The sequence below is a fragment of the Balaenoptera physalus genome (genome assembly GCF_965194825.1).
Source record: "Balaenoptera physalus genome assembly, chromosome: 4".
NCBI classification, from domain to species: domain Eukaryota; kingdom Metazoa; phylum Chordata; class Mammalia; order Artiodactyla; family Balaenopteridae; genus Balaenoptera; species Balaenoptera physalus.
This window is the reverse complement of record NC_138891.1, coordinates 30,664,678-30,736,766: the sequence shown is the minus strand read 5'-3', so window position 1 is coordinate 30,736,766 and position 72,089 is coordinate 30,664,678. Positions and strand designations below refer to the sequence as shown.

The following is a 72,089-nucleotide window of genomic DNA, read 5'->3' as shown; positions in this document are numbered from 1 at the left end:
CATGTATCTTTTTGAATTACAGTTTTCATTTTTTCCAGATATATACCCAAGAGTGGAATTGCTGAGTCATATGGTAGTTCTATTTTCAGTTTTTTGAGGATCCTGCATAATGTTTTCCATAGTGGCTGCACCAATTTACATTCCCACCAACAGTGTACAAGGGTTTCCTTTTCTCCACATCCTTGCCAACATTTGTTATTTAAAGATTTTTTGATGATAGTCATTCTGACAAATGTGAGGTGATATCTCATTGTGGTTCTTTTTTTTTTTTAAATTTATTTTATTTATTTTTATTTTTGTCTGTGTTGGGTCTTCGTTGCTGTGTGCGGGCTTTCTCTAGTTGTGGCGAGCGGGGACTACTCATCGTTGTGGTGCGCGGGCTTCTCACTGCAGTGGCTTCTCTTGTTGCGGAGCACAGGCTCTAGGCGCACGGGCTTCCGTAGTTGTGGCACGTGGGCTCAGTAGTTGTGGCTCGTGGGTTCTAGAGCGCAGGCTCAGTAGCTGTGGCACATGGTCTTAGTTTCTCCGTGGCATGTGGGATCTTCCCGGATCAGGGCTCGAACCCGTGTCCCCTGCACTGGCAGGCGGATTCTTAACCACTGCGCCACCAGGGAAGTCCTCATTGTGGTTTTGATTTGCATTTCTCTAATAATTAGTGATGTTGAGCATCCTTTCATGTGTTTGTTAGCCATCTGTATGTCTTCTTTGGAAAAATGTCTATTTAGGTCTTCTGTCCATTTTTGGATTGGGTTGTTTGTTTTTGTGATATTGAGCTCCCATTTATTTATTTATTCAATCATTCATTTATATCAGCACAGACTCTTGAATATTTATTTTATATTTTGAGCTATAACCCAATACCATATTATTTATTTTATTGCTTGAATTATTTCAGCTTTGGCCATTGGAAGCTCTTCAGATTGGCTCCTGTGTCCCTCTGACATGACAACATCGTTTATTTTTCAGCGTTTCCTTACTTTCTGGCTCTACAAAACACTCCAGGTTCATCTAGTATATTCCCTGCCCCAGCCCTAGAATCAGCCATTTCTCCAAATAGCACTGGTTCTTTAATTGGAGAATGGTACAGAAAGCAACATGTGGGCCCTTGCTGTGCCTGTTGCTACAGAAGTGTCATTGCTCCTAAGCCTTTTCAGTGCACAGAGACAGGAAATATATGTATGTGTATTAACATACATGTACACATATGTATACACACATATCTATAGTTATTCATGTATCTATCAGTCTGTATCTATATTAATCTAAACATGAGTTCATGCTGATGCCACGAAATTTAATCCAAGCCCACACGGTTCATTCTAGCCTGCCCCTCTTGTTAGCCTGTAGCCTCCTTCTCCAACAGGGAGAAACCTGGCTCCCACCACCTGTCCTGCCTTTACTTATTTGCTCAATCTCAGTATATATGTAGAGTACTTTCAGAATTGTTAACCTCCACAGGAAACAACTTTATCAATCTAAGTACAGTATTTATGCACCTTTCCTTTTGTCTTTAGTCTTAACAGTTTCCAGTTGTTTCTTTTTGTGATACTAAGCTGCATAAGCTGCTTCTGTATTTTGGAGATTAATCCTTTGCCAGTTGCTTCATTTGCAAATATTTTGTCCCATTCTGAGGGTTATCTTTTCGTCTTGTTTATGTTCTCCTTTGACCTACAATAACAAACCCAGAACAATTAAGAAAGTGGTAATAGGAACATACATATTGATAATTACCTTAAATGTAAATGGATTAAATGCTCCCACCAAAAGACATAGACTGGCTGAATGGATACAAAAACAAGACCCATATATATGCTGTCTACAAGAGAACCACTTCAGACCTAGGAACTCATACAGACTGAAAGTGAGGGGATGGAAAAAGGTATTCCATGCAAATGGAAATCAAAAGAAAGCTGGAGTAGCAATTCTCGTATCAGACAAAATAGACTTTAAAATAAAGACTATTAACAAGAGACAAAGAAGGACACTACATAATAATCAAGGGATCAATCCAAGAAGAAGATATAACAATTGTAAATATTTATGCCCCCAACATAGGAGCACCTCAATACATAAGGCAAGTGCTAACAGCCATAAAAGGGGAAATCGACAGTAACGCAATCATAGTAGGGGACTTTAACACCCCACTTTCACCAATGGACAGATCATCCAAAATGAAAATAAATAAGGAAACACAAGCTTTAAATGATACATTAAACAGGATGGACTTAATTGATATTTATAGGACATTCCATCCAAAAACAACAGAATACACTTTCTTCTCAACTGCTCATGGAATATTCTCCAGGACAGATATATCTTGGGTCATAAATCAAGACTTGGTAAATTTAAGAAAATTGAAATCATATCAGGTATCTTTTCTGATCACAATGCTATGAGACTAGATATCAATTACAGGAAATAATCTGTAAAAAATACAAACACATGGAGGCTAAACAATACACTACTTAATAACCAAGCGATCAGTGAAGAAATCAAAGAAGAAATCAAAAAATACCTAGAAACAAATGACAATGAAAACACGATGACCCAAAACGTATGGGATGCAGCAAAAGCAGTTCTAAGAGAGAACTTCATAGCAATAAAATCCTACCTCAAGAAACAAGAAACATCTCAAAGAAACAACCTAAACTTACACCTAAAGCAATTAGAGAAAGAAGAACAGAAAACCCCAAAATTAGCAGAAGGAAAGAAATCATAAAGATCAGGTCAGAAATAAATGAAAAAGAAAGGAAACAATAGCAAAGATCAATAAAACTAAAAGCTGGTTCTTTGAGAAAATAAACAAAATTGATAGACCATTAGCCAGACTCATCAAGAAAAAAAGGGAGACGACTCAAATCAACAAAATTAGAAATGAAAAAGGAGAAGTAACAACTGACACGGCAGAAATACAAAGGATCATGAGAGATTACTACAAGCAACTATATGCCAATAAAATGGATGACCTGGAAGAAATGGACAAATTCTTAGAAAAGCACAACCTTCCAAGACTGAACCAGGAAGAAATAGAAAATATAAACAGACCAATCACAAGCACTGAAATTGAGACTGTGATTAAAAATCTTCCAACAAACAAAAGCCCAGGACAAGATGTCTTCACAGGTGAATTCCAACAAACATTTAGAGAAGAGCTAACACTTATCCTTCTCGAACCCTTCCAAAATATAGCACAGGGAGGAACACTCCCAAGCTCATTCTACAAGGCCACCATCACCCTGATACCAAAACCAGACGAATAGGTAACAAAAAAAGAAAACTACAGGCCAATATCACTGATGAACATAGATGCAAAAATCCTCAACAAAATACTAGCAAACAGAATCCAACAGCACATTAAAAGGATCATACACCATGATCAAGTGGGATTTATCCCAGGGATGCAAGGATTCTTCAATATACACAAATCGATCAGTGTGATACACCATATTAATCAATTGAAGGAGAAAAACCATATGATCATCTCAATAGATGCAGAAAAAGCTTTTGACAAAATTCAGCACCCATTTATGATAAAAACCCTCCTGAAAGTAGGCATAGAGCAAACTTACCTCAACACAGTAAAGGCCATATACGACAAACCCACAGCAAACATCATCCTCAGTGGTGAAAAACTGAAAGCATTTCCTCTAAGATCTGGAACAAGACAAGGTTGCCCACTCTCACCACTATTATTCAACATAGCTTTGGATGTTTTAGCCACAGCAATCAGAGAAGAAAAAGAAAAGGAATCCAAGTCGGAAAAGAAGAAGTAAAGCTGTCACTGTTTGCAGGTAACATCATACTATACATAGAGAATCCTAAAGATGCTACCAGAAAACTACTAGAGCTAATCAATGAATTTGGTAAAGTAGCAGGATGCAACATTAATGCACAGAAATCTCTTGCATTTCTATAAACTAATGATGAAATATCTGAAAGAGAAAAGAAAGAAACACACCCATTTACCATTGCAACAAAAAGAATAAAATACCTAGGAATAAACCTACCTAAGGAGACAAAAGACCTGTATGCTGAAAACTATAAGACACTGATGAAAGAAATTAAAGATGATACAAACAGATGGAGAGATACACCATGTTCTTGGATTGGAAGAATCAACATTGTGAAAATGACTATAGTACCCCAAATCAATCTACAGATTCAGTGCAATCCCTATCAAGCTACCAATGGCATTTTTCACAGAACTAGAACAAAAAATCTTAAAATTTGCATGGAGACTTAAAAGACCCCGAATAACTAAAGCAATCTTGAGAAAGGAAAATGGAGCTGGAGGAATCAGGCTCCCTGACTTCAGTCTATACTACAAAACTACAGTAATCAAGACAGTATGGTACGGACACAAAAACAGAAATATAGATCAATGGAACAGGATAGAAAGCCCAGAGATAAACCCATGCACATATGGTCACCTTATTTTTGATAAAGGAGGCAAGAATATACAGTGGAGGAAAGACAGCCTCTTCAATAAGTGGTGCTGGGAAAACTGAACAGCTACATGGAAAAGAATGAAATTAGAACCCTCACTAACACCATACACAAAAATAAACTCAGAATGGATTAAAGACCTAAATATAAGGCCAGATACTATAAAACTCTTAGAGGAAACATAGGCAGAACACTCTATGACATAAATCACAGCAAAGTCCTTTTTGACCCACCTCCTAGAGAAATGGAAAGATAAACATAAAGAAACAAATGGGACCTAATGAAACTTAAAGGCTTTTGCACAGCAAAGGAAACCATAAATAAGACGAAAAGACAACCCTCAGAATGGGAGAAAATATTTGCAAATGAAGCAACTGACAAAGGATTAATCTCCAAAATTTACAAGCAGCTCATGCAGCTCAATATCAACAAAACAAACAACCCAATCCAAAAATGGGCAGAAGACCTAAACAGACATTTCTCCAAAGAAGATATACAGATTGCCAACAAACACATGAAAGGATGCTCGACATCACTAATCATTAGAGAAATGCAAATCAAAACTACAATGAGGTATCACCTCACAGCAGTTAGAATGGCCATCATCAAAAAATCTACAAACAATAAATGCTGGAGAGGGTGTGGCGAAAAGGGAACCGTCTTGCAGTGTTGATGGGAATGTAAATTGAAACAGCCACTATGGAGAACAGTATGGAGGTTCCTCAAAAAACTAAAAATAGAAGTACCATACGACCCAGCAATCCCACTACTGGGCATATACCCTGAGAATACCATAATTCAAAAAGAGTCATGTACCCCAATGTTCATTGCAGCACTGTTTACAATAGCCAGGTCATGGAAGCAACCTAAGTGTCCATCTACAGATGAATGGATAAAAAAGATGTGGCACATATATACAATGGAACATTACTCAGCCGTTAAAGAAACGAAATTGAGTTATTTGTAGTGAGGTGGATGGACCTAGAGTCTGTCATACAGAGTGAAGTAAGTTAGAGAAAAACAAATACCGTATGCGAACACATAAACACACATATATATGGAATCTAAATAAATAAATAATGGTTCTGAAGAACCTAGGGGCAAGACAGGTATAAAGATGCAGACCTAGAGAATGGACTTGAGGACATGTGGAGGGGAAAGTTTAAGCTGGGACGAAGTGAGAGAGTGGCATGGACATATATACACTACCAAATGTAAAATAGATAGCTAGTGGGAAGCATCCGCATAGCACAGGGAGATCAGCTCAGTGACCACCTAGAGGGGTGGGATGGGAGGGTTGGAGGGAGATGCAAGAGGGAGGAGATATGGGGATATATGTATATGTATAACTGACTCACTTTGTTTTAAAGCAGAAACTAACACACCATCGTAAAGCAATTATACTCCAATAAGTTAAAAAAAAAAAACTAAAATAAAATAAACATAAAAATCAGAAACTGGTAGTCGCATACAGCAAACCCCACTCTACAGTTGCTCCCAAAGTCCAGTGCCTCAATTTTGGGATCATTCGTTGTCTACTTAAGTGTTCCACAGATGCAGGGTATATCAAGTTGATTGTGGGGATCTAATCTGCTGCTCCTGAAGCTGCACGGGGAAATTTCCCTTTCTCTTCATTGTTAGCACAGCTCCTGGGGTTCAGCTTTGGATTTGGACCCGCCTCTGCATGTAGGTCGCCCTCTGGCATCTGTTGTTCGCCCAGACATGACGGGGTTAAAGGAGTGGCTGATAAGGGGGCTCTGGCTCACTCAGGCCGGGGGGAGGGAGGGGTACGGATGCAGGGTGAGCCTGTGGTGGCAGAGGCCGGTGTGACGTTGCACCAGCCTGAGGCGCGACGTGTGTTCTCCTGGGGAAGTTGTCCCTGGATCTTGGGACCCTGGCAGTGGTGGGCTGCACAGGCTCCCAGGAGGGGAGGTGTGGATAGTGACCTGTGCTTGCACACAGGCTTCCTGGTGGCGGCAGCAGCAGCCTTAGAGTCTCGTGCCCGTCTCTGGGGTCCGCACTGATAGCCGTGTCTCACGCCTGTCTGTGGAGCTCGTTTAGGCGGTGCTCTGAATCCCCTCTCCTCGCTCACCCCGAAAGAATGGTCTCTTGCCTCTTAGGCCATTCCAGACATTTTCCTGGACTCCCTCCCGGCTAGCTGTGGCGCACTAGCCCCTTTCAGGCTGTGTTCACGCAGCCAACCCCAGTCCCCTCCCTGGGATCCGACCGAAGCCCGAGCCTCAGCTCCCAGCCCCGCCCGTCCCGGCGGGTGAGCATACAAGCCTCTCTGGCTGGTGAGTGCTGCTCGGCACCGATCCTCTGTGCGGGAACCTCTCCGCTTTGCCCTCCGCACCCCTGTGGCTGCGCTCTCCTCCGCGGCTCCGAAGCTTCCCCCCTCCGCTACCCGCAGTCTCTGCCCGCGAAGGGGCTTCCTAGCGTGCGGAAACCTTTCCTCCTTCACGGCTCCCTCCCACTGGTGCAGGTCCCGTCCCAATTCTTTTGTCTCTGTGTTTTCTTTTCTCTTTTGCCCTACCCAGGTACGTGGGGAGTTTCTTGCCTTTTGGGACGTCTGAGGTCTTTTGCCAGCGTTTAGTAGGTGTTCTGTAGGCATTGCTCCACATGTAGATGTACTTTTGATATATTTGTATTTGTGGTGGAAGGTGATCTCCACGTCTTACTCCTCCGCCGTCTTGAAGGTCCGCCCTGTGTGTGTGTCTTTAGCTCTGAAGTGAGTCTCTTGTAAGCAGCATATAGATGGGTTTTGTTTTTTTATCCGATCAGCCACTCTATGTCTTTTGACTGGCACATTAATGCATTGACGTTTAAAATAATAATTGATAGGTATGACTTATTGCTGTTTTATTACTTGTTTTCCAGTTGTTTTTGTAATTCTTCTCTGTTCATTTCTTCTTGTTTTTGTTTCCTCCCTTGTGATTTCATGTTTTTCTTTAGTAGTATGCTTGTGTTATTTATTTTTTTCTTGTTTTTGTTTATCTGTTGTAGGTTTTTGAATTGTGGTTACCATGGGGTTCATATATGTTGACGTATATCTATTTGTTTTAAACTGGTAATCATTTAAGTTCAAACATATTCTAAAAGGTCTACATTTTAAAACCCCTTTCCCCCACATTTTGCATTTTTGATATCACATTTTATATCTTCATGTTTATCCCTCAACTGTTTATCATAGTTGTAGTTGCCTTTATATAATTTTTTTCTTTTAATCTTTGTATTAGCTTATTTAAATTGTTGATCCTCAGCCCTTACTATATATTTGCCTTTCCTAGTGGGCTTTTCTGTTTCCTATAGACTCTTACTTCTTTTCCACTTAGAGCAGACTCTTTAAAATTTATTTTCGGGTAGGTTTAATATTTATGAACTCTTTTGGTTTTTGCTTGTCTGAGATGTTCTTTATCTCTTCTAAATGATTATCTTGCTAGGTAGAGTATCTTAGGTTGCAGGTTTTCCCTTTCAACACTTTGAATATGTCATGCCACTCCCTTCTGGCCTGCAAAATTTCTGCAGAGAAATAAATTGATAGCCTCATGGGGATTCCCTTGTATATGACTGTTTGCTTTTCTCTTGCTGCCTTTATAATTCTCTCTTTATCTTTTACTTTTGTCATTTTAATTATTATATGTCTTGGTGTGGATCTGTTTCGGTTCATCTTCGGTTTGGGGCCCTCTGTACTTACTGTTCCCAGATACCAGTTTCCTTTCTCAGGTTTGGGAAGTTTTCAGCTCTAATTTCATCAAATACATTTTTGATCCCCTTCTGTCTTTTTTCTCCTGCTGGGATCCATGTAATATCGATGTTGGTATGCTTAATGTTATTCTAGAGATCTCTTAAACACTTTTCATTTTTTACAATTTGTTTTTCTTTTTGTTGTTCTGATTGAGTGATTTTCCATTATTCTATCTTCCAGATCACTTATTCATTCTTTTACGTCAGTTAGTCTGCTATTCACTCCTTCTAGTGTGTTTTTTATTTCAGTTATCGAATTCTTCATTTCTGATTGGGTCTTTTTTATATTTTCTAGTTCCTTGTTAAAATTCTCACTGTGTTCATCTATTGCTATCCCTAATTCAGTGATCATTCTTATTAGTAATGCTTTAAATTATTTATCTGGTAAGTTGTTTATTTCTTTTTCATTATTTATTTTTTCAGGAGTTTTCTTTTGCTGTTTCAATTGAGACCAGTTCTTCTGCCTTTTCATTTTGCTTAACTTTCTCTGCCTCTATGAATTTAGGTGAAACATTTACCTCTTGTGGTCTTGAAGGTGTAACCTTATGTGGGAGTGTCCCTATACGGACTGTGTGAGCTCAGTGCCTTTGGTGGGAGAGACGGATTTGACGTGGACACAAGGCATGTCTTTCCTCAGGGTGTACTGCCAGCTTTCATCTTGGTAGGAGGTGGGACTGGAGATGGAGGGGCTAGAGCTGGAGCCAGGTGCGAGGCGGGGCTTCCCCTCTGCTCAGTGGACATCACTGCCCTATCAGGAGCGGGGTCTGATCCCAAGCTGCTGGAGGAGAAGCCCTGAGGGTCGGGCCCTAGCTGGCTTTGTTCCCTCTGAGTGTGTGCTTTCCCTTCACCAAGCACTGAGACCCTTGCCCCAGAGTGGCGGAGTGCTGAAACAAGGGGAGCCTGTGTGGGCTCTCAGCTCGTGTTGGTTACAGGCAGAGGTCAAAGCTGTCTCCAGTGCGCTGCCTGCGCTGGTGCCAGCAATTGTTTACCTCACTCCGCTGAATTGTAGCCTCGAGTCCAAGCCCCTTTGTCCCTCATAGCCAATCACTCCCCCGGCCTCTGACACCCCTGCCTTGTTGTGGAGCCACACTGCAGGGCAGGGGGGCCTGCATGGAGTCTTGGTGTGTATTGGCGAATGAGCTGTGGTGGGCTGGTAGCTGTCAGAGGCCTGGGCTGCTTCCGATGTGCTGCTTGAGTAAGCACCAGCAGTGGCTAGCACTGCCCTACTCAGACGCTGCCCCAGGACCGAGTCGCCTCTGTGTCCGACGTCTGAGCTTCCTTCCTGGCGGTGGCGGCCATAGATGCATTGCCGTGCTGTGACGTAGAGTAAGCGGGGCTGGAGCGTTCCCTCAGCTCGAGCTGGGTGCTGCCTGAGCTGGTTGTGGGAGAGCCGGCAGCTGCTGGCGCGATCTCCTATCTGCTGTCTCTGCCCTGCCTCGGGGCCACACCAGTGTGTGTGCACTCCGCGTAAGTGGAGTCCAGGATCCTCTTAGCTCTCCTGTTAGTCTCAGCGGTCCTTAAACCAGCCAAGGGGGCTCGTCTCCCTGTGTAGGACCCCAGAACTGGGGCGCCCAGTCTGTGGCTCAAACTGCTGACTCCCCAGGGTGCGTCTTTGCCCGTGTATTGATAATTTCCCTTTTTTCTCTGAGTTGCCTCTCAGGGGCACAGGTCCTGACCTGATTGTTTCTCTTCCTTTCCTGCCCAGTTCCTTGTGGATCTTTCTCATAGCCTTGGCTGTACAGGAGTCTTTCTGCTAGTTTCTGTTTAGTTTTCAGTGAGAATTGTTCCACACGTAGATGTATTTTTGATGTGTTCATGGGGGGAGATGAGTTCCGTGTCCTCCTCCTCCACCGTCTCTATCGATCTCCTCCATTACTACTTTCTGATTCACATTGGTTGTTGGAATTTCCATCATGTCGTGGTCATCCTCTCAGCCCATGGCTGAATCACCTTGTTTTTAAGGGTTTCCTGTGTAACCACTCCTTTCTACCTCTTCTGCAGCCTGAAGCCAAGGTGAAGCAGTGAGCATGTTTTGCCTGATCTGTTGCAACTCTCTTCATAGCTCTCACTGTTTCAAATAGTATCCATTTTGAGGTGATTTTCAATGATGCTGCTAGAACTTTCCTCAGGACTCATGGCTGTGATCTTATTGCCTTTATTCTTTTGGTCTCTGGACACAGTTGAGATAAATCACACTTTTGTTTTCATTATTCTAGGTATATTCTTCAACTAAATTTATTGCCAAATCTGAACTGTATAACTTAAAAGGAAATCTCTCAGAATGTAATATAGTTTCTCCACAATGTTTTCTCAAAAGAACATCATTCCGTTAGGTTGTAAGAAGAAAATTTGACATGAAAAATTAATTTAGGAATTTCTTTCTCTCTCCCATTTAGTAAATACTGTCTAAATTCTTGGCTGCAGAAAGGACCAGAGCATTGAACTAATTACTGTGATAGTTAGCAGTCATAGCCTGTTTATTTGCTAGACCCAATATAAGCTCATCCAAAATAATAACTCATGTTGATTTTGAATAAATAGACTTGGGCAATATTTTGGAAGGTACCTACATGATTCGTATATATTTTTTTTAAATGGGGTTCTCTCTCTCTTTTTTTTAAATTTATTTATTTTATTTTTGGCTGCATTGGGTCTTCGCTGCTGTGTGTGGGCTTTCTCTAGTTGCGGTGAGCCAGGGCTACTCTTCATTGCATTGTGCGGGCGGGCTTCTCATTGTGGTGGCTTCTTTTGCTGCGGAGCACAGGCTCTAGGTGCGTGGGCTTCAGTAGTTGTGGTGCGCAGGCTCAGTAGTCATGGCTCGCAGGATCTAGAGCACAGGCTCAGTAGTTGTGGCACATGGGCTTAGTTGCTCCGTGGCATGTGGGATCTTCCTGGACCAGGGCTCGAACCTGTGTCCCCTGCGTTGGCAGGCAGATTCTTAACCACTGCGCCACCAGGGAAGCCCCTGATTCACATTTTGTGATGCTGTTTTTTGGAAGGGGGCAACATAGTTTAGTAAATAAGAGCACAGATTCTGGATTCAAAATGTCTGGGTTCAGATTTCAGCTCTAGCATTTGTCAGTCACGTTGCCTTGGACCAATTATGCAGCATCTCTAAGCCTCATTTTGTCTCATTGGATAATAATAGAACTGATAAGATTGGTTGTTGTGAGGATTACGTGATATAATGCATATAAGCAGAGAACTCTGTCCTATATTAAGAATTTGATAAATGGTGGCTCTAATGATTTGCTGAAGATTGGATTTTAGTGGATAATTTTGACAGGAAACTCATCCTCAGACAGCTTAAGAAAAAAAAGTCTGGCACAGAAAGTCAATTCTTGAATGATATCATAAAGGCTTGGTTCCTCTCCAATTCTTGGTCTACCCTTTCATTATTTTAGTTTCATATGTTAACTTTACTCTATGCTTTCTGTGAAAACTCCAGGAAATTTCTGCCTCTCCCTTTGGAGTGACCAAATGCTGCATCTGCTCCTCACATTTACTTAAGTTCTGTATGATGAGAAAGAATAAGCATTTTGTCTGGTGGCTCCTGGCAAAATTAGGAAATTCACCTTGATTGGGTCCTTTTAGGTTATGTGCCCATTCCATTGCAGTCAGGGAAATGAATATATGGGCTGATTTGCTTAGGTCTCCTCACATCCCTCGTTGCATGTGTTTGGAATAGGGGTAGAGCCCTATCCAGACTCTACACTAAACGTGGGACAGAGAGGGCACCAAAATGGAAATAGGGGGCTATTTCTGGAGGAAGGTGGAACAGATATGGGTACTCAAGGAACAACTATAAAGGTGATAATCAGTGAAAAGGATTTTTTTCCTCCTATCCATTTACTACATGAATGAATGAAAATACCAGTTACTTATTTGTAAGGACATCAGATTATATGCTTGGGGATCCTTTCTCTCTCTCTCTTTTTGTTGTTGTTGTATATCTCCAGAGATTGAAATTGAGGTGCATCTTATTTTCTGCAAGTTATCATTTAGCAACTCTGTGTGCCAATATGGCATAGCAGAACTTTATCAGGCTAGGAAAAGAGGTTCTGTGAGATATAGCCCAACTCATTGGGATGTTCAGCCAGGATTCCTATTTCTCATCCTGTATAGTTTTTCAAAAGAACCTTTGTAATACATGAAACGAATCGAGAAATGGGCCCCAGGACATCTATGGCTCATCGTCATTTTGATATTTGAAGCAAAGTAATCATAATAGCAAACTGGTTTTTAATAGTTTCAAAATTAACATCATTTATTTATCAAATTTACATCTCTTGTGCACATAGATAAATATTTTCCTATCATGCTGTTTGAAGGGCAAACCTCAGGGTATTTAAACTCAAAGTTTCTTTGTATATGAGTGACAGAATTAAGTATTAATAAAGCTAAATTCTCTCATTCTAAGCTATTGTCTTTAGGGAAAAAAAAGACAATAATCCAATGCTGACTCTTTCTGATTATGAAAATTCAGTTATCTCATTTCTCAAGTAAGGTGGATGGACTTGTTGAATGAAGGCCTTTTCTGTTGTATTTGGGCAGGGTAGGATGCAGTGTTCGCAAGTTCTGTGAGATCTAGAGAACATCCAGGTCATGGAGAGAGGGGAGGGTCCAGACAGCATGTGGACCATGTATTTGAACTCTCAGGGGGTGCAGGGTGCTCGTTACCTCTCTTTACTTATATTTAATAGTTCAGGTAATACTTATCATAATTTCCTGGGCAACAGAAGAGTGTTTTACCAGTGTGCCACCTCAGGGGAAGATCTCAGTTTATAATAATTTACAATAGTAGGTACTGTAGTACCCTTAGTCTCATCTAAATACGGGTCCTTTTCTATCAGCACACCTCTTCCGCTCTAACACACACAATCCTAGATGTCCTGGTCCTCACCTTTTGATAAGGAGACATGTGAAAAAAGGATGGTCCACATGATCCCTTATTAAGATAAAGATATTTCGGGACCTAGACGGGTATTATTCTTGCTGGATGGTCAATGGGTGATGTGTTGACCACTACAGAAAGGAAATTCTTATTGGTCAAGCAGGAAGGAACACATGCAGATCTCAGCTACAGATCATTATAGTCTGTCCCCTGATTAGAGACATGGATGCTGGTTCCAAGTATAAGGTGGGCAGGGACACAGCTGGGCATTGGACGCAGATAGAATCAAGGACTCAGGTATCCCCTGGACTTTCTTGCCTTTCTGTTAACTTCACTCGCAGTACAGGCTAGATTTATCCAGAGTGAAGACATGGTTGCTAATAGATTCCAAGCTTACATCTCACAACTTCTCTCCCAACAACTTCCAGCACTGGAGTTGGGCCAACTCTTCATCAGTATATGCTTAAAAAATCCTTAGGAAAAAAGCTGTGAATGGTTCAGTTCAAGCCTGGATTGATTAACTGTGGCCTGGGGATAGGGTTAGGTAAGAAAATTGCTCATTCTAAGGTGGTTGTGTTCTTCGGTGAGTTGGGAAATCCCCATGATAAGGAACAAGGGGACACTGTGCAGATAGTTCCACAGGTGTCCACTACACATAGCCATCAGATAAGAGTGGCTGTAGTTGCAGATGTCATATTTTAACTGATTCAAAGTTTTAAATTGTGAAAGTCTGACTCTATGATCATTAGCTCCAATATTCTACCTCTTCCATTTCCTTACTCCCTTTACATTTATTCTTCAGTCTCATCAAAACCTCCAGTATGGATAGTTCTTCAGAGGACTTTTGCTTTCCCAAAACGCAACCTGAAATATATAAAAATTGCTGAGTTTTGCCACATACCATTGTCTACTGTTTATTACTTGCTTCCCTTCCTGATATTTAGGTTCTTTCTTCCTCTGGTTGGTCTGGGTCTAGTGGATCCAACATGGCCCGGGGGGACTAAACATCTGTATGCAGCTCTCCTGGGGGTTTGCACCCTGACATTTGAGGCAGTGTGTTGCTGTCCCCAGGGTTCTACCACTCCTCAGTCTTCTGTATCTCATCTGCTCCTGATTTATTTTCTTCACTGCTCTCAGGGAAATCATCCTTCATACCAGTATTCAAAATTCCCTGGGACTCCTTTTCTCCACTCACTTCACCTCACTTTTGTGACCTGTCTGAATCTACTTTCCCATCTTTGGTCCTCCAGGTTGGCATGTATTGTTGGAAAAAAATTGGCCTGGTATACAGAGTTATAAAACTGAGAAACTGTGGCGTCAAACCTTTGTGAGCTTTTCCTTGGATTGGCAGTCAAGCTACTTCTCACTTGGCTTGCTTTCATACTCCCCACAGCAGCTGGTTGAAAAGTTTACTGTGCATTTTAAGCTGTATGTTACATAACTCTAGTTCTCCAGCACAGAATAGGTAAGCAATACAAAATTTATTGAATCCATGAATTAATGAATTATTGACTGAAAAGATGAATCTTTCATGGGGGAAACAAGGATTGGAATGTAAAAAAAAAAAAAAAAAATATATATATATATATATATATATATATATATATATATATATATATATATATATATATATATATATATATATAGACCTTGAGTTCTGTTGGGCACATAGATCCTCATGGTAAATATTCCTTTCTGATTAATTTTAAAAATATTCCAAAAAATAAGGAATCCACTTAACCTCTAAATACGTTCATGAAGAATAAATCATGGCATACCATCCTAACATTTTGGTAAGTAGAGTCTCAACTTCAGTATTAAGTTGGTCTCACTGATAAAGCAAGATTAATCATGAAGTTATCAGTATCTATTTCACTAGATGGGATGGGGAAAAATCACAGTATAATTTGATGAAATTAAAATGAAAACAAGGCTTGGAGCTTGTTATTCACACCAGTTAATAAATACATGAGATAGAGGGTATCTAAGTACAATTGTCTACCAGAAATCTTATCAGCTATAACTTATTAAGTGTTTCAGTAAGTTTGAAGTACTTGTAATCACTTGGCTTAAGATGATTATTGAATAAAAAATGAATTGTTATACAGCCGACTCAGAGGGATTTCAAATAGGGTAAGTCTACACTATAATTTGAGACAAGCTAGAATTTATTTTTTGGAGGTGATTGTGAAAATAGTAAAGGACCTTTGGAGTTAGTGGCTGGCATTTTATATCAGTGAAATTAAAAATAATATAAAAGGAAAATGAGGCACAAGTAACCACATTTATTCACAGAATAACTCTATCCTTGGGAATGTGAACGATAATAGGCTGCTTTGTGGAGATTCTGTCCAGCCTACCGAGGCCTCTCTGAATGCTCCCCCCCAGCCACACCTCCCATCCGCTCCTTTATACATCAGCCCAATCCTTGGCCACTGTTTCTGGAGTCAGATGAGTACCTCTGCCTGCTCTGTGCAGGGCAAAGCAGCAGAGGCCTCTAGGATACTCCAAGGGGAGCAGGAACACAACAGCACTTTCTTCAGTGCAGTTGCATCCTTGCTCTTGCATGTGGCCCCTGAATTCTTGCAGTAAATTTTCCTTTTCTGCTTAAATCTGGTATATATTCCACGCTGCTGAGGCTGTGGTGAGATGTCATACGTAGTTGGTAGTACTGTAAATTGTTATGTTTTCTGGAAAATATTTGGCAATACGTATTAAGAATATTAAAAACATTCATATCTGTATACTCAGTTGTACCACTTCTAGGAGTGTATCATGAGGGATTTATCAGATTCATGTACTTGAATGTTCAGGTACAATGCAATTTATGATACTGAAAAATCAGAAAAAAGCTAAATGTTCCAATTTGAATACTAGCTAACTGTATCATGATGTGTCTGTATTTTGTAATGTTATACAATTATTAAAATGTTTAGAAAAACATTTAGTGGTGTAGCGAACTACTATGCTATGACATTAAGTGAAAAATTTGTATACAAAATACTATATACTTTATGACTCCAATATCATGATTTATACATGTACGTGTGTATAATGAATAAAAGAAAAGTAGAACATTGCACCTAAATGTTAAAAATGGTAATTTTTGAGCAGGAGAACTAAATATGACTTTTTTTTTTACTGCTTTCCTATATTTCTTACAATAATCATATATGTGAATAGAAAAATCCTATTATTAAAAAATTCTGTGTAAAATAATATATTATTTTAGTATTAAAAGGAATGAGTTTTTTCTTTGTTGCATGAAAAACTTTGGAAAATTCAAAATGGTGTATTTACTCCATGTTGTACAGTGGAATAAAGTGTGTTCTTTATCTTTTCATGGCAGGATATAAAATCTAAAACCAACAGTATTAAACTATCAGTTGTATCAAAATTTAAATAGAAATATGTTTATACTTATTCACAGTTGTTTTAAAAATAAATCAGCATCTATTTTAAGTAATGAAGATTAAATACATTACAATAACATTATTTTAATGTGAATATAACTTTGCCAGATTTTAATAAAATAACAACAGTTTAGAGATATACATATATAGGTAGAATATATACTTTTTAAAATAGTAAGGCATATTTTATGATATATAATCTTTTTACCACAAAATATATATACTTCTCAGATACGAAATAAAACTAATATGACTAGGAAGACACTACTACCTGGGACCAGAATAACACCTTTACAAGTAGTTTAATTTTTATACGTGACTTTAGTAACATCATTATACAAATAAGCCATTTAGCAGGCATGTTTTGGCAGTGTGAATCTATAAGACACTGGCTGAATTTCACATAAACTTCTGCAACCTGACAACTACTGCTTAGCAAGTCTTTGTATAAAATGTGCAGTAGCAGGTACAACTGGGCCACAGTTGCTAATAGGTAAATAGGCACAAAACCTTTGCTGCCCTTTGGAAGTTGGGCAGAGCAATCTTGAGCTCTGATCTCCTGTTGCTCCTCTCAAGTTTTAATATATTCTAAGTACCTTTATGTGGAAATCAAAAATAACGGAACAAGAGCAGACTGGGGAGATGGCGTTTCTACCAGTAAAATTTTCCAAATCAACACACTCGTCCAGTTTCTGACATCACTCTTTGAGTGGACGTCATCTATCTGATGCAAAATGTGGCTTTGCTTTGTTTAGTTGCAAAGGGAGAGGAAAGCTTTTGTTCAGAGCTTTAGAAAAGTCAGTTCAGTACACATAATCCATTTTCTTCTTTAATTCTGAAAAGTAGCTCACGCTCATTTGGTAGTGAAGTGTTGTAGAGGAATGTTTCTCTTGCTCCTTCTTCAACAAGATGACTTCACAGACAGGTTTCAAGTGTGTCACTCAACCTCAATACATGGGACAGGCTTCTTGGTAGATGAGCTTCCATTTTCTGAGGGGCGGTAGGAAAGCGTGCTCATTTTTGTTGACAGGGTTGAGTGGGATTTGGCCCTTGGGGGAATGTATTTCAGAAGCTGGAGAAAATGTTTTTTAAATTTTTTCCCCAGAAAGCCATAAAAGAGAGGATTCAGGCAATTGTTAAAATAAGCTAAGCAAATAGTGATGGGCATGGCGGTGTCGACAATATCTGAAATTTTACAGTCATGTATGATGCCCAACTGAATCAATACATCCAGAAAAGTGAATATTTGGTGGGGAACCCAGGAAAAGAAAAAGAAAAGCACAATTGCCATAATTATCTTGAAAATATCGTCTTTTCTTGGTTTGTTCTTCTGAATTTCATAAGCCTTCTTTAGGGTCTTCCAAATAAGAGTATAACTTGTAAGAATAATTAGAAAAGGAAACAAGAAACCCAGTATATTCTTGGTTAGGCCCAGCCCTACGGGGAGGGTTGAATTTTGGGATTCGTAATGGAAAGCACAAACTGTGATATTGATATTCTCAATGAAAAATACATTGCGGTGGATTATAGTTGGCAAACTGGCCAAGCCAGCCAGCAGCCAAATAATGATGCAGGTGACTTTGGCCACAAGCATTGTGCGCCGAAGGCGGGACTTCATTGGGTGCACAATAGCCAGGTAGCGATCAATGCTTAGACATGTGAGTAGAAACACACTGGCATAGAGGTTGAAACTGACGCTGGCTGAAGCCATCTTACATAGGTAATTGCCGAAGGGCCAGTGGTATTCCATAGCAGTGTAGACAGCCCATAGTGGCAAAGTCAGTAAAAAGCATAAGTCAGCCAGTGCTAAATTCAAAAGAAAAACACTGGCCACAGTCTTCAGTTTCATGTAAAAGTAAATGACAATCACCACCAAGCTGTTTCCAAATATTCCCACCACAAAGATAATACTGTATAAAGTGGGGATCATGACAAATATGTAATTGTGCCTTCCAGCTTTGGGACAGTCCTCTTGGATTCTTTTAATACCATCTTCGGTGGAAGAGTTGAGGATCATTTTGATCTCCTGGGTTAGTTGGTCTCAGACACTATGCCAAATGCACCTAGAAAAAATAAAAATGAAAAGGTAAAAAATTTTTAACTTCCAGTTATAAATGAATAGTTTTATTTCTCAGTCATTAATACAGTAACTCAACTTTAGTTTTTAGGAAAAAAATTAGATCGTATTTTCTGGAGAAAAGCTGTGAACTGATAAAACCTAAGACTGCACATTTAAATTAAGTTTTAGAACATATTGCTTTTCTAGGAAATGATAAAGATCCTTCAGACAAGTAGACGTGGGCTCCTATGTGAATACTCATCTATGTCCTTTGCCTTTTTTCTAGGAGTAAATCCTAGCTTCCAAATTGATTAGAAAAACATAATCTAAATCTCAGAAAATACTACTGAATTAAATTAGTTATTCAGAAAGACTTGAGTTTTTCCTGAGGCTAATTAATTTGTCTTTAACCTCAGAAATGTGACACATCCGTATCTTATTCTTTGCACCATTTCTTTCATATCACAATCTTAGGTATAAAAATTATTAGCATCCTCCCTTAAGTGGTCTGAATAGCTGCCTCTAGGTTCTCAGGAATTGATTTAAGAGGGGATAAAAGGGAGGGCTCAAGGCTTTGGGGAACAGCATTCTTCCCATGGTTTTCCAGGTCACTACAGGCAGTTACCACTTATTCTTTAACTTCCACCCCAGTCTAGCAAAAGGGCCTGAATCTCCTAACTTTTGTGCCCACATGCCATTTCTGGAGTTAACTCTGAGGTTAACCATTTGTCTAACAAGGATGTAAAATAAATAGATTAGGTCAGGATTATCAATAAAACGTGTGTTTTGGGGGGGCTCAAGATAGCAGCGGTTCTTTAGGATTTTAGGAAGAATCAGATGCTCAGGAATGAGCTCCATAGAGACTTCTGCAAATATTTGCTCCAATATTTTACATAATCAACAATCAAGCCATTCATTTATGTGATTTAGAAAAGCATCATATTCTGCCCTAGACAGGAGTCTATCATAAAGCCCTTGGAAGGGAAGCTGAAGATGCTGTGAGGATAACGTGGCAGGGTGTGGCACAGGCAGGCTCTGAGGTGAAGGCCAGCCCTAGGCACAGGCGAGGCCGGCCAGGCAGGGTAGTGGTGTTGGGTAAAGACCCTATTGCTCCACCAGGAGTGGGTCCCTAGATGAGCATGCGTGTGCATTCCACTTGTAGCAAATCATCCTGGGTAAGAAGAGGAACAGGAATAAGACATTAATAGTCTGCCCAGGATAGCTGTGCTTGGCATCCAGGAGCGCTGGATGAACTCGTGCACTTAAGGCGGTGTCCATCTTGGTGCAAAGTGGTGCTATGAAAAGGATGAGTCTCAAGTAGCCAGATTTTAAGAGGTAACACTGGGAAAGAGAGGTTCTTAAGTGGCCTCTTTGCCTCCCCCAAGGAGGCAGTTATTCTCCCTACCCATGTTTTTGGCTCTATGCCCTCGTTATCTTCTCCTTTTGTACTCAAGACTATATAATCTAAATCCCTTTCTTCCCTTTTCATTCATGGGGGTATCAGCATCCACCCACAGGCAAATGTCACAGCCTCTGCGGAGCCTTCCTGACTTGTCTGGGCAATTGGCTGTTCCATTTTTTGTGCTGCTTTGGCACTCTCGATGTAGGTTTTGACCTATATATTATAATGGTATGTTGACATATCTGTCTTTTCCACTGGTCTGTCAGTGGCTTGAGGGTTTGAGGGTAAGGCCTGTTTCGAAGCATCTTGTTCATTAGTATAGGCCCTGACATTTTCCTGGAAGCAGATGATAAGTGTCTGATAAATAAGAGAGCAAGTGGACAAATGAATGAGTGAATATTATATAACTGAAAGCTACAAGTAGAGAGTATGAGACTAATTTCTAGGGGCCAATGAAATCAATTTACATTCTGCTCCCAAAGAATCTGACAGTGTCAACTCAGTGTCAACCTGGGCTTCACCTTGGATAACAAGCCAAAACCCAAACCCAGATCTAATCCTAAACCAAACCAAACTGACAAAAAAAACCCTTGGCACTTTTAGAAATCTGTAGTTTACAAAACAGAAGAAGATAAAAATAAGGAATAACTTAGTAGAAACTAGGGCTAGGCTCTCAGGAAGGTTTGACCTACTTCTTCCTCACCCAGAAGGATTTCTCTACACTTTCCTGATTTTTTCAGTTTTTAAAAAAGTCATAATTACTGAAATTATGCCAATTTAAAAGTAGAAATTCATTTAGGTAAACAAATATTCTCTATTAAAAATTAAATGCTTCTTAAAAAGCTTATGAGCTAGCAGTCATTTATACCTTAAAGTGGATTCATTTACTTATTTGCTCTCCTTCTGACATCTAGTTGTGATAAGTTGGATTTTGCCTAGGAAAAAATTGGAAATGTCAAGGTTAAAGAATCTCAAAGATTAAAAGTGGCCTGGGTTGAACTGAAAATAGGGCAGAGTTAAATATTTGTTTCAGTTTGGGCATAAGAGCACTAAACGTTAGGAAGGAATAAACTGGATTCATTAGGATTCCTTGGGTGCCCTGAGCTTGGGTGCACCAGAGTAGGGGGGGAACTCTCTTTCCTCTCTTGACCTCACTTTGAGGGCACACAACTCTTGCTGGTCCCATTTTTTGTCTAGAGGGGGTAGAACTTTATTGACTAGGCTGGAACTATAACCATCATTTATAAAAGAATTTCAGTGGAAAAATTTGCATTTGAAAGGTCTCATTTATAAACACGGTTTTGGACTCCAATTCCTTCACATTCTGAGGTCAGTCTTTTCTTAAGTTTCCATCAATTCATATTGACTAATATTTAAAATGTAAAAAGGTTGCTCTGAACAACTAGGGAAACATCCCTGGAAGTTTGAATGAGGTATGTATTATTTTAATGAGTATATTATTTGAGAAACTCTGGGCATAGCATTGAATATACTAACTGGAAGGACATTTTATATAAATGTTTATATAAGTAATGACCGAAACTTCCTATCTAGTAAGGCGTCGGGGAGAGGAATTTCAGGGGATGAAAATAGCAGGAGCAAGTACAAGAAAGCAGAAACGCAAATAGTGCATTCAGCAGGCAGTCATCCATTCGTCCCATATTCACTAAACACCTACTATGTGCTGGGGTCAGGGGTGCAAAGTGAATAAAGCCACAGTCCTTCTCCTGCTTTGGATGATTTGAGTCTAGCTGGGGGAACAGGAGCCGTAAAGCCAAAATTATCTCCAGTGTGTTGAATACTATACCACACCAGAGGCATGTGGAAAGTTCTGTATTTTTCACTGACCCAGCTTGATGGTGGGAATGTCCAGGAGTTAATCAGGCACATTTCCCAGAGATGGCAGTTGGACTTTGGAGGATGTATGGGAAACAGAGTGGTTAGAAGTTAAAGGCAACCATCTGGCCAGCTAAGGTGGAATAGAGATTTCGTTATCGCTTGAACTTTTCCCTCCTTATAAATGTCTGCAGCTTCATCTGTGGGAAACTGCTTTTGTAAATTTACAGATAGTGTACAGCCTTCCAGGCAGGGGTGTGGGGTCTGAATGTGTACTGGATGGGAGGGTGACACAGGCCACACTGGTAGGTAAGAAATATTGTTCTCTTAGTCTGCACTGTTGCCACTCATAGGCTTCCCTAGAGAAACTTGGTTCTTGAGAAAGAGAGAAAATGGAACTCTTATGATTGGAGTCACCTTAGATTGATGACAAATAAGTGGTAAAGAGTAGGCTGTTTTTCTCTTTGAAGCTTGGAAGTGTGCTGTTTTGGTGAGCAGCTGAAGGAGAGAGAGATGTGATCTCCCAGGACACCAAACTTTTGAGTCCCAGAAAGCAGCTACTTTTCTGTTTCATCTTGCTTCTTCTTCCAGTAGGGTTATAGGCAGGTAGGATACTGATTAAAAAACACAGGAGGATCCACCTCTCTCTATTTCTGGGTCTCACCGTAGCTTTTACTCAGGCTCTGTGGCTTACATGAATTCCACAACATCATTTCCTCTTGGGGTAAAGAAGATGGAATTTGGAGTCAAAATGCTTGTAATGGAATCTTCCTTTACCACTTACAAATCTGTGTGGCTCTGGATAAGTCACCCAGTTTTTCTCTGAACATAAGCCTCAGTTTCCTCATCTGTAAGAAATGGGAGCAATGATTCTTACTGCACTTAATTATTGTAGTAATTAAATGCAATAACTTGAAAGCGCTGGGCCTATCTTTCAAATAGTACGTGTTTAATAAATGTGTTTTATTTGAATCTTTACTATTATTTTTTTGAATGCAAGGCAAGTGCTGACTCAGCCATGGATCAAAAAAGCATGAGAGATTTAAAAAAAAGGTTTATCATTGGTAAGCTCTTTCTCTTGCCATTAAAAGGCTAAAAATACCAAGCTGTTTTTCTTTCAAAGTATGAGTAAAAAATAATCTTAAGCAGATGAATAAATTTGCCCTGAGTCAGGTGGGAACTTTCAGTCTGCTACAAACACAAGGTTGGTTCATGGTGGCCACACCACATTTATCTACTGCTTGCTTTAGTAGGAGTTACCTTTCATTCCTTGACACCTTCCCTGGTTCTTAAAAACAAACCTAAGAAAGAAGATTTTCTTTTTTCTTTTTTTTTTAATTCTAAGAATATTTCCCCAAGACTTTTGATTAGCATATTAATACCTCCTTAAGCTTTTAGGCAAGCCAAAACCAATCTAATTAAATTGTTCATTACAAGCTCCTTTTTTAATGAGTTTGCAATCTGAAGAAAAAAAAAAATACCCCGAAGTTTCCTATGATAATAAAGAGAGAACTAAACGACCAAATAATTATATTTTAGGATAATCTATCAAAGTATCTTTCTTTTTTAAAAATTTCTATTTAATTTTATTATCTCCTTTTATTTATTTTTTAAAATATTTATTTATTTGGTTGCACCGGGTCTTAGTTGCAGCAGGCGGACTCCTTAGTTGTGCTCCGGGGCTCCTTAGTTGTGGCATGTGAACTCTCAGTTGCGGCATGCACGTGGGATCTAGTTCCCTGCCCAGGGATCGAACCCAGGCCCCCTGCATTGGGAGCACGGAGTCTTAATCACTGTGCCCCAAAGTATCTTTCTTAAATATCAAAAAGAGTAGGCCAGTGTTTGTTATTTGCCTGTAGTGCTGGACAGCTCAATACACCATCCTGTTCAAAAGGCATTCTCTTTATTGCTCCTATCTTATAATTCAGACATTAGAAAGCAACTGTTTCTGCTCCTGTGTTTTTCCCCCAGTAATGAATGAGGCATTCTACAGGGAACAACTGTTAGTATCCATTTGTGAATTCATTGAATCATAGAAGTTGGCATTCAAATTTTTAGGGTTTCTACTTGTTTCTTTTTCAAATCCACTTGTTCTTATTTCTTAACCTTCTGTTCTTATTTTATGGGGTCTATTTCTACCCTTATCTCCTTAACCATTTTGAACATCTGTATGTGAAGAGCCCCTATCCAATTGCTTTACTATTTGTAGTTCTTCAGGTCTAAATTCTATTTGCTTCATCTATAGACGCTCTTTCTTGGCATTTGCTTTCATCTTAGGTTTCATAATCTTTGCAAGTTAATCTCTAGTGGGAATTAACTTCTTTAGGAGGCCTGAGTGGATGGCAGTGGTGGTAAAATTTCTGCTTGGGCATAAAACACTCACTTGATCTGGAAAAGCTTTTAATGCCAATTCTTAGCCTAGTTTCCAACCCCTTACTTTGCAGATACTGCAGATTAGGCCCTCTACCCATTCTCAAATTTTTGCTGGTCTACAGAAGTTATCTTAGTCTTTGGTCACAATGGGCAGTAATTTTCCAGTCCTGGCTTTAACCAGGAAACCCAGTTTCTGTTGCCTTCAGTACATGAGCTTAATGGTCTTTACTTCCATTCTGATAAAGTCATTAGAACTTTATCTCAGCTGTGTATCTGGTGTTGGTTCTTCTCTGGCCCCTGTGGTCTCAATTCTTATTCGGAGCTGTAATGTGATATTTTATGTATTTAGAGAAAAAAGGTAATATCCATGATTGCTTAATCCATTATCTTCATCTTGACTGGAAGTTGCCCTACACATTATTTGGTGATAATAGTTAAGTTGCTTGGATCCAATAAGCTTTGAAATATAGTCTTGTCCCTCTTCTTGCTCTCCCTGCCCCATCCTGCCCTTTGATGAAGCATCCAGGCCTTTCTGGGTGACACTCTCCTCCAGGCTGATAATCCTGGCAGCCATGAAGAAGGGAGCGTGGCAAAGAGCCTGCATCATAAGGCAAGTGACCAGAATTACTCTCAAGTCAGATCCACGGGAGAATGCAGTGCTTTTGGTCAGCAATCCCAGCCTAACTTCTCTATGTTAAATACTTTTGTTGATTTTGTTTGCCTCTGCAATTCCCAGATGAATCTTTCTCTTAATACAAAAGATATTTTATTAAAATTATTAATGCCATACTAATTACATACTTAAGATTCAATCTCTTCAAACTTAATGAATGCAAGTGTGGTATGTCTAAGTGGTAAGTAGTGGTGTCTGGCCCTCTTCCTAAGTCAATATCATCCACCATGGCCTGCCCTCACAAGAAATGAAAACAGTGCAAGCTACTTTTTTATTTCTGCTCATACCATATGTAACCAACTGTGGTGATGGTGGTTAAATATCCTGTCATCCTCAACCAGTCCTCCCCTTTGCTTTGTCCAAAACAGCCCAAGAACCTAAAGAACTCAGCTTTAAGAAAGGAAATTCAGAAGTTCCTTCCAAGTTAGGGTATAAATTTCAAGGAAAGTAAAATGTTAATCCTAAATTTTTGCTTCTTGGAAATTATTCAATACTTTAATATCTAATAATATAACATTAAACTACAATTAAATTTCTCTCCACTCGAGAAGCTCCAATTTATCATAAATTATAGTTTAAACAAGTCGGTTGTGATGAATATCCCAAGCTCCCCAAACAACTCTCTTCATTCCTATGGTATTTCCTCCCACTCTTGTCTATCCTAAACTCTTGGCTATTTCTGTAGTATGATTTTTTTTTTTTTTAATTTCAGAAAGGAAAGATAGGGATGAAAGATATGTGATTAAGTCTAATCAGGTGCTTAATAATCTTCCTTTGACACACTGGTGTTAGAAGAAAATATTCTTCTTATGTTAAATATGGAAGGCAATGGAAGGTTTTCCAGTGAGCTTAGAAAGAGTAGTGTTCCAGAGACTAGGAGAAAAGGAAAATAACATCTAACTTGGAAGAAAGCTTGTATATACATGAACCCCTGTCCTTTATTACTTCCAACTTCCTCAAACTTATGGACTCATAGAATCTCCCCGAGGGAATCATAACCACATTTCGAAAGATCAGTATCTTGGCCATCAAGGTGGAGGAAACCTCATTTTTAATATATGGCTTTCGGAGACTGTTTACAAGCTTTTCTTTTTCTAAAGATGAAAAAGGCAGCTCCTAGGTGGGCATCTCAGTCAACAACAGCTGCTTTATCCAACTTGTGAATAAAAGCCCAGATTTCATCTGTGAAGCCACTCCTCATTTGCTTCTTTGAGACTTTAAATCGGGAGCAGACACTGCTTATTTCATTTCAAATTCCACTTTAAGGGGTATGAGGAAAGTTATTGGGAAGGAAAGGATGTACTAATTAATTTATACCCTTAAGAAATGATGATAATATTATAGAATTTATATGTATTATGAGTTTTATGTTAGAGGTTATGGTATATAACCATATATGGCATATGACATGGCAATTCATTTCAGATTAAGGTTTTTAATGTTATGCAAATAAGATAACCATAAATTTTAAATGAAGCTAGAAGGATTAAATATTCAGTATATTGTACATGTTTCCCCAAATTACCCAGTGTCCTAACTGAAGCAGAAATATTCTTTGGATGATAGTCTACAAATTGGTCCTGCACAATGTGTAAGGAGACTTGGGTTCTAGATAGTCTACAAATTGGTCCTGCACAATGTGTAAGGAGACTTGGGTTCTAATTTTGGCTTTCCCACTCACTAGCAAGGTGACCTTGAACCAGTCACTTAGCTTCTCTAGGTTTCTCTATCGTCAGGGAGCTGGTACATGCTTCAGAAAATCTCCTGAAACACTGAAATTTCATAATCTCTCTTCCGAATAGGTATACATCTTTTGTATACAATATACAAAAGATATATATTAGGTAGATATACAAAAGGTATACAATAATGGCTCGACAAGTAGAAATTACCCAATAAATCATTAAGTCAGCCAGCTATTTGTTTATCTATTGATACAGATATTATTAGTGTCACAATGATTTAATAACATTCTGTAATTAAATATAAAAACTCTCTTTTATTAAAAATGAAATGAAAAGAATTTTACCTTTTACTGAAGATGAATAAAGAAACTCTACTTAAGATCATTATGTTATAGTGACAGTGAGTTCCCCCCGCCCCATTTTTTAGATTAACTATCTATTAACCCAAAGACATATTACCCCAGCAGAGCATTTGGATAGCTGGTTGTGACTCCAGGTTGATGAGGTCAAGATTATAGGTTTGGACCCGATCTAGGCTAGCTGTTTTCACTCCATTTATGGTCAAAGACTATGAGCCTCTCAGGCATCCCTTGTGTTATTCACTGGCAATTCCAGGTGAAAGGGTAAAGACAGATTGATTCATGGCTGCAAGTCAAAATTAAAAGTATGCCCTGCAGTGAGGGAGTCAAGATTATATCATCCTATGAAAAAGGTGGCACAATATGTTATTGTTAAAATAACTTATTCAAAACGAACCTATTCTCAGATTCTCTGTGGGGAAAATACAACTTTTTAAAGTTTAGCATATACTCAAAGTGGTTCAGTTGCCCAGATAAAACATAGAGGTGAGGGCAGAGGAACCTCACAGTAATATACTATTTAGAATAATACTTCAGAGTATTATACTGTCAGTGTTTTGATGAGCTAAATGGACTTTTGTGCCAAGAAAATGAATTCTGTAAGGGTAATGTCCATTTGATTTTTATCACAGAGTTACATTTTTTTTCAAATACAGTTTTGTATGCTACTTTTCATTTTATTTTTTACATTAAAATGTCATAAAAATGGAGAGATGGTAGAATGGTTTGACAGAGAAAGCACTGGAATAGAGTCCTGTCCAATGGCTTGTTTTGTCACTAAAATCATACATAGGTAATTTAATCTCTTATCCCTTAAATATTACAAAGTATTTAGAATGGGAATACCAATACCTGTTCTCACCTCTATTTCATAGATTGTTAAAGTTAAAAAGTGAGGTCTTTGGAAGGTCTGGAGGCACTTTGAAAACATAAGCTTTCTATAATGCAAGGATAAATGAAATGAACTTCATGAAAGAAAACTCAGAACTTCAAAAGATTAATGGAATTTTTTCATTCAGAAATTCAGCAGAAATATTTTTGATTATTGTAATCTAATGCTTTTACTTCAAGAATTATAACAGGGTACTTGATTAATGTTGAAAGGTAAAATGATACGATATTGTATAGCTTCTACATTTACACTGTAGCAGCAAATGTTTGTGTACAACATGGGACCCTCAGGCTAAATCTGATTGACAGATATATTTTCTTTGGCCCCCAAAGTGTTCATAGCTTTTGGGATTTGAATACTCTGTGGTTCACTAATCCCCACCACTCTCTATTTTCTGATTCTTTAGGTCAGTGCTGTTCAAAAGAAATATAATGTGAGCCACATATGTAATTAAACATTTTCTAGCAGCCACATTAAAAAATAAAAAGGAACAGGTGACATTAATTTTGGTAATATATTTTATTTAACCCAATATACCCAAAATATTGTCATTTCAACATGTAATCAATATAACAATTATTGAGATATTTTACTCTTTTTTTTTGTACCAAGTCTTCAAAAGCCAGAGTATAGTTTGTTTCCAGCACCTCTTGGTTGAAACTAGCCACACTTCAAGTGCTCAGTCACCTCTCGGGGCAGCCCGCTGAACTGGACAGCACAGCGTATGTGCTTCCCTCACGTAAGTCACCCACCTAGCCCTTCTAGCAATGGTGCTGAAAGTGTGGTCCCTGGAACTGCAGCATCGCCATCGCCTGGGGATTCCCTGGGAATGCACATCTTAGGCCTCACTGCAGACCTACTGAATTAGAAGCCCTGTGGGTGAGGTCCAACAAAATTGTAATGAGCCCTCCAGGTGATTCTGATGCACGCTAACATTTAAAAACCACTGCCCTACTGGCATCTTCGTTGGTAACCCTTGCTTATGTGCTCTGTGCCCGTCATGATTCATAGGCAAAACCAAATACAACAAACAACCAAAGTGCCATCAGCTAAAATGTTTTCATTTGGCCCCTTTGAGGCATTAAAACCTGAAGAAATAGGACAAATTCCTAAATGCAGCTTGAGAATTACACATTAAACTGTGTATTTCTTTTAAACATTCAGGACTGGAGTAGCCAAGGGGAGCCGAACAGGAGTCATCTAGTCAAATAACCCTTGCACCTACTCCTAGATGTCTGGAATTTCTTTAACTGGGGTGGTGTGGACGATACTCACATCTATACCCCCATTAGAACCAAGATCTACCTGCAGGAGAAGACACACTGACTCAGGTGAGAGCCAGAGTTAAGGTCGTGGAAGAGCATGGTGCTGGGAACCAAAGACCTGAATCAAGTACACGATTTACCTCTTATGAGCTATGAAGTTTTTAGCTTTTCACCAAACCTATGACTCATCTTATTCGTCTGGAAAATAATGATAACGAAGTTCATGATAATGATGAAGTAAAAAAAAATATCTGTCCAGTCTGGCTCACAATACCATTGTGAACATCAAATGAGATCATGTATGTGGAGATGCTATGAGATCCTGTAGCTTTAAGACTTTTGTTAGTGTTATTAAAATCCACTGTGGTGTAAATGACCAATTTTTCCCTTGCAAGCAAATATGGGTAAGAAGGATTGGAAAACTCCATGTGATTCTGGAAGGAGAAGAAGCTAAAGGACCAGAAAGAGGTGGAAAGGCTCAGAGAGGGGCCTGAAGGCACTGCTAATGAGCTTCTTGACCAGAGAGTTTTTCCAGCTCTCATCACGCTCTTGAATACCTATATAATTTTAAAATATAAATTATAATGATACTACACCACTGATTTTAATAAAAAAAAGTTTAGACCATTCTATCTCCCATTATTTACCTCTCCATTCATTTCTATGTGGGGCTACTTGTGTTCTCTAATTAATCATCCTGTGATAAGAGGCACGGATGCTGGGCCAATAAAAGGTAAACAACACTTTGCCAACTGAAAAATACGATGAGACACCAGTGACTGCTGCTTCCTGTGAAAACTTCATTAGCAATAAATGAGTTACCAGATGTCACCTATCAGATTTGAAATTAAAATATATTCCCAGTATTTGTGTGTAGTCTGAGCAGGACAAAAAAAATGAACTCTTTCCAAGAGAGCTGCATAAGATAATGCACCTCTTTGCCTTCGATTGTGTTTCTCCTCTAAATGTAGAATAAATGCATCCCTTGGTTTGTACAGGGGAAATATAGCATTTCTGCATACAAGGGTTATGCAGTGAAGCGGCACATTACTCATACAGCAGCAGCTCTTTAAGGACAAGGTGAATGTTTTCAAACATTCTGTGCCACACCAAGACCACCATCTCCTCTTGTTTTTAACTTTGCCATAGCAATTTCTGTCTTTTCTCACCTTCACTTTCAACAAGCAATTCCTGCTTTTATTACCAACAATAAAACAGTTCAACTAAGCAACTGTCAACGTTGACTCCATTTTTCCCCCATTAGTGCTTCCTTTTTTTCATGAGATATGAAACCTCTCCTCTTGTTCTTCTGGCTGGCTAAGCCGACTGTGTTCTGGTCCTCAAAGTCACGAGCCTCTGATCGGAAAGCATCTGTGGTTAAGGAGGAAATCCCACAGTAGGATATCGGACAGCACGCTTTCACTTGAGCCAGCAGAAATTTCAAATGATAAGCCAGTGTGGTAGAAATATCTAACACTCTCTAGTTTTTATAAACAAGTTTTTTGGCAGAGGAAGGCCCATGTTCCTTTGCAATTTCAAAATCTCCACGGTTTTTTGGTTCCAACTAAAGACCACGACTGTTCAAAACTGTTTATTTCTTTTCCTCCCTAGTTTATTTTTGTTCTTATCTCTTGTGAGATAGGTGAAACTTATAAATCAAATTAAGAGGGTGAACTTAATCACCCTCACTCTCAAAAAATATTTACACAGAATTTCTTTACACAAAGAAATTCCCCAAAGCACTTAAAAGCTTATTTCTGGGTCATTTACTACTCATCAGGTGCTGGGGATGCAGGATCTACTGCCCTTTGACCTTCACATAAAGGAAGCCAGAACATCTTTGAAATAATTAGCTACGTCAATGGGGAAAATGTCAATTTAAACTTTTTAGCTGCATAACTTCAGCACAAAGTGACACACAAGTGACACACTTGTAAACTTATTGTTTTATACTCTTCTGTGCTTCAGCTGGTATCTGATTCACATGGAGGACTTATAATAATAGTGGCTTAATATTAACAAAAGGAACATTTGTGATTAATTGAATGCTTACTATATGCCAAGTATTGTGCTAATTGCTTTCATCTCTGTAAGAGCCCTGTTATGAACTGAATTGTGTCCCCCCCCCAACCCCAAATTCATACATTGAAGCCTAAATCCTCAATGTGGCTATATTTGGAGATAGGGCCTTTAAAGAGGTAATTAAGGTTAAATGAGGTCACAGGGTTGGGGCCCTAATCCAGTATGATTGGTGGCCTTATTAGGGGACGACACACCAGGAATGTGCTTGCACAGAGGAAAAACCATGTGAAGACAGTGAGAAGGTGGCTGTCTTCGAGTGAAAAAGAAAGGTCTCACCAGAAACCAACCCTGCTGGCAACTTGATCTTGAACTTCTAGCCTCCAGAACTGTGAGAAAATAAATTTCTATTGTTATTTTGTTATGGCAGTCCTAGCAAACTAATACAAGACCTATGAGGGAAGGCACCATTATTCCCACTCTTCAGATGAGGAAACTGAGGCTTAGAGAGCAGGTCCTTACATTTCTGACATTCTAAAGTTTCAAGGTTCAGTTCTTTTTTTTTTTTTTTCTTTGGTAAGGTCATCTCTTTATACTCTGGTTAGGCGCTTCTCAATTGGGTAATTTTGCCCTTCAGGGACATTTTGCAATGTCTGGAGACATTTTTGGTTCCTATAACAAGGGGAAAGGGAGGAGGGAGTTTTACTAGCATCTAGTGGGTAGAGACCGAAGATACTGCTAATCATCTTACAAGGCACAGGATAGACCCCTGCAGCAAAGAATTATCTAGTCTAAGATGTCAGTGGTACTGTTGTTGAGAAATCTTTCTGGTCTGGACTTTGATTTTTCCCCTTTCAATTCTTGATAACCTGTAGTTCTTATCTTTTGTGGAATAAGTTAACTATACACTCTGTTTTGTTGGTGGTATTATATTCATATCTTCCCAGGGAAACTATAGATCCCTCAAAAGATAAAATTCTGTCAGGTAGCCTTTAAATGTTCAAGGTCATGCTGAATACTTAGTAGGGGCTCTAAAATTGTGAGTTGACTAAATATCTGTTTTGTCAGATCATTCTAGAAATTATCCTCTCTAAGTATTTTCCAGAATTCTAGGATTCTGTACAAGAACAATGGAAGAGAGAATTTGAGCTTAGACTCATTATAAGGGCTTCTAAGGATCTGATGGCTCTTATAGTAACTCCAAGGTTGCCTCTGGAGGAAGGCAGCCACCAGGTCCGGAAGTCAAACCCTGCCCTCTGGTGGCATCACTGCCATAGGCAACTGCTGTGTCAATCTGAGTCATTAATGTCTGAACTGACTGTACAATATTTGAATGTAAGTTCATCTTTGCATTCACATTAGGCTTTTTTTCTCTGTGGATCAACACATTGAATGTAGCCTGTCATCAAGGCTCTAATGAGAACTAAACCAAGTAGAGAAAAGTAAGAGAGGGATAAACATACCTAGTTTAATGTTTGATAATCTCTCCAAGTTTGTCAACCAAAGAGTTTCAGTTACTTAGTTTGAGTCTCTGTTACTTGTCTCCTCTGCCCAACTGCTTTACTGATCCATAAGGGCAATGAGTAGTTGTTTTTGTAGCCGAAGAACATTTCTGAAAACAAAAAAAAAAAAAGGGTTTCTAAAGGACCAATATTAATAGAGTGCTATGACCAAAATTTTAATTGTTTATTGGTTCCTGTGGTATTTTCCCTACAAATTTCTTACTGACTAGTTCTAGAAGAAAAGCACCATTGTGTTTGAAATACCAGCTAAATCTGAGGAAATTATACTTCCCCTTTTCCCCATTGAGAACTCTATTCTCTCACTAGAAAAACACCGCTGTACTTCTTATCACAGATACAGCCTTTTCTGTATACTGATGCCAAATGGGTAACATTTTAGTGGGGCATTTGAAGTTGTGATATGCAACTCCATGGGAGACAAACAAGGTCATTCAGAAGGTCTTTTCATTGAGAACATCAGAGCTTTCAAAAGACTCAGGCAGCCTTTCCTGGATAATTGGGATAAAACTGAAATAAAGAAAAAGCCCATAAGATTCAAAAATAAGCAATCAGATAGAAACACTCAGAATTAGGAAGTAAAAGATATGGTAAATGCTGATGCTGAATCTTAATATATAAAACCAATAGTGGTGAGTGAAAAAGCAACATAATTTAAGAAGTTGAAGAGTAGAAATCAGTTGATTGCAGGGTTTAACAGAGGGAAAAAAAAAGACTGAGAACGAACAGTAGTCTGGAACTGGGGGTGGAGGACTTGGCGGCTTTTTCTTTGCCATTCTAGAAATTGAGACCTTAGGCAAATCATTAAACCTTCATTGGACCTTGCTCTGACCAACAGGAACAAGATGCTAAAGCCTCTACCTCGTCCTTGTAAGAATGTTGTAAGATTCTATGTTTAAAATAATTTCCTCAAAAGATAAGTTATTATACTCATTCAGTGTGAACAGACTATATACCATAAAAACAAGTTTAATATATGGCTGAAGTGGAAAGCTAATCTATTTATCAAGAGGTATATATTCAGTACTTAGAATTTTAAAAGGGAACATTCATTTAATTAACGTTAGCAGAGTCTGGTGGCTGGCAGGCATCATGGGAAACAAACCGTAAGCTTTGCGGTCACAAAGGTAAGATCCTGGCTCGACCTCTGACTAATCTTGTAACTGGCTAATTTACTTATCCTCATTGAGCCTTAGTGTCCTTATCTTTTAAAACAGGATAAAAACTTGCTGTTAACATGAGGGTTAAATACGACATGGGGGAAAAAAGATTGCCATGTATTAAACACTAAATAAATATTATCTATTTTTACTATCATTTTATATATTTTCAATATATATTCATATGTCCCCACCAAATACTAAGTGAATTACCCCATAAATTTATATATATGTATAAGTTGTCACATTATTACACGTGGCCAAGAAACAGATTGGAATGATGTTAGAGCTCTGTCAATACAATACAGTATGGTGATACAATTTGTTGTTAATCCCATAAAGCAATGTAAAGGATCCAGGAAGGATCCATTTTTAAAAGAAGTGAAAGTATGAACACCTAAAGTGCAGACGATTTTAAGAGTACTTTAAGCTGGAGGGGGAAAAATACCATACTATAGACCTTTGGTTGATGAAGCATACCTAAACTAATTAAATGGCAAAAATTTCCTTCAAAGCGTAGGATTCAGAGAAAAAAATATCTTTGCCAACAGCCCCCCTAGTATTCATATAAGTCTCTTCCTTGAATTATCTGACTTAACAAGTGGTAATTGTTGTTTTTTAATATGACTTCATGAGATTTACTTTCTAATAATTATAAAACACTATTATTTCTGGTAACATTTTTGATATTACTTTATTACTATATAAAATAATGGAAAAACAAATTAGGCTAAATATTTTTGTACTCAGAATAGAGCAGGCAGATTTGTGAAGTTCATTAGAACTTTGTGAGAATAACATAATATGCTAATAATTTTGGATATGAAGAGGTTCTAATCCAGAGAAAATATGTTTAGGAATCAGTCTGTTTCAGTAGGCATTGTTATATGCATGCCAATGATCCGCTTAAAAGCCATTCTCTAGATAAATAACATGGTTCATGTTACACCAACAAATTAAGATGTTCTCTTTACAGAAAAAGTCACTCTGTAACTATGGACTTTCGATTTAGGTTTGGAGTGTAGCTTTATCTCAGTGTAGATCAGGAAGTCACAGAAATTTCTGCTATAGAAGGAAATTTAGGGGTCATATTTATTGCTTTTCTTCTTGAGAGAAATACAGGAATATATATGTACGCCCTTAGAGACACCAGGGGAGGCGGAGACAAGATGGTGGAGAGGAAGGACTTGAGCCCACCTCTTCTCATGAAAACACCAAGATCACAACAAACTGCTGAACAACCATTGACAAAAAAGACTGGAACCTACCAAAAAAGATATTCTACATCCAAAGACAAATAAGAAGCCACAACGAGACTGCAGGAAGGGCACATTCACGATACAATCAAATTCCATACCCGCCGGATGGGGTGGGTGACCTACAAACTATATGTATGCCCTTTGTCCCTGTAAACATACACAATTACGATATTCTAAATGGGGTCTTGGTTGTCAGGCTACCCAAACAAAGTCTATTTTAGCCTAGAATGTAGTTGAAATATTATTCTCTACAGTCTTTTGCTGTTATTGAGGCAGCTTGAGTCAGAGATTCATAACATTTTACTGCTGGAATGCGCCCTAGAAATTACATGCTTCAGGGTTCACATATTTAAATACTTATAGGGGCTGGGAGTAACAGAGATGGGTGAAGCGGGCATGGTGGTGGACACTTACCCTTTCTCAGAGGAGGTGGGGATGGGGATTCTCAATTGTGCCAGTGGTGATCAGGGGAAGATACAGGCCTTTTTAAGATAAGCTGGAAATTTCAAATTTTACGTGGAATATCCTATTTTGAAATGTTTTCAACTAAAGCAAATGAAAAAAAGCAACACTGCGTGGAAGTAAACAGAATTCTTTTGCAGATCAAATTTGGTCCAAGGGCTCCCAATTTACAACTCAGGATCCAGGCCAACCACCTAATTTTACAATTAAGAAAACAGACTTCAAGCCCCAGCAAGATGCTGCAGACCCCCGTTCCAGTGTTTTTATATAATACACTAAATACTTGAAGTGTGTTGTTGTTAGACATCCCCCATTCCATTTCCACATTCAACAATAATCCATGACCAAGGAGTAGCAGGTAGTGGGAAAACAAAGAGATGTGATGGGATGAGGTCTTACCCACCCCTGCTCTCATGAGACTAGCCTGGTGCAGAGTCTGAGAACTGTCTCAGAACGGCAGCCGGGACCGCACCTCCCCGCTTCTTTGATCTTGCCAGCAACTTATCTTTCCTTTTTCCTTTTTATATTTTGGTAAAGATACTGTTATGTTTTCTAGAGCTGTTGTTGCATTTCACTAAAGTGATGTCTCCATGTGGGTGAATACAGCACACAATCTGTGATATTTGGTTCTTGCACATTATTTTATTTTAACATTTATTCAAAAAGTATCATCCAGTGCCCAAAAGATGATCAGTAGTGAAAGGGCCTGATGCCATTTCATAGAGCCACAATGACCGCATGGCCCTGGTTATATAACTGGTGATGAGGTGAGATTTTAAAATATTTTCAGTAAGTGCTGAAAAATACTTATTCTTGAAAGCTTCACTGTCAAGTAAAGTGTTTCTAAAGTGAACTGTGATGTTCCAAGCATGAAATTATCCACACATTTGTGTTGCAAGGCTACGTTTGTGTTTTTGATACTTTTTTTCTAAATTCATTCACTGCAGGTTTAGGAACACACACACACAAAATACATAGAGAGAATATATCTGCTGTTAAGTGGGTACATTGACTGAGGGAATTACACAGGATTAATACTGGATGAATATGGAGCATTTCTGATGAACAGTAATATTTGGCTGGCATATCCATTTCTTGGAATTCTAGCCCTAGTAAAACTTCCTAGACAAGTAAATTGATTTTTTTTAGCTTGGTTGGAAAAATAGTTTAATTCTCATGAGCATATTTTGAATCTTGTAAAAGAACAACATGTACATTTTGGTTAATTGCTTCATTGGCTGGAAGAACACAGTTCGTGATTTTATACATAGTGCCTTGGATGGGAAGGGTGGGGAGCTTCAAAAGTATCAATACTAACTTCCATTTGAATTGTACTTTGGGTGAAGAGAACAAATTTCATGCCGTTTCAAACTATAGCATTTTCAAGTGAGATGGAAAATCGAGGTGGAACATGGCGGTCTGATAATGTAAACTTTCTTATAATTCAGAAGGTGCCACGTTGAGGACTGCTGGCAGCTACTCTACTGAGGAGTCCATGCCAGAGTGGAGTGTCAGCCCACGGACAGTGGTGCCATCTGCCCCACGAGCCAGAGGAGGGCCTCGGGGGCGGGGGAGTCAAAGTGGGGCGGGAAAGGGCCCAAGGACTTCAGCCCTTCAGGAAGTCTGTTGTCTTCAGATGCTAAACCCCTCTTAAAAGGAAGTATTCATCTGGGAATTTCAGTATTAAGCAAGTAGTAAGCATGAGGCCACTGGGATCAAACTCATGATCCAGGGAAGAATATGGTGGGGGCAGTGGAAGGAACATGGTCATAGTGTCTGAAGTCTTGCTTTGAGTTTTCAGCTCCAGAAATTCTATTTCAGACTTCTGAATAGTGTCCATGTCTCTTCAATATGTTCAGACTTTCCGCTAGCTTCTTGAACATATGGAATACAGTTATAGTCCTCTAATGGCCTTGTAAACGAATTCTATCATCTGTGTCGTTACTAGGTCTGTTTCTATTAATTGATTTTTTTCTTTTTATGGATTTTATTTTCCTGCTTCTTTGCATGCCTGGTAATTTTTGAATGGAGGCTAAACACTGTGAACTTTACCTTGTTGGATACTGGATGTTTTTGTATTCCTATATAAATTCTCCAGCTTTGTTCTGGGAAGCAGTTAAGTTACTTGCAAACAGTTTGATTCCTTCAGATCTGGCTTTTAAGCTTTGTTAGGTGGGACCAGAGAAGCATTTAGTCTAATTTTTTCCTATTCTTGAGGCAAAACCCTTCTGAATATGCTACCTGATGTTCCATGAATTATGAGTTTTACCTCTCTGGCTCGTGGGAACAACAACTGTTTTCTGGCTCTGGATGATCTCTGCGGAGTGTGCCCTCTAATCCTTTTGGGTGATTACTCACTCACATGCACTGAAACACAGGGGGCACCTTTCAGATTTCCATGCTCTTTCTTTGTTAAGCTCTCTAGTGTCTGGTACTCTGCTCTGTGAACTCTAGCTCCTTGCCTCTCTGGACCCCCAGCTCCATCTCCTCAGCTCAGGGAGACCTGGGAGCTCCTTCTGGATTATCCTTTCTGAGCCATGGCTTGGAACTTTCTCCAGGCAGTGATCTGGGGCTCACTTCATTTGTCTCCTATCCCTCAGAGACTACTGTCCTTTGCTGCCTGGTGTCCACTGTCTTGAAAATCATTGTTTCATATATATATATATATATATATATTCATATATATATTCATATATATATATTCATATATATATTATGTATATATTCATATATATATATAATATTTTAGTAGTTGTTTTTGGTAAGACAGTAAATCTCTCTCACTCCATCTTGGCTGGAAGTAGAAGTCTCTGGGTTTGAGTTTGATCTACATCTTGTGTGCTATTTAATTTTGGAAGAATTACTTAGCTTCCTCCTCTTCTTTGTCTATTTATGAAATAGGGATAATAATATAATGATTAGGCAATGGAGTCATATAGAACATGTTATAGTCTATAAGATTAGTCAAAGGAGGGACTTTCTTGGTGGTCCAGTGGCTAAGACTCTGCACTCCCAATGCAGGGGACCTGGGCTGTATCCCTGGTCAGGGAACTAGATCCCACATGCTGCAGCTAAGAGTTCACATGCGGCAACTAAAGATCCCATGTGCCACAATGAAGATCCCATGTGCTGCAACTAAGACCCAGAGCAGCCAAATAAATAGATAAATATTAAAAAAAAAAAAAAAAAAAAGATTAGGCAAAGGAGCAGCCATACGTTGAGAGTGGACTTTAAAAAAAGACCTGCATGGGGTGCACCTCTTTCTCCCCCGCAGAAATCACCCGAGCTCTTTTCTCTTGCCCAAACAGGAATACTTGCCTTATTTTTTTGCCCACATACCAACTAATGACCCTGCCCTTTACCTTGTGGACCTGCTGATGAAGGGTCTATAAGCCAAAGGCCACTTGTCTCCTCTCAGAACCCATGGGGCAAAAAACAAGTTTATCTGAAACATTTTGCCGAAGCTACACCGCCACACAACTGTAGTACCTCAACAGAGTCTATGTGACTTGTGGTTAAAAAAATCGATTTTTTTCTTATGTACACCATAATTTAAAATAATCATGTTCGCCAAATTCCTGTGAAGCAGAATGCATAATACTATTAATTGAGAACATCTGTGCACAATTATAAACAGAACTCATTCAGATTATAGTTGTACTTTAACATTTGAAAAGAAAGTGTTATTTTTTTATGGGAAAGATATCTTTCTTCTGCCATATTAAAATTCCAACTTACTAAAGTAGTAACGTGAGTGAAAAAAATAATAAAATCGTATGGCTTTTTTTTATTACATGTTTATTTAGGCCAAACCAGTATGAGGCAGCTAGATTAATTACTTTTATACTGTTAAGTACTATACATAGTTAATTATTTCATCTAAGTCGTGTCTGAGCCAAATCTGTGAATTACTGTTCATGCAGGGCAATGATGATAATTTATGTACTCCCTCCATGCTACAGCCTGTTAATATACTATTTTTGATTTGAAACTGGATGTTAAAAGTTTGCAAGAGGCTTTTCAAGACTAGCCCATGACATAAGTTCTAAAATTATGGATTTCAAAATTAAGCTTGATAACATGCCATGATAGGAACTTATTTAGATGATGGATTTTGTCTGAGACATGTTCTTCCCATATTTTACTCTGATCTGTTGACTCTTAAGGGTTTCAGCTTGTGCTTTTTATTCTGCCTGATTTTACGATGTGGATATTACCTTGGGCCCTTAGTAGTTTTTCAGCACGCACAAAACCTGATCTCACCCACTCTCCCAGTATGGCTAATCAGGTATTTAATTGTGGTTACAAATGCCTAATTACTTCAAGTGCTAGAGAGGTGCTCACAACCACCATGAACTCACCAAACTAAACAGATGACACTGAATCCATTCTTAAAATGTAAGATCAACTTTACAATACTTGAATAACAGGTTCCCACAGATTTTTGTACATAGTCAAGTGAAAGAGAACTTTAAAAGTTATATAAAGTCAAAAATTAAATTTTGAGATGCCATTGAAGTAAAAAAGAAGAGAAAGATTAAGAAATGAGTGAAACACAAAGTGTAATAAAAAATTAGAGATGTTACAGCGTCTCCTCGCCGCTCCCGGCTGTGGTCCTGGATGCCAGCATTAGCATCACCTGGGAGCTTTCTAGTAAAGCAATCTCAGGCCCCATTCCACACCTACTGAGTCAGAATCTGAATGTCAACAAGATTCTCCAGGTGGTTTGTGTATCTATTCATGTTTGAGAAGCGCTGGTCTAGAGAGACATTTAATAATCACCGAAGCTTGTACATGGATCCAATAGTTTGCCCCTCATAGAGATGGAGAACCACCCCAGTCACTGAGCCCCAGTCCAGTGGAGTGTGGCTGTCCCCATGGAGAGAACCTGGGAGAGGACAGGCAAGCAGTGGCTGTGTGAGAGGCTCTTGCATTTTCACGCGGAGCCCTTGGAGTTTAGAGGAAGAAGAGTCTCATTGAGGCAAAACTGTGTGCCAAGGAAAATAAAATCTATTTTTACATAACGCAAATATCTGCCAGCTCCATTCATATAACAAGTGAATTGGACGTTAATCTTTCAGAGGAAAACCAATACAGATCCAGACTTCTTGCTGGGACTTTGATGGGGGGGTCCTTGCTTGTTTTGGGAGAATTGAGAGCACCTAAAAGGATGGGAAGTGCTCCATCTTCCCTTGCTGCACAGTATTACCTTTTTTTGATTTGTATGAACTATGTGAATTTTGCATTGTAATTGTAACTAGCAACAGTTTTTCCTCTTTAAAATGCAAGCACCTGATGCACAATTTCCTCTTCTTGCAGAGGCTTTCAAACTGTTCAACCACTAGAGGTCTGTATTACCTATTTTAAAAAATCATACCCAACTGGTTGAGACTTTCAGCTCTCAATTTCAACACCTATTTCTATGTTTTAGGATTTAAAATCTTTTAAAAACATAACACCAGGGAATAAAAATCACAACACTTTAGGAAATGAAGGAGAAAAGCTAATAGGAACCCTTTCATTCAGAAGGGTACCAAGTCTTCCCTGCTCTGTCTAGGAGACAGTACACCTTCACACTCAGAAACACGGAAATCAACAGCCAGTTACAAATCCAGGGGACAAATTTATTTTCTGTAAAATAGTTTTTCCCCCAACATATTTTAAGATCTCTGTGTTTTAACTTTAATTTTTAAAGCATTTATTTTCCTATTGCAACAAAAGAAAAGTTAAAGCAATGTAATTCTGTTTAGTTCTTAAAACACCAATTTGACTACTTTTATGAAGGTTTTTAAATAAGAATTTCTTGTTGATCCAAGATTAGACTAAAACTTAATGTTCTTTCAGGCTTAATTTATAAGGCTTTGCTGCAGCTTTATAAACAAATGCATGAGCCTGGGCTTGCCTGATTAAAGCTGTAATAGTGGTGATGATTGCCAGTGGTAGCGACAGCAAGTTGCGTCTCCCAAATTTTCACTGGGTTCCATGTTTGCCGGGGATTTTTCACTAGCATAGCGCATTTGGGTCTGCCTTCTGCCAGCAGCAGCAAAGGCTCTGAGCCTTCCAGAAATCGAAAAAATGAGGTGTCCCATTTACTGCATACCTGATTAATAGTGATGAAATCTTTCCATAGCATTATAGAGCAGGTCTCCTAAAACACCACACACTCATATATTCACATACTTAAATGGAATTGTTGAAAATACTAGAGGTAAAAGACTGTAATTTACTGAGTATGTATTGCGCCAGGGGTTTGGGATTTAGATGCTGGATTTTCATAGATGCTAATTACCCCCGAGTTTGGAGTAAGTGGCTACATTTGTTGCCAGGCAAGGTGTAAAGCTAAGTGGCTCCCTTCTTTTAAAAGGCATTATTGCATAATGTTCCTGGTCTGTAACACCTCCAGAATCATAAGCAGGTCTAGTGTGGCTTCTCTCTCAGTCTGTCACTTTATTAAAACACAACAATTTGCAAATGTTATTTAGCAGATCAGCTGAGTTCATTTCAAAGGCTAATATTTTACAGAAGGGAAAATAACCCATCCCAATCCTTTAAAAAAGTGTTTTCTATGTATTCTCAGGCAAACTGCCTAGTGTTTTATATAGATCTCAAAGCTAGGATTCAAGGATAATTTTAGTAATGTCTTACACCGCTTGTCTATATAATCCAAATGATCAGTTCTACAGCAGAAGGAAACTAATTCACAGTGCAATAATTTGTATTACAGACCACATTATTTAAAGTAGTTAAGTTTTTCATTTCCTGTTGCATTTCTGCAAATGGCTGGTGGCATATGAATTAATTTTCTCACTGAAATGTGACAAAAATATCTGCTTTACCCAATCCTGAACATTACTTTCAGAGCTCCTGACTCTTCTACTATTATTCAAAATGATGCTAGCTTATACTTGCATCCAACATCAGTATAAACCTATAATTAAATATTAGCACAGTGTTCGCCTGTATAGATATATGTAAAAAAAATGCTGCTAGTGTAGCAGTTAATCGAAAAAAAGGAAGATCTCAGGCTTTGAAGAATTTGATGGGTTACATCTGGGAGAGAAATGAGAACGAGGGCTTTGGAGTCAGCCCAAAATTCCAGTTCTTGTCCTGGTATTGGTTAGCAAGATGGGCCCCTTAGACTCACTGTCTGTGAAAAAATGAAGCCAATAAGAAAACCTAGCTTGTAGTTTTGTTTTGTTTTGTTTTGTTTTTGTGAATTAAGTAAGAAAATGGAGATAAAGTCACTAACCCAGTGCCTGACCCAACTAAGTGTCCAATTAATAGATGTTAACTATTACATTCTCTTTGTGTCTGCATTTAAAAAAATAGCAATATAATACAATGGCAATAATCCTAGTTACTTTTTTGTTTTCAGGTTTACTGAGGTATACTTTATTTTATTTATTTATTTTTCCACATAAAAACACTTTATTACCATATTAAATAACAAGTTTATTTTTTTAATCCTAGTTACTTTTAAGTGTTGTTGTGAGAAGGTGATAAGATCAAGTGTATGAAACTACCAGGCTCTGGTTGCTTCCCAAACTGGTCTCCCAAAGTTTTCACCCATGAAACTAGACTGCAAGTTGGGAGAGTTTTAAGGATGATTCATTCCTGGATTTTTTATTTTTTATTTTTTATATTTTTTGAGTGAGAAGATTGTACCATTTCAATTACTTGCTCAGGATGATGACTTAAATTTGTGACTCTACTAGATTAAGAAGATATAACATTGCCCTGAACAAGAGTCAACTAGAGACAAACTATTTTCAGGGCAGTTAAAAAAATGAAGTTAAGAATCTGTTCAACCTCAGGGAATTTAAAGAAAAAACATGATGCTTAAAATGCTATTTTCAACCCTTTTATTACCTTATCCTTAGCGATTGACATCTATTTTCAACCCTTTTATTACCTTATCCTTAGCGATTGACATCTATTTTTAACCCTTTTATTTATTACCTTATCCTTAGCAATTGACAAAAGTTTGTTTTCCCTAAAATGCTGTCTAGTATCTCCTTTCAGGAGAAAAATCTGGGGGAGAGGAATTTGAAGGAAGCTGTGACTAACTAGCTTTTTATTAGGGACAGAATACTTGTTAAATTACAGGCATTATTTTAACTCAACTTGTCTTCTTAATACTGTTGGGGTTTAGAATGAAAATTGCGGTGTTTTGCAACAGGCACTGAGGAGAACAAAGACCAGCTACTGACCTACAACCAAAAGATTTTACTCAGAGGAGAAGGACTAGACTTTGGCAGTTTGGCCTTTATGCAGCAATTTCCAAGGACACACTAGAGTTTCAAAAGAGATACATGCTTCCTGAAATCACAGGCCCTCGCCTTTACAGAAGTCCATGTCAATTCAAACCAACTTTCATGCTTTTGCATGAGAAAAGGAAATTTCCTCATTTAAAGTTATGTGTTGTATGTTCTCAGAATGTTAGTTCTTTTGCAGGGCTGATTTCATGAGATGTCAATGATAAGAGGGGTCCTGGGAAATACGTTCCTGTATAGTTGTATATAAATAACTATTTGTACCATTAACTAGCCCTGGGACCTGGAATTGTACCAGAAGAAGTTCTTTTTGGGTTATATTTCAGCTTAGAGAGCCAGTCACATATAACCAGTTAAGGACTGAATCCTTTATCTTTCTGTCAACTCAGCACAACCCCGTTTCCAGAAGCCTCCTTCTATCACCACCACTTTGGAAATCAAATCAGCATTTCTACTTCTAAGTGCATACCTTATAACTCTCCACATGTGCAGGAGAAATGTATGAAAATGTTTTACTGTAGCATTGTGAACCAGCCACTGAGTACTGTTTTTCTAGAATAAAGGAAATTGCATTTTTTCCTCATTCGGTTCATGATCACTTCTCATTTCTTACTTTGGGGAAGTCTCTAACCGAGGCCTGAAAGGCAGCTGGCCTATTTGGGGGAAGCATGACATCACAGATGATTGTCTTTTCCTTGGCCCCATCTGCTGGAAATAGTAACTAAGTCCTTTGCCTAAGCTGGTAGGAGAGGAGCTGTAGAAAATCAAATTAGCAGGAGAGAAACTATTAGTCTTCATTTTCTTGTTTACAACCTGCAAATACAGATTGTTAAATATGCCTGTTCTCTAATTCTCATTAGGAAACCTTGAAGAATAGCAGGACAGGAAAAAGGCATGGGATTATGAGAAAACACTACCACTAAAAAATAATACAAAGTCAGAATTGTTCCTTCTCATTCAGACTATCTTACATATTTAGAGGTGGCTGAATTTGAAATTTTCCATTAAATAATTTTATTTCAGTTATATGTGGATGGATGCCACATATACAATCCCAAATGTATCTTTTTATTTAGAATTTTCTTTTTGTTGGACTTGAAGATAAAATAATTTAAATGGAATAACCAGTATATGAAGTCATTTTGCATTCAGTGGTAGCCCCAGGAATTATTAAGTTCATCAGTGTATGTGTGTCAGGAGGCAAAGCTTTCACTAAAAATAATCTAATGGCAATGTCGTGCACCACGGACTCTGTTACAGGGAGTTTTATTTTCAGGCCCAGAGACATGGGATTATAGGTCAGTGATAGGCAAAATGTTTTTGGGGTATACCAAAGGTGCCAAACAAGTCATTTGGTTGTCCAGGAGGAACTGACATCAAATGCAGGTTTTTAGTGATTAGAGTTCTAGACGTAGCCCCTGACTATGATGGCTACTGAACCAGTCACTGGGGATTGAATCATGGACCTGACTTCTTCTTAAAATCTCTTGTGTGAAAATATTTCACTATATTTCAAAGCATTTTCAATCTTTAAACCATTTCAGTTTAAAAATTTCATTTGTTCCCCTCTTCTAGCATCCATTCTAAATATGTCTCTAGTCTACCTGTCAGTTTATACCCTTCAATACTGGCTTTTTGGATACTGGCCTATTTGCTGTGCCTCGAATATGCCAGTATAGTGCTGCCTCAGGGCCTTTGCATTTGCTCTGCTCTCTCCATACAGTCATCTTTCTCCAGATGTCCACATAGTGCCTTCCTTCTTACTAAGCAGGCTTTCCCTAAACTCCCCTTAAAAACTGCACCCTTCTCCCTCGCTGCTTCCACATTCTATTTCCATTATTCATGCCATCCAACATATATACTTTACTTGTTTTTCTGTCTACATGCACTAGAATGTAAGTTCTATGAGGGTAGGGATTTTTGTCTGCTTTGCTCACACTTTGTCCTTAATGCTGAAAACAGTGACTGGCATGTAGGTGTCCAATAAAAATACTTATTGAGTGAATAACAGCAGAATCTGTTGCAAACTGCAGCCCTAAATAGGAATACCTTGTGTTTAATATAATTTTCATTCAGAAGACTTTTTTACTGTCATGACATTTCTTTGATATTCTTATTTTAGAGTCAGAAGAAAGAAACTTTAGGGTTACCCCACACCTGTTCAATAATAAACTTCTAGGTTACAATAGTTGCAAACTGAAATGCCATCAGGATTTAGGCAGTTAGATAAATGCGTGAAGCACCATTAAGGAGTGACAAATAGTTGAGTTCATGTACTCTTCTACTTAAAGGCATTCAGATTTGAAAAACAAATGTAAACATAGCCCTGTCGGAAGAAAACCTGTCTACCTGTGGTTTCAAAGGCCCACTTTGGCTGTTAGTTTGTGGTCAATAGGACCATGACGACATTTTTCTAAGTCATGCTGTTTTTTCTACCTCTTTCCAACTATAAACTCAGGCTTGGGTATGTGCCTAATTCCACATCAGGACAGGAATACTCAACTGATCAAATCTAATTACATTTGCTTCCCAACTAAATTGTATATCACCTTCCCCTCTTGTGAGGGAAATGGCCCCTCTTGGGTCCTCAGGATCTGATTATTGCAAGCCTAATTGATTTGCAACATTTCATTAATAAAGTTAACTAAAACTAATTATACATATTGAATAAGAGTTTCCTGTGAAATGAATTATTCTATTTAGCTTAAGGGTTCTTAATTGTCAGAATAAATTGCCGAGAAGGATTGCAGCATTACTTTCTCTTGAGATATATATATATATACATATATATATATGTGTATATATATATATATATATATATATATATATATATATATATATATGTATATATATATATATATGTCAACCAATATGGATTGATGGATGTTTACACCATAGAAACTGATAAAAGAAAAAAAAATTAAATATGAAGGTTAAAGATATCAAAACATACTCCTAAGAAGATAAAAATCACAAAATAGATTACAAATAGATCTCTTCATTTTAAGATGTCAAATTAGGTCTGTTACATTTGTCATATAAAGGAAACTAAAGTCAATTTTTAAATTTATTGACATTTATTATTTTATTCATAGTAAATTTTTCCTTCACTTAATTGGTTCATATTGTGTTTCTCACTCTTTAATTCAGATGCTATGTGTCTAATTCATCGATCTAATTAAATCAAAATTCTAGCAGAAATCCAGAGGGAGCCTGTACTAACTACTTCAGTTGCCCCAAACCAAGCAGATGCACTGTGGGCCAGTACTTCTCACAGGGCCATTTCCAACATTCCCTATTTGTTCAGTTGTGTATAGATAAATATGTTCTATGTAAAATGAAGATGAGTGTTCATTAATGGTTTAGAGTTGAATAAAATATGGCTGGGCCATTAGTGTTACAGAATAAACTTCTATATCACATAAGAAGCTATCGTCATCAATGACTCAAATTTGCATTGCTTTCACACTGCCAAAGCAGGTTGGATTTCCTTCTTTGCATTGTTAAGGAAGATACTGAGTTGTTTTATCCTCCTGCTGTGTACACTGACCGCACTGGAGGGACCAAGAGGCAGCAAAATGCCCGTCTTGTTCTTGCTCTTTGGCCTGGAGCATCGCTGAGGAGCCAAGGTTCAGACTCTAGGTCAAAAGACAGCCTTACCCACTGCCTGGTTTTATCTACAGTGGCTTTGTTTGCTTTTTATGGTGACCCATGCTGTGTGCAGAAGTATTTTGGCTTCGCCTGGATAAGAGGAGAAGGAAGGCTGCTCCTGATTGGATTTTGGACTTGCAGTATGACATTGCTCCTGCTGTCTCAGGGATGCCCAGGGAGAGTCCAGTATTTTGTTCCAAATCTGGAAAGATGCCAAAGACCTAGTTCCAGATAACTGGTTACCTTCTGCCAGGTCTGCACTGTACTATTCCATTTCTGAGATATCTTAGATCTTCCTGGAATTAAAAAAAAATGACTCCTCTACATCCAAATCATCTCAAGAGTCTTAAAAGGAGTGACTAGCTAGTTGAAGGGAGAGGATGACAGCACTTTTGGTACTAGTGAAAAGTTCTTCCTGCCAGCAAAACAGAACCTCTAAATTTAGAGGCTAATTCTCTGAGCTCTTTTAATTGTTAAAAGTATTAATAGTAATCCAATTTAAATTAGAATCTCCTACATAGTTGTATGTTGAGCATATCTAGCTATATTATTTAAACCTAGGAACAATGTTACTGTAGATAAACTGTGTGAATAGTAGGTTATTTGGAGTAAACCTGTTATTTTATAAAGAAAGCTATTTTTTTGGTTTATTGGAAAAAAAAAAAAAAACAGCTCCACAAGTGGCTAACCTTTACTTTGCCTTTTTTTCATTGGTGAGACTCGGATTCATATTTAACAGTTCCAAACTGGGTCCAAACTTCTATTATTTATGCTTTCACTGAAAAATGATACTATTAAATCTGTAAAGGGAATATTGGCTGGATATTTATATGCCTTTTTCTCAGCTAGTTATATAGCTATTTCAAATCCTTGATACTTCAATAACTCAAAGATAAGTTTGTTTTTAATTTCTTGCCTTGTGTAACGTACAACCATTAGTCCAGGAACCAAATTTAATTGAACTACTAGGTATAAGTGACTGGAAAGTAATTGAGACTGATGTTAAATAACAGGATTGTATTAGTGGAAAAATCGTGACTAAGAAGTTTAAGAATACACTGTAAAAGGGGGTGATTATATTATTTAAAATGATAAACAAAATATTGTTATCTGTGATACATACAATTTTGAAATCAAAATATTACACATTTCCATAAAAAAAGAGAAAAAGAAATAAATGATCTAATAGTTATTTTGCTTGGCTTTCCAATTGCTTAAAAAACATAAATCAACTTTAGTTAAGTCAGTATAATTGAGACACATCTATCATTGTAGGAAAAGTAAAATCTTAACAGAATATCAACAATAAAGAAAAAATATTGGCCTTAAAAATGATCCTACATCTTTTCTAGTTTTTCTTACTTGAAGATGTCAATGATTCAGGTAAAAAAGCCAACAGCCATGTATTAGCTCAACATAATTGTGTATACCACTTTTCACAATTTTTAAGGAAACGAAAACCTCTAACTTTAGAAGAGTACATAAAATATTTAAGTAAATATTTAAGTAAAACATTTAATTCCACATATTTTAACAGGCAAATAGGAAAAAGAAAAAGGGGCTTGTGAGAACTAACTATACACCAGATAACCTACAACTGAGAAAACTGGAATTTAAAAAATATTTAAAAATTTCCAAATAAGTATAAAAGAGCACAAAACTTTCTTGCCAAGTAGCAGTGGACGTCCACTGCATTATTAATAATTTGTTTATGATAGTATTGTCTAATATAACTTTCCATAGTGATAGAAATGTTCTATATCTTTGCTATTCAATACAGTAGCCACTAACTACATGTGTCTATTGAGAACTTGAAATGTGGCTAGTACAACTGAAGAACTCGGTTTTTAATTTCATTTGTTATAATTAATTTAAATAGCCACATGGGGCAAATGGTTACCAAAGATTTTAAGCCACTGAACATGTTCTTTAGTCTATGTCCGAACCAGGTTTTCCCATTTTTCATAAGTAGATTTCAATCTAAATATTTTTGGTTCAATAAAACAAGCTCTGAAATGCTGTTTACACATTACTGGTTTAAATCAATAAGAGATCAAAGTTCTGTAGTTGTAAGTTGGTGAAAGCTTTAAAGTGACAATACAAAGTTCAGAAGGCCCTTAGAAAACACTTTTTGTATTTCAGTATAGTGACCATGGATTGGGATGGGGCCTTGAAGATTCTTTCACAGGAAACCAAAGGCAAAGTTGCTAGTTAGTGGCAGAATTGGTATGGCATTAGTTCTTTAACAAAAAAAAACTTCTTAGAATTAAGTATGTTTTGCTCATTCATTTAAACCTTAAAGGTTTGAAAAAGTTTAAAATTTTACACAATGTTTTTGTTCAGTGTTTTCTTATTTGTAAGCAAAATGTCACAGTTATTTGGAAAATTTTGCTACAAATATGGGAATGTTAATCAGAAACCGAGGGGCTTCCAAAATACAGGAGAAGAGAGGATGGTCTAAGAATCATTTCCAGTAGGAACCCCCCGTATTACTGTCCCAATTCTTCTGCTCTAAGGCTGACGGGGTATTACAGACAAAGAGCTCCTTCTGTTCAGTACGCTTAGGATGCAAAAGAAAGCTTCCAGTCTTGGTGTCTTCCTAACTGATTTAATAGATTTTTTTAAAATTAATTTATTTATTTTTAGCTGTGTTGGGTCTTCGTTTCTGTGCGAGGGCTTTCTCTAGTTGTGGCAAACGGGGGCCACTCTTCATCGTGGTGCGCGGGCCTCTCACTATCGCGGCCTCTCTTGTTGGGAGCACAGGCTCCAGATGCGCAGGCTCAGTAGTTGTGGCGCACGGGCCTAGTTGCTCCGCGGCATGTGGGATCTTCCCAGACCAGGGCTCAAACCCGTGTCCCCTGTATTGGCAGGCGGATTCTCAACCACTGCGCCACCAGGGAAGCCCAATTTAATAGATTTTAATGTACGTTTTCCAGAGCTGGATTTTTGCTGGAAACATGCACAGCTCAGCTTCCTAGGTTTAACTACACCTCACAAAAAAACCCCTACAGATTTCCAGTGGCAGAACTCTGTAGAATGTTACTATTTTTGTCTCCAAGATTAAAGCGGTCCTAAATAGTTGCCTAACACCACTGTGGAGTGCCTTCCAGCAAGTGTTTCCTACTTGTCAATCAAAAAGACTAGTCGCCTCTAACATATGTAACCCACCACCTATCTTATCTACCTTCTACTTTGATAAAGTGCAATCACAACATATTCAGAAGGGGACAAGCTACTCTTTTCATTCTCCTTAGAGGAACTAGGGAGTGTCTCCCCTGTTAATTTGGGAAGCTGAGGGCTTGTTTTTTGAGCTGAATTTATGTCAGAAGAAAAAAATCCTGCTAGCCAGGTAAATCCAGGAGTCTTTTTACGAAAAGTATCATACAGGCCTATGTGATAGGAGTTGGACCAACAGAGCAGTCTCTAGCTGCCCTCTGAGGTTCTGAGTGTAATGCCCCGCTGTGTGACTCCACAGGACTCACATCTACCAGGGGGTTAAACTGCATGGGAATTAAAGGGTACCTCTATATCCAATTTCAGAGCCCCTTTTCCTATATCTTATTGGAGTAAGAGAGACTTTTGTAAGAATGAGACTCTGAGACATTCGGGTTTTCTGAAGGTGAGCAGGTAGTTTCAAGGTTTATGGTGTTTAGACATATGCCCGCCTCTAGAAGTGAGTGCTGGGGCATCACAGAGCCCCAATTCCCCGTTTGGCGGCTGATGAGACAGCACAGTCATTTCCCTCCTGGCCCTGCTAAAGCCCTAGGTAGCATGGAACGCAATGCTCAGAGCAATCGCCTATGACCATGAGGAGATCCTCGCCAAGGGTTTGCAAATCTGTCACGTGGTTTATCATCAATACATGAATATCTTGGTAATTCTGACACTGTTTATATTGAAAATCATATTAATATATATGTTTTTAAGCTGTATATTGGAAGGGATGGGGTAAGACTGGAACTTCATTCTTTTCTGCTTCCTCTGTTCCTGTCACCTGACAATGGCATATGTGGCTTTTTGTGCTACCTTCACTGTTGACACGTTAGAGAAAACTACTGACAGATACAACGTTATAGGTGTAAGACATTTACCTGGATGCAGACCTTCTGGGGTGGCTTCAGTGACTTATTCAGATACAACCTCAGCCATTTTAGACCAATTTATCATGTATCAAATCTGGAAAGAAAAAAAAGATTAATGTGACTCACTGAATATGGTCAGATTTTAATTTTCTAATTTATAAAATAAGCATTAACACTACATCTTAAGAAAGTTTTTGAAGGTAATGAAGTCACCTGGTTGATATCAAGAACATATTCTTCCTTATATAGACTTGGGCTCTACTGAGTGGCTGTCTGTCACAGGACCTGGTCCTGTTCCTCCTTATAGTCAACACCTTCCCTCACGCCCTTGTACATGAACACTAGAGAAGGAGTAAAAGAATGTTTCTGGGTCAAAAACAGTGCCATCTTCTAAGGCATTTCTGTAGACATAACTACTAAATATAAGAAATATCCTAATAGATTAGATTTTTACTTGGGAATTTACAGTTAAGCTTTGATATGATTCTAGAGCTTATACAAGTGTTATTGTACCATAATTTTGAAAAAGAATCTTTTAAAAAGATGTTTTCAGTTTTAATCTTTCATTGAAGTAATAGATGCATGTGATATAAGTGTCAACTTACAGAAACATATAAAACAAAAGTACACGTCTCTTAACTCTGTCTCTCCAGATCCACTTCCCAGAGATACTTACTAGTAATAGTTTCTTATGTACCCTTCTAGGACTTTAAAAAATGTATATACATGCATATAAATGTGTATATCCATGTTTTTTCATTTTATACATTATATGTTCTGTGCCTTGCTTTCTTTTTTTTAAAACTTAATAATATGCTAGCAGAACTTTCTATATCAGTATACATAAATCTAACTCATTCATTTTAATAGCTATATAGTATTCCATTCATTGCACTGAAATATGATAATTTATTTAACCAGCCCCTATTATGGGCTGTAAGGTCATTGTTTTGTTTTGTTTTTCCAATTTCCCTTTTTGGATGCTTAAAAAAAAGCCCAATGATCATATTTATACATTTGCATTTTTGTACTTATATGATTATATAGGTAGAATAAGTTCCAAATATAATTGTTGATGCAAATTGTTTATACACTTTAAGTTTTTGAAAGGTACTTACAAAATGTCCTCTATAAAGGTTACATGAATTTATGATACCAAAAATCTGGCTTGTATCAAATCTTAAATTTTTTTCTGTCTGATAAGTGAAAAGTATATATCTGTTTTGGTTTGCATTTCTTTAGTTATGAATGAGGTTGAGCTTCTTTTTGTTTTCTTATTTTTTGTAGTCATTTATCTACTAATTTGCCCAGTCATGGCCTTTGCTCATTTTTCCATTGGGTTGTTCATTGTTTCTCATTTTAAAGAGCTCATGTTGAAAATTGGCATTTTACATGTAATGTGTGGCAAATAGCTTTCCCAAGTTCCTGTTTATCTTTTGACTTTGTTTATGGTGCTTTTTAATATACAACCATTTCAATTTTTTTTTTTAATGTAGCCAAATTCATCAATATTTTTCATTATAGATTTGGGGATTTTTTTAAGTAGGAAATTTTTTAAAGTTAAAGAGTTATTCAAGAAGACTGTGTAGAGGTTGCTTTTTTTTTTTTTTTTTAAACAACAATGTACACCAGCTATTACTATCACATTGTGATACAGGAGATGTAGGAGAATTTTGGTATTAGAAGGATCTATTTTTATCCCAATTTTTTGGTGGTTTTGTTGTTATAGCAAAGATTTTCCCATTAGATGATTCTTCCTATAAAATACCACTCTGGTGTAAAATCTGTGGGTTCTTGTAAGGCTCTAGTGTACCTTAGGGACAAAAAAAATAGAGACAGGGCTGACTTGCCAGTATCATTCTCCAGAGGGTTAACAGTAGCATCTACGATCTGAAATCTAGAGTGAGTTGGAAGGAAAGGAAAAGAAATTCCAAGATAAACAGAAAGTATGAAGTATAATAGAGGTTCATTATAGGAAATTTTGAAAGCACATGCAAAAAAAAAAAGGGGGAAAGAAAAAAGTCACCTTTGATCTTAGCCTTGATCTTAATAATCCTCAAAAGCGTTTAAGATTTGTTATATATTTTTCCTGGTGTTTTTTATCTGTTCCGCAAATATGCAGGCATTTAAAAAATATATCGGTGATTTTACTCACAAATCAGTGCTAATATAACTAAACTATTTTCATTAGAATACCAGTGACCCAAGTAAGACCTTAATGGCAGCTTGACAAGAATCTATCAAACACATACACACACACAGTCTCTCGCTCGATCTATGTTTTATATGTTGCTATATTTACTTGTGATTATCTTTCCTTGTCACTAAATGTTTTAAAATATATTTATATAAAAATATATAATGACTATATAATATTTCATCATGTGGCTTAATGTAATGGGAATTTAAAAGAGTAGATTTGTATTTCTCTCAAAAATCCATTCTGTTAACCCAGTAGATCAAACACTAGGACACATTCAGGAAATCATTACGTAGGAATCACATCAGATTCTTTTCCATTCCTGATAAAGTGGCAGTAATTAACTGTGTGAAGGTTAAGTGCTGGAAGACATCATGGTACAGTGTGTTTTATGTGAAGTGACATCACTTGAATGGAAAGAGAATTAGATTATTAAAGCTGGGTTAATGGAACATTCTTGTTCTAGCGGCATCCCACATAATTTAGAAGCATGTAAGATGCATTTGAATTGTGTAACAATAAGAGTTTGGGTCAAAAAGTGAAGAAAATTGTGTGTGATAATAAAATTGTAAACGTATGAAGTTTACTAGAAGAAATGCTGTGAGATGTTTTTTCAATTTATATAGGAAAAAACCTGGTGCAGATTAAATTCAGCCACAGTCACAGATATTTGGGGTTAGTGAGACAAGCAGGACTGTAAAGGGTCATGAGAGAATCACTAGTACTTTATCATTTATTAGCCCTAAGAAACTCTGCCTGCTAATATGCAGGATGTCTCCTGGGCACGAGTTCCCTTGCTGCTTGGCTTTATGGCATCGCTGGGTTGATTTCGCCCTCAGCCATAACTTACAAGGTAGACGCTGTACTGTTAGCACTGCCGAAAGTTCTAGATCTAAGCAGCTGGTGAAATTCTGTCTCCTAAGGATGCCCCTTTATCACGGAGAAAATCATGGCTGCTCAGTCCCGTTGACACACCTCTCCTCTCAAACATGATCACAAGGAGCCCAGACTCACCTCAGTCTTTTGACCAACATCAATGAGGCCCTGTCAAAGCAACAGACATTTGACCAGATCCAACTGACAGCTCTCAATCTGTACGCATTGGGAGAAATCTTTCAGAGACTAAATCATTTGGGGAGTCGCTGGCTTAAAATAAGTCACCCTTGTTTGCAGAGTGACTGATGAGTAACTATATTCAACTAAAGTTTTGTAAACTCTACCTATAGGTAAATAAGTGTTTATATTAAAAGCTGAAAGAGTGATATATAATTTGAGTTGGAAAGATGAACAGTTTATATATGTAGGAAATGTCTTGTTCAATTCAAGAACTTTTAAAAAAAAAGTTCATCAGAACACAAAACAGTAGAAAAAAAAAAGTAAATTTCAGGTAAGTTATGGGAAAATAGAGATATCAGACCTTAAGTTTTAAATAATGGGCTGTCATAGTTTTCATATTTATTTCCCAACTAAAGAAGGAATTTCTAGAATTCTTCATTATTGCAGTTAAAGGTAAGATGACAGGCAAATGTTAACCAAAATGGAGGACCTCTTGTTTTTTTCTATGAGGGAAACAGAACTTGATTTCCAGTTATAACTTTAAATAAATTATCAAATAATTAATTGGCCTTCAAAAGCAGGCAGCCTAGTGTAGAGCAGACAGTGTGGGTGGCGGCTCAGAGCACAGGAATCAACATTTGTGTTTAAATCTTGACTACCAGTTACCACATCTGGGTAAGCTACTTATCTCATTATTACTCAGTATTCCAATCTATAAGATGGGGGTAAGGCAGTGACTATTATATAGGGATGTTGTGAGGATTAAATAAAACACAGTATTTAAAGGCTGAATATTGTTTGGCACATTGTATGTGCTCAATAAATGTTAGCTTTATTAAAAATGTTAGTTTATTAAAAAGCCAAGGAAAGAACCTCTAGGTAATCATTCTGAACAAGCCAGAGGTACTCTCCACTTGTGCTTCTTTAGCTTTAATGTGCATTTGAATCATGTGGGGATCTTGTTAAAATGCAGATTTTAATTCAGTGAGTCTGGGTGGGGTCTGAAAGTCTGCATTTCTAATAGGCTTCCAGGTGATGCCCATGATGCTAGTCTCTGGACCTGGACACTTGAGGTAATTATGGAAGATTGGTTCTAATTTGTAATAGATGTGGTGGTTCTCAATAGGCGGAAATGGGGAAAGGAGGAAAAAGGGAAGTGTAGACAATATGTACAGATTTAAAATGCTCCCCAGGAGATTGTCATGTGCTTGCCTTACTTGCTCTCTAAAGCCTGAAGAACCACTGATTTGATATTTCAACCTTTTATTCTTTTTCATTTCTGCTTTTCTTACTCTTTTCTCTACCTTGCCCTTGACATTACAGCTTTAGACTAAAAAAATGGTATTAATACTTAGTTCCTCAATTAGACTAAAGCATCAATTTTAAGTCATTTTATTGTATGTAATAGGAAGTGGTTTCTCTCTTAACATTTCTCTTCTACAATATAGGGATCTGAAAATGTATTTAATGTTTTCCATAGCTTTAGCCAAAAACAAACAGGCAAGAAAGTGACTTGTGGAGCATTTAGTAACAGAATAGGAGGATGCAGTTGGGTGTGGTGCATACAATCAAAGGAGTTATAACCCCATGGGGAAACGAAAGTTGTAGTGGTTATTATGGAAGTGGCTAGAATCAAACAATGTAACCACATTAGACATTCCCCCTAGTCTGAAAGGTAGGAGGGAGGAGGGTTGTTTTTAAATGGCTTCCCACCCCAGTGGCATTGAGATGATTAGAGAGACCCATATCTAAATATGTACTTAGCTTGACCAACATCTCTCTAGGGCAAAGACCATTTTTATACTTCGGTGTGTCCTCAGGGCCTAATATCACTCAGATCCATTGTATTCCCTCTATCTTCTACTACTGTTGATATATTTCATAGATATAATTCTTCATTTTCCAAGGTAGATAAGAGGAGCTTTGACTAATATAAAATGGGAAATAGCCAAAGAAAACTTAGAGGGGAAATTAGCAATCATTAACTCTCTTTAAAAGTGCAGAACCAAATGTGTATTCTCTAGTATTCTTAGTCTGAAGTTCACTAGTCAAAGTACTTTAATTCATTGATCTAAATGAGATTTTAACATCATTTGAAGAACAAAGCAGCTTATATGTATATAAAATGAACAAGAAATCCCATAAAAGTTGACCCAAACTGAATGATTATTAATTCTATGATTTTAAGTTTTAAGGACATCTAGAATTGGGACTTGGAATGTGAAGGCACAATGAGATTATGAAAAATGAAGCATATCTATTTCTTACCCATTTTTCCAAACTTGGAATGTGAAGGCACAATGAGATTATGAAAAATGAAGCATATCTATTTCTTACCCATTTTTCCAACTTGTGTTAGAAAAGTAATTAAATATGAGATTGGCAACACAATTTAAAATATTTTTGAGTATGGGAAGAAAAATCAAACCGTAACGGGCAGATTCTAGACACTTATTTCTACTTAAGACATTTAGCTGATGCACCTATTTAGGAACCAGACAAACAAAAATGAACTCTTCTAAATTGAGCTATAAAAATAATGTATCAATAGTATAAAGCAGTTGTACAGCATTTATAGTATATAGTGCATTCTTTGTTAGTAAAATATTTTGAAAGAAATTTTGGTTTTCATAGTCAAGGGAATTTCTTTCCCTCTGTGATCATCTGCTATCAAGAGAAAGAATCAAAATCAGATAGAAAAACTTTTAATGTTAATACAACCACAGTTAAGATTCACTTATCATTTTTATGATTCTTATAGATATATATTTCATTTTCTAATTGTCAAATTTGTTATTAACTACCAATTAACAAAACATCTGGCAAATTTATAGCTCTTTAGATATTTTTTTTGCTGTGACTTATTTTAGATGTATTTTAGAGCTTTAATAGGATAATGGTAGTCATTTGCCAAATCATTTGAATAGTACCTTAAATCCCTATAGATACTCCTAGATTTAAGATGGCTTTGTGTATTAAGCCACTGAAAAGTTGATTTTTAGTAGCTAAAATTCATATCATGATGAAGAATAGAAAATGTAAAGTGGTAGCTAAATTAAGGCTGGAAATGGAACAAAATTTACTTTTGCTTATGGGAGCTTTAGTATAATGTTTTAATAAACACTTATGTGAAAAGAAACACATGTAATCCAATGACTTCAGGCAATTTTGAAAGAGAAAGCTTATAAGCATTTTGAAGAAAATAATAGTACTTTCCAGTGGTGATGAGTTGGAAAGCTGATTTTTCCAATTTGCTAGATAACATGGGAGAAAAGTGTTCCTAACCCAGCCTTGGATACTTTGTCATATTTTGTTGCTCTGGCTCTTTATTTGTTTATTGCCACAGTCTGTCTTCAAGACAGCTTTTTAATTTTTACAACACTTGGATTTACATCAAACTTCTAAATAAATTTCTTAATTTGCTAGCTCACTTGGGAGAATCTCTGGCATTGCTCAGTCATGACTGAGCAGGAAAAGGACCAAGTAAACTAGCGAGCTTGGGGCTAAAGACCAGGAGCCTGTGTCAGACAGCCAAAACATCTAAGTGTGATGGGACTTGATCTTGGTCCCTGTAACAAATTTGAGAGCAAAATACAGCAACTATCAGCTGCATAAAAAGGACAGTGTGACAACACAGATAAAACTATGGGAGACGTGCATCATGCATTTTAACCGTGCGTTTCACACTCCTTCTCAGCTAAGTATTTTACCTGGGCTTTGGGTAAGGAGCAGATTAAATTTTCTTTCATTATTTTCCCTCTAGCATAGGGCAAGCAATTAGTCAGAGTAACAACAACAACAGTAATAAGCAGCAGCAGCAGCAAAATCACCCCAAATTATATACAGGTATACACACACAATTCTTACCCAAAGTAGGACAAGGAAAAACGAAGAAGTAAGAAACCTGAACAATTCACAAAGTCACAATTTGAACCCTGAAGCAGGGCAAGAGAGTGATAGGAGAGATGGAAGCTCAGAGCTCTTGGGATGCAGAGCATTGCCAAAGCAACGGTGACTGAAAGACACTTTATAAAACTCAAGGAAGACAAGTGTTCCTTTGGCATCAGTGGAAGAAAACCAGTTTTCTTCCGAGCTGGATGATGGAGCAGTTGATTCAGTTTAAGATCAAAGAAGAACCGAGCTAGAAATCAAGGCCTCATGATGGGCACAAAGAACAATGAAGTCAGGGAAAAAAAAGGGGTAAAAAGAGTAGATAACAGACTTGACACTACCAATCATGAAACTTTAACAGATGTTGAGATCTAGCAACTTGGGGCCACTCCCTGAGCCTTAAGCCAGGTTGTAGGAACTGCCAACTCTAATTTGGGGGGATGGGCACTTGGACCTAATGATTTTCCAGAGCAGATAATTTACCAGGAGAGCTATTTAGACAGTTTTGAGGACCACAGACATGGGCTAAAAGGGTAATTATTTTAGGCTTTTATTTTTTTAAGCAATAACTAGGAAACAAAAGGAATCAAGGAATTTTATCACTGGAGGGAAACTTACAAGCGGGGCCTTGACGTTCAGAGTTGTGAAATAACTCTAACAGCACATGGCCAGTTAAGTGGGAGTCTCCATTCCCAGCTCTCTGTGCTTCCCTGCTCCTGCACTGTCTTCCAAAAGGGTGGTGGACTCCACCACAGCCTGAGGAAAGATTATCCACGTGGTGGGGCCTTTAGAGCTAGGGAAACACTGCAGGGGACAAGGGAAACAGACAGTTTCCTTTTTTGAGAAGACTTATAAAGGTGTTACTGCTTATGCTAAGGAGAATAAACCTTGGAGACCCAGGATCCTTGGGTGGTAACTACCAAGAGAATCATGTTGGGGATGAGGCACCTTTAAGAGGAGATATAAGTTGCTCAAAAAAGTTATAAAACAGAGCAGCAGGGTGCCAGATTTCCTCCCTGCCTCATTGTTACTTTCTCTTCCAGGAATGACACTAGAAGTAAATGTAGCAGGTCGAAAATGTGATCCCAGGGGAAAGTGGGCACCCAAACGTTCACAAAGAAGAGAGGGCTCCAGAGGGCCACTAGTGGGTGTTTGATTCTTAATGAAGCCATCAGCAAAACAAAGATTAGGTAAAGAGGCCCCAGATGGGTTCAATAGCCAGGTCTCTAATGGGGGCCCAAAGTCAGGGAAGGAGATGCTTCTGGAGACGAAGCATCTGGCACTTTGGAGAGATTGGGCTGGATATTTAAGAGAATTGGAGAATGGGGTGCTAGGTAGAGGGGTGGATGAAGGGAAGGGGCCAGCAAGAGGTTCTGTTCAGTCTTGGAAGCAGAAGAGCTTCTCCTAGAATCCCCCTCAGTTACAAACGTGCCCTGGCCAAGGCTGTGGGGATTGGGGTGTGGAGAAGCCCCGGTTTTTCCCCTCTCCAATTAATTCGATGTGGGCATGCACGGACGGCATCCCGTGCCAAGGACCCACCGATATGGTTTGCAGAGAGGGGTATGGGGGAGGTGAGCCCTGTTGGTGCGAGGCCTGGGAAGGCAGGGGACACTCAACTTCACTTTTAGAAGTGGCACAACTTTTAAATGGACGCCCCGCGGAGTCATACACTCAGGTCACATTTAAAAGACAAGAGTTAGCTAAAAGCGTCGGGAAGAAAGTTTACTTGTCTGCATCCCATTTCTGCAGATTCCTTGCCTTGTACTCGATAGAGTTGTGTCAAATCGGAATGAAATTTCTGGGGCGTGCGGCAAACAAGCTCAAATTGTTTCTTCCCAACTCAGACGCCCCTCCTCTGATTTGGGGAAGGGCCTCCAGCTCGGGGTGGGCGCCGGTTGGAACTAAGCTCGCTCTCGCCTTCGTCCCCGGGAGCCTCCCGGCACAGCACCCGCAGTTCACACCTTGGCAGGAAACTGACTACCCTCGCCCCCAGCCCCCAAGCCTGGCGGGGCAGTCCGCGCCACTCACCGCCACTCGGGACGCTGCGCCCACGTCCGGCCGAGCTGGTGGCGCTGGTGCGGGGTGCGCCCTCACTCCCGGGGTCCGCTCGGGTTCCTCCCCATGGATCGCCGCCTCGGGCCGGCAGAGCTGCTAGACTTGCGTCCGCCCAGGCGCTCAGTCGCCCACTGCCTGGCGCCCTTGGCTGACAGGCGCTGGAATCATTCTCTACGAAGGCAGCTACAAATTTATAGCGAGGGGCGTTGCTGCTTCGAGGGTTCCAGGGGCGAGGCTGTGTTTTGAATTCCCTCCTCCTCCGCCCCGCCCGGGAGACCCTCTCGGCCCAACCCCCTTTCCTCTCCAGATGCTGACGGAAGCGGGATGATGCCACAGTCACCCCAGTGTCACTTATTAGATCTGAGAGTACCAGGCCCAGAACCCGGCATCGGGGGAGGGAGTGGAGAGATGGAAGAGAGCTGCGGTTGCAGGAGCAGCTATTCACACCGAGATCATTCCTCTACTTTTTTTTTTTTTTTTTTTTTAAACTTGGGAAACTTCTAAGGACAAATTAGGGGACTTTCTCTTCCCTGCGAGTAACTCAAACTTTGACAATACCATTGTGGATCATAGATCCATAGATTAATCTCAGGGTTGTTACAGAGTGAATGGGTGGACATTCATTTCCTCCTATCGGACATGCTATTGGAGTTACATTTTTTTTTTAAATGTAAAAATAGAAAAAGTTAAAAAACAAAGTATGACCAAATATTTAAGGAAGAATTAATATAAATTCTTTATAAATTCCTCCAAGAAAACAAAGGAGGAAGTATCACTTTCCAACTCACACTATGAAGCCAGTATCACCCTTATTCCAAAACCAGATGAGATGTCAGGAGAAAAGAAAACTATAGATCTTCCATATGAGTGTAGATAAAAATCCTCAGCAAAATATTAACAAGTCAAATCCAGTAACATATTAAAAGGATAATACAATATGACCAAGTGAGATTTATCCAAGTAATGCAAGATTAGTTTACCAAAAATCAATTGATGTAATACACCATATTCATAAAGGACAGAAACCACAGGATCATCTTAATAAATCAGAAAAGGATTTGACAAAATCGGACACTTTTTCATGATAAAATCATTCAGCAAACTAGGAATAGAAAGGAACTTCTTCAAACTGTAAAGTCTATCTATGAAAACTCGCTAACATCATACTTAATGTTGAAAGATAATGTTTTTGCATCTAAGATCAGGAAAAAGACAAAGTTATTTGCTTTCCACACATCTATCAAACATTGTACTAGAGGTTCTAGCTGGGGCAATTGGGCAAGAAAAAGAAATGAAAAGCATCCAGATTAGAAAGGAAGTGAAACTATTTTTATGTGCAGATGACATGATCTTGTATTTAGAAAATCCTGAGAAATCAATAAAAAGCTATTAGTGCTAATAAATGAGTTCAGAAAGTCTTCATGATACAAGAACAGTATACAAAATCAGTTGTATTTCTATACATCAGCAATGAGCAATCCAAAAATGAAATAAAGAAAAAACTGCATTTACCATAGATCAAAAATATTAAAATATTTGGGAATAAATTTAACAAAAGGGTGCAAAACTTGTACTCTGACAACAGAAAACATTGTTGAAAGAAATTAAATAAGACCTAAACGAACGGAATGACATTCCATGTTCATTGATTGGAAGATTTAGTATTGTTAAAATAGCAATAATCTCCACGTAATATACAGAGCAAACACAATCCATATCAAAATCCCAACAAGCTGTTGTTGAAGAAATTAACAAGGTGATTCTAAAATTCATGCGGAAGTGCAAGGGACCCAGAATAGCCAAAACAATCTTGAAAAAGAACAAAGTTGGAGGACTTGCCTCATAGTATCACAGATATTTGGAATCAATTATCACAAGACTTTTTGTAGAAAAGCCAAAAGTAGGTGACAAATTCCAGAGTCTGTGAGTGATATTAGGAAATGCTCCTGTGATTATTATTTAAGAATCAGGAGAGTTTTATATTTTTAAACCTATTTAGTGCTAGAAGTCATTAACCATAGTCACATCTGTACTAAATTCCACCTTCATTTTAGAAATGATAGTATTTTTGAGAACAGGAAGTTTGTTACAAAGTCAGCTGTTTTGGGTGAAATTTCTCAAAAGGGTGGGGTTCACTCCCTGGGACGTTACATCATCAGACACAATCAGATGAGAAGGACAAGTTTCCAAGAAATTAATGGCATCATTATTATTGTGCTGAATCAGCTGAGTAATAGTATGGTTTAAACGCCCAACACTTAAGCTGAATCCAGCTTTGCTGCTTGTTAGCCTCATACACAAATTTACCCTCTGATATGGATTTTTTAATACATAGGGTAATAATGTTCTCTAAACTCTTGTCAGGATTAAGGGAAAGAGTATATATATATATATAAAAGCTTCAGGTACTGTGCCTGGTACATAGTAAAGTGCTTAATAATTGGCAGTGATTTTTAGTGAGGAACTGGCAGTTTTCCATAATGGTCAGGGATGTATTGGCTTTTTGATGCTTTGAAAAAAGAGATAAACTTCTTGATATCTTTCTAAGGCTTAAATTTGTCTCTGGTATTTAAAATTTGAAATTTTGATACAAATGAAGTCTTCTGATACAGTGGACTGAGGTGTAGGCTTTTTTTCTCTTTTCTCTCTGTATGCGTCATGTGAGGCAGAATCAGAGTGAGCCGTCACCATGAAGCTGGAAGTGGGAACACAGAAGGAAAGGCCAGTGGGCTGTTGAAACGCTAGGTGAGCAAAGGCGGAATGCAGAGCCTCACTGCTGCTGAGGCCAGGGCTTGGCTCATGTTGGATTCTAGATCATCTAAGAAAGACTCAACTCTGAATATCAGTCTGGAATAAAAATTCGACAGGACATGCAAAAGAAGTGCAGTGCCCAATAAATATGAAACAAATGTTTAGTCTTCAAAGTAGTAAAAATGAAATTTAAAGCAACAAGGTGCAATTTTTCACCTATAAAATCACCAGAGATTAAAGAAAAAAGATAACACCGGAATTCAATTTTTGCAAGGTGGTAGGTAAGTTGGTACTCTCAGAAGCAGAAAAAAAAATATATTTGATACTGTAGGATTGTTGCATACCCTCATCAACCAGGAATTTATTCTAAGTAATAATCATGGATATATGCAAAGCTTTGTGTACAAGGATGTTATTTACATTGTTAAGCATGATAGTACATAATTGGAAAAAATCTTAATGTCCCCTAAATAAAGGGTTAGTTAAATAAATTATGGCACATCTAGAATAGAACTTAGCCATTGAAAGTAATGCAGAAGGATATTTAGTGGTATGGAAAATATTCATGATATGTAAATTAGTGAAAATCAGCTTATTGAACAATATGTACACTATTATCCAAATTAACTAAAACATACACACACACATACACACACATGTATACACACACATTCACATGCATATGCGTAGAAAAAAATTAGATGTATATTCACCAAAATGTATACAGTGGTTTTTTCTGAATGAAGAATGTAGTGATTATGGATACTTTTAAATTATATTTTATTTTTATATTTGTCTATATTATCCAAATTTTACATAACAATTAAATCACCATTAAAAAGTTAGCAGAATAAACAAGAAGGCAGGGAACTTAGCACAGGAACTGTTTGGAGATCAAGGAACATCGGGGGTCACCTTTTGTGGACAGTTTTTGCTGACACTAAACTTGAAGTCCCCATGGCTTCAACACTGTGAGTGCACCTATACCTGTACTGTTTTTGAATATATAAAGTAGCATGATTTTATGGGAAGATATATTAACTAGGAATTCAGAGACCTGGAGCCCATTTTCCATTATCTCTGGAGACATCAGTGGAGCTTGGCCAAGACAGCTGACATCTAGATCTTGCCTTAAAATAAGGGTTTTCCAATATCCTGTTTACTAGCTGTGTGAACTTGGGCAAGTTATTTAATCTCCTATCATTTAACTTACTTATCAGCAGAATGTGGGTATGAATAACACTTAATTCAGTGTAGATGAGGGTTAAACAAATTAATTAATGTAAAGCAAATAGAACAGTGCCTGGTCTGTAGTTAGTACTCAATACATGTTATCTTTTTAAAAAAAAAAATTAACCCTAATAATTCTACATATGTATGATGTCCAAATATTCAAATACAGTCACTATTCTAAGAAATGCTTTTAATAAGACAGGGATTTATCTTACTCAATATACTTTACCAAAATTGATATCCCTGCTTTAAATAGTTTTACAGGAATATAAGGGATGAATATGACAACCAAACAACAATTGTTGAGCATTCTTGACTGGGGCATGTACATCGCCTCATTAAGTGTAACTGAGTTTTACAATGCCATGTATTATAATGAGGGTCTATATCTCAGGTGATTTATTTCAGTTGTCCATATAGTATACTGCAGAAACTAATATGTAGAGTGAATAAACAGCTGCTTTACCCCTCTTATTTTCTGTTTTACAAACCTAACTGATTTAAAAAAAACAGTTCTAAACTTCATAGATCATTAATCAGACAGGATTTCTACTATTTCTTATCACCCCATTTATAAAGATGAAGAATGAATATTTGCAAGGTTCTGTAACTCACCAGAGCATAAGGATATTATTCAATAGATATTGTCCAATAAGCTGGTGAATGTGATAAAATTTGTAGAGGCTTGGAAGACTCTAAAAGAATAAAACATATTTATTCAAGTTATATTTTGCTTTAACTATGAGTTATATATTTTAAAATTATTTCAATGCTTATGAGGAAAGAGGAGAAAACTAGTAGGAATAAAGCTATTGTTAACGATAGAAATGAAGTCAGATGTAGTAAATGAAGAGGGATCAATTTCATATAGAATTAATTTCACTTTCTAAAAAAAGCAAGGTTACTGTATTCACCAATAAAACGTTGATAGATAATAGGAAGGAATGAAACATTTTATTTACCACACAAATATAATTCCCAACTGGAAAGTTGTAATATGTGAGTGTTTCAAACCTGTGAACATCATTGTTAATAAACATTGAATAAATACATCATGCTCTATATAGGAACTGATATAATAAGAGTTGATCAATTTCATAAACATTTAACTTTAAGAGAAGGAAGTTTTATATGGTAAATGCTAAAAAATGGAGGTGCTGAGAAATAAAGTATCTGGGAAGAACAAGGTAGGTATTTAGGATGGCAAAGGGGGTATATTTTGACCCATATAAAGAACTCAGCGGACTTTCAGATTAAAAATTCTAGAAAAATGAGTGACATTTGCAAAATTGTGTTTGAATTTAACTGGCTGAGGAGAGATAAGGAGATGAAGGTGTCCCAGTTTTATTTAAATTCCCATTGTCTTCAGAATACAATCCAAATATTTTCCACCATATTTCTTATTTTGGTTCAATTTTGGTGAGTGGTCCCTTCTTTACTGTCAAATAGTTCATTCACACAATCATGCTGGCAGTCCTTTACTCACTACAGAGGTCATGATAACAAGCTGTCTACTTTGGCTGACGCTTCTCTGGCACCCGGCCACCTTGAGAACACCCCTGCTGGCTGAGGGCAGACTCCTGCCCTGCTGATTGAGCTGCGTGATTCCTGGTCCAAGGAGAAGGCTCCTCCCTGATCAGTGAAAGGCATGTCTTTGACAGAGGGGAGATGTTTATAGCTGATCTGAGCTCCTTTGGTTAGAGACAGCTAATGTATAAAGCTTCTCCTGGTCCATTTAGAATCTTCAGGTTGACCCTGCAGTCCAAATACTTCCTTACACATAAGCAAATTATGTTTAAAAAAGTAAAACTGGATACGCTCACACGCAGCCCCTTGATTGCTAACAGCTGTCATCTTGTCAGGATTTCATCTACACTAGTTTTCATGCTGGAGGCATTCACGAAGTAGTCCATATTTGGCTGGCTTGAAAACCACTTATTAGCAAGGTTTGATCAATTGTTTTTTGGGAGATGAAGTGTGAATATTGAAGTAATGCCACTGGTAATCCTGTGCATCATTTGGAGTTCAGTGGTGAAGGCGTGGTTGAGTTGAAACGATCTTCTGAACAGCAAGTTTTTTAAATTAAGTGCTGTCTTTTCTAATATATCAGTCAAAAGTTAATTTTATACTAATTCTTATAGGGTTATTTTAATTGAAAACAGTTTTTCACATGGCTATTGGTATAATTCTAAATAGACAAATTCAGGTTTCTTTGGCTGACTGCTTGTAGTCACACTTTCTGTTTGGTTTGTATTCCACGATCTTTCTACATGAACTCATGCTGCCAGTTGCTCATTAAATTGTTCTTGCCTAAGTACTTCCTGATCAATTTTATTATTATTTGTTCTTTTCTTTCCCAGTATTGATGTTAACTGCTTGCTAATTTCCTGGATCTCCCCTTTGGCACATCTTAAAGATTAGAATAGTTATTATTATAATTGTTTTCTTGAATCTTTTGCAGCCCATCCATCATTTTCTATTTTCTGCATTATGACTTGAAGGTTTACAGGATGTAGATATATTATTCATATTAAGCAAATATCTTATTGTGAGGATAATATTCTCAAATATTTCTTAGCAAAGAGATTTATATTTCACTAAAATATACTTTGAACACACTAAAATAAGAAACAATTTAGAAGATAAAGTAAGCATTAACAACTAAGTATGGCTTTGTTGGCAAATTGGCTTTTCCTGAATGAACAAAGCATAACAGTCAACTTTTTAAAATTTATAACTCAAATATGCAAATAAAGTACTATTTTATTCATATTATTTATACATGAGCAACATATGTTGTCTCTTTAAATATTTTTTACTATTTAATTTTTTCAAATATTGCTTATTATTATAGTGTAGATATAAGCCAGTTTTTGGCCTTGAGTCACAGAAGAGAGACAACTAACTAATCAAATCACCGATAATAACTACTGAATTAGGCATGGGGACATCAATAAGACACAGCCCCTGAATGTAAGATGTCCGCAATCCAATGAGGTAAGAGTAGCAGGGATGTGTAATATTGTGTTTAAAAAAGAGAGATATGCTCAGATAATAAAAAGAAGGACAGAATTAATTCTGAGAGCCACAAGTTGCCAAAAGTTCCCATCTCAGAGAAGGTATTTGAGCCTTGCCTGGAAAGTTAGGGTATTCTAAACAGAGGTCATGACACTATGACAGTGTGCCTTTTCCAATATTGGTATAAGAGACATGCAGTGGTACTTTGTTTAATTTTGATTTCTTTTGCTGGATTGGAATCCCCCAGCAAGCAGAGACCATGCTGATCTTATTCACTGCTGTGTCCATAGTCTGGCATAACACTTGAGACATAGTATATGCTCAATGAATATTTGTAGAAGGAATGAATGGAGGTAAGGGCAAGATTGTGAAAGGCCAAGTTCAAGTGTTTGGATTCATCCTGTGAGTAATAAGAGCTACAGGCGTCATTGAGCAGGGATCCCATTTGTTATGTAAGAAGATGAAAAGTGATTCTAGTGGAAATGTACGGGATAAATCCAAATGGGACCAGACTGCAAGCTGATTTGAGTTAGAAATTCCAGACAAGAAATGAAGAAAGAGGACTTAAGCTAAAGTGATGGATCTGTGAATGGTGGGACAAGCTTCTGAAATGCAATGGAAAGGATTCATTGACTAGTTGGAAATGAAGGCTGAGAGAGAAATAGAAAGGAAAGGATGAGATTTCTGGGTTGGGAGACTGGGTAGATGGCAGTGCTGTTAACTGAGGTCAGGAATACAAAAAGGGAACATATTTTCAGAGGAAGGATGAATTTAATTTTGGATGTACTCAGCTCGCTTTCTTGAAGGGCATCCAAGTAAAGCAAGAGCTGGGCTGGGATTTGTAGTTTTGGGAGTCATGAGTATGGAGATGATGCCTGAGGCCATGGAAGGAAATGTGGTTTATGAGAAAGTGTGTGAAGAGAAAAGAGAGGCAAAAAATTAAGATGAATCTTGAGGAACACACATCTAAGTTATAGATAGAGGGGGAAGGAGTCAGCAGACAAGACAGTTCACACTGATTTGAACACAAACTGTGAGAGAGATGCTGTGTTAGGTACTCTGAGTATGTTGTCTTGTGTGATCTTCACAACAACTCTTGGGGGGCCTTATTGGAGAAGAAGGAGCTTTTCCAGGGAAGGCATCCTAAAACCTTGGCTGGAGGGAGTTTAAGTAGGTATGTGTGAAGTTTTTCTGTAAAGGGCCAGGTAGTAAATATTTTAGGCTTTTAGGGCTATACTGTCTCTGTGGTAACTACTCAACTCTGCCTCTGAGGCCAAAAAGCAGCCATAGACAAGCAAATAGGTGTGGCTATGTTCTAACAAACCTTTATTTATGGACACTGACATTTGAATTTCATATAATTTTTTGTGTGTCAAAAATATTCTTTTTTGACTTTTTTAACCATTTAAAAGTTGGAAAACTAACCTAAGCTCATGGGCTATATTAAAAACAGGAGTGGGCTGTGGTTTGCCATCCCTTGGTTTAAAGAAAAAGAGGGTGTTAAGTGTCAGATGTAGACATATGAGCCCTAAAAATATCACTGAATCTTGCAAAGAGGGGGAAGTTAATGACCCAGCAGAAATGGCTTTAGTAGGGTGGAGGGGCAAAAACCCTATTGTAATAGGTTGGGGAATAATTAGGAGGTTGATAGAGTAAGTATAGAGACTTTTTAGAAACAAATTTGGCAAGGAAGAAAAGATAGAATTAAGGTGATTTTTTTAAGGGAAAGGCAATGTCTAGAGAGGTTTTTTTTGTTTTGTTTCCTTATTTTAGGATTTAGGCACTTTGATCATTTTTTGAATGTAAAGGAGCCAGGTGAAAAAGAAGAGAGATTATTGGTTTAGGAGAGAAGAGATCATTGGCAGAATAACATCCTGTGGAAGACAGGAGGACATAGGGTTCTGTGCACAGGTGGAAGATTACCTTCAGTTGAAGTTGGACTGAGCCGTCATATCTGTTTCTGTGATCCCTGTTCTGAATGGTGTTTTTAAAACAGTTTCTATGAAGGCTAAGAGGAATTCTGTTTGATCCTTAAAATAATCCTGTCTGACATATAAGTCTGGCGTTAGATTCTACATTTTACAAATGAAGAACCCAAGGATCAAGAGGTAAATGTATCCAGAGACATCTAGCTAACAGATGGCTGATTAGAACCTAGACATGCTAATTCTTCCTCCAATTCTCTTTCCATTGTATTCTGCTTCCTTTCCTACTTCTAAGCGAATTTGCAACGTACAAGAGAGTTTAGTGGTGGTATTTTAAATAAGATTTGAATGAAACATTCATCTATTTGCCGGTATTTAGAGATCTTTTGATTTAAGGGCTTATGTTAAAATGGAGTCATATACCTGTAGTTTTCTATTCTGGAAGTCTGAAGTAAATGAATATTGATTTCTTTTAAAATTAGAGTTTTAGTTTTGGATTCTAGTTGTTAAGATCTTTTAGGAAACTTGAATTATAACTCATAGCTACATAACTGTAATTAGGTAATTCCTATATATATGCATAGGAACCTGCTCTGCTGACATCATTCGGAGGACAGTTATCTCGGCATGGCCATCCCTCAGTTCTTTCTAGCCATGAGACAGATAGCAGGCAAATGGATAATTCCTGAGGGTGAAAAAAATTTGCCAAAAACTTAGGGATGTTTGTAAATAGTTGAAAAATAATGGAGACAGTTTATTTAACCTATGCTGAAATAATTTTATTATTCACCACATTCTTTTTTCCATCCTTTTTTCCTCTACTTTCAAAATAATTGAGGAATGTGGTGGAGATATAATCTAAAAATAGTGAGGGAGCACAAGCAGGGATGTTTAAAAACTAAATTCTACCTGCAGTTTGAATTTTGCTAGGGCCTCCGTAGATCCACAGCATTTTGGATACACAATACACAATACTACCTCACCTGACAAAGAAGTAACTGTTTCCTTTGGCTAGTCCCTCCCCCTCTTCCCCACCAATGGAACAATTCCTAAACCCTTCAACTCTATGAGTCCTTAATGTGTGCTAACCAGGAAGGGCAAGGAGGCTCCAGGGAAAGTCATTTAAAAGGAAAAATGAACAAGCATAAAAACAACTAATGCATGTGGAAACATTTTAGGTCATGAGAAAAATATGTTGGGAAAAGGAGTTTGACAGAGAAAAGAAGTCTTCCTATAGCTTCAGAACACATTTTCATTTAAAAATAGAAAAAAGTTAAAGAAAATTGGCCGAAAAGGATAATACTCAAACCCACTAAGCTTTAAATATTTCTCATTACTTAAGATAAGTGACATCTCCGACATGCTTGCATATGAAAGAAAAATAATGCCAAGGTATAATGGAACTTTTCTAAATTCCAAGTAATAGAAATCAAATATGTTATATTAAGATTGGATTATCCTTTGACTAAATTATTTCTCAGTTCTAATTAGGATTCTATTTTAAGTTACATTTAATTTCATTAGGCCTGTTCCCTCCTGCCCTAGACTTGCTTTCTTTCTACTTCGCTGGCTGCATCCCTGAGGACATCACTTTCTAATCACTAACCTTGACCCTTACCATGATAAATCCCTGAGTCCAAGGTCACCCAGAATCCAACTTTATATATATTTTTGGCACACTAATATTATTTTAATTATTACTTAATGATGTTTCCATACACTAATTTTTCTCTTTTGAGCTCAAATCCTGCAGTTATATTTTCTATGCTGTATTTCCTGCTAAAGGCAGACGCTTGACACATGTTCTGGGACAAATTGTCTTCATCAATAGAGAAACACCTAAGATGTCTTTTCCAAAGAGGTTTCAGAATCAAAAAGTTTTGGATTTTTCCTTCTAATTTATTATATTTGGTGAGTGCTATAATTAAAGATTAGGAACCAAAGGAAAATATTTCAAAGCTCAAAATTCCTGGAAAGGAATTATCTAATTACTAAGAAGCTCCTCATTGCAAAATTCAAAATTTTCAAGTAAAAGAAACTCAGGTAATAATTTTAAAAACATTTTTATTGTGAAACGTTATACAGAAGAATATACAGAATAAACATACACTGTGGCAAATCATTATAAAGCAAACATCCATGTAAACACCATCTGTTATGACTGAATTGTGTCCTTCCAAACTTCCTATGTTGAAAGCTTAAACCCAATGTGATTGTATTTGGAGATAGGGCCTATAAGGAGGTGATAAAGGTTAAATGAGATCATGAGAGTGGACCTGAATCTTATTGGACTGGTATCCTTATGAGAAAAGGAAGAGACACAAGAGAACTCTCTCCTACTCCACAAGCACACAGAAGAAAGGTCATATGAGGACACATTGAGAAGCCAGCCCTCTAAAAGCCAGGAAGCAAGGCCTCAATCAATGATGGCACCTTGATCTTGTACTTCCAGCCTCCAGAACTGTGAGGAAATAGATGTCTGTTGTTTAAGCC

At 37.8% G+C, this 72,089-nt stretch overlaps 1 protein-coding gene across 5 annotated transcripts; it reads right to left on the bottom strand.

Annotated features, from left to right (window-relative positions):
• Positions 1–15,354: 15,354 nt before the first annotated feature.
• Positions 15,355–71,472, bottom strand: AGTR1 (angiotensin II receptor type 1). Of its 5 annotated transcripts, XM_082459927.1 has the most exons (6): positions 60,643–71,472; positions 51,477–51,561; positions 32,524–32,672; positions 31,400–31,449; positions 20,827–20,893; positions 15,355–18,560 (listed from the first exon to the last, which is right to left on the bottom strand). In XM_082459927.1, exon 6 carries the CDS (start codon positions 18,512–18,514, stop codon positions 17,435–17,437), a length of 1,080 nt encoding a protein of 359 aa, XP_082316053.1. In that variant the 5' UTR covers positions 18,515–18,560; positions 20,827–20,893; positions 31,400–31,449; positions 32,524–32,672; positions 51,477–51,561; positions 60,643–71,472; the 3' UTR covers positions 15,355–17,434. The 5 variants fall into 5 exon arrangements, with proteins under 5 accessions (XP_082316053.1, XP_082316052.1, XP_082316054.1 ...); XM_082459926.1 differs by lacking the exon at positions 31,400–31,449; XM_082459928.1 differs by lacking the exons at positions 31,400–31,449; positions 32,524–32,672.
• Between the last annotated feature and the right edge of the window lie 617 nt (positions 71,473–72,089).

What these genes read in the sequence shown, in the direction of transcription:
- AGTR1 (XM_082459927.1), bottom strand. Translation starts at nt 18,514, where the DNA reads ATGATCCTCAACTCTTCCACCGAAGATGGTATTAAAAGAATCCAAGAG.